The sequence below is a fragment of the Centropristis striata genome, chromosome 15, assembly GCF_030273125.1.
Source record: "Centropristis striata isolate RG_2023a ecotype Rhode Island chromosome 15, C.striata_1.0, whole genome shotgun sequence".
NCBI classification, from domain to species: domain Eukaryota; kingdom Metazoa; phylum Chordata; class Actinopteri; order Perciformes; family Serranidae; genus Centropristis; species Centropristis striata.
The window spans coordinates 18116651-18169756 of record NC_081531.1 but is presented as its reverse complement, the minus strand read 5'-3'; the positions used below and the strand labels follow the sequence as shown (position 1 = coordinate 18169756).

Below are 53106 nucleotides of genomic sequence, written 5' to 3'. Positions count from 1 at the left end.
CATGCCCTAAGGAAAACTTCTGTACTCATGTTGCACACCACCGATGTAACTGCTTCCAGTAGTTTTGTTGGTACAAACAAAACTACTGGAAGCAGTTACATCGGTGGTTTGGTTTGATATCATAGCTAGAATCATGCCAGTACATCAATTCCCTGAGATGCTGACTCATGGTAGTGAAAAGCACATGACAATGAGGAAACAGGGTAGAAAAACCCAAATACAGTTTTGTGATTTACTGAAAAAGTGAATATGTATAAGCTTACTGGCATTTGGTTGGTGAAAAGGACTGCGAAGGACAACAGATAAGGCAGGCAAAACATGTGACAATGTGATAAACAGCAGGTGGAGACAGGCTGATATAATTACTGTGGGTAACTGGGGAATGAGAAACAGGGGCCTTATGTATCAACACAGCATGCGCACAAAAACATTGCCATGGTCAGGGATCACACCACCGACCTTCCAATCAGTGGGCGACTGCTGGTAAGCCTAGAAATTAATGTTTTTCTAGGGTGTAGACCAAAACCACTTGAGCCAGTGGTGGAAGAAGAACTCTGAAAAAGTCACTTTTTCAGTGCTTGTGCACATGTATTTGTGTGTCTTGAGTCCCTTTATTCTTACCTGGAAACCAGCCGAATCTACAGAGCTCAGGTTTATTTGTTCTGACTGATGTGTCTGGTCACTCTCCTATTCAGACAGATCCTCACCACCCGGTGAGGATCCAGTCAGGACAAGTATGTCAACACTGGAGTACAGTACTTGAGTGAATGTACATAGTTACATATCACCATCCTTCCTCGAGCACAGTGGTCTGTTATTAGCAATCTATACTCATTGGAGTAGAAAAATAGTTGTAAAAATGTGTGGATGAATGTATATAATGTCCATAAATCACGATTGAACAGGGTTCACAACTAAATTTCTGCCACTTAACATGAGTTAACATGTCTGTTCAGCAGGCAGACTCTCCCCGGCTGCAGAAATGTGTCAGTGTGTCTCCTGTTGCGGCGTTTTCCCTGCTGCCTCTCAGATGGCTGAGGGGGGTGGGGGAGGTGGGGTTTTCAGTCTGAGCTGTACAGTATGTAGATTCTGGCTGCAGTTTGTTGTTCCTGCAGGACAGACAGGCTTCTAATTAGGGTGTAGTTCCTGGAGCAGCTACAGATCTTCATGATGTCCAAGCACCGAGCACTCAGCCTCTCACAGATGGTGCTGTGCTGGAGGAACATCGGCACATAATGAGCACTAATATTCACAAAATGTTGTATATGTGGCATGAATCGGTATTGCTCATCACACCGTAGAAAACAACTGAGAGACATTTGCTTTCTATCAGTGCTGAATAAAAAGGTTTGCCCTGGAGTCAGAGAAAAGATGATGTCATTCTCCATGATGCTCCCTGGTAGCCTAAGAGATAAAAGCCTCTGTACAGTGGCCATATAAGGACATTTAGGACAATTCAGAGGTGGTCAAGTAGTCAAGTACTGAACTTGCATACATTTTTAGGTATTACTTGGATATTTTCATTTTCTGCTATTTTTCATTTACTCTCCACTACATCTCAGTGGTAAATACTGTGCAGTTCATTTAATACCTTTAGTTACTTAGATTTATATAAATTATCCAAATATAATCCATCAACATTATAGTCATGTCATTCTATGAAATAACAGTCACTGTTTGAAAAACATTAGTAGTTGTGAGGGCACTACTTAGGTGCCAAAACCACTTGTTTGTATGTTGTTGGTGTTTATAATGTATGTGCTGTTTGTATTATTGTTCATCTATTGAGGGACTAGAGTCTGCAGATATATCGATTGACTGATATTATCTGCCGATATCGGCCTATCAAAGGCATATCGCTATCGGTGTATATGCTGTCCGATATGTGCTGTTATGGAAAAAAATGTTTACACAATATATAATGCAGAAAATGTTGCTTGGCATGATTCAGAAATGGTGTTAGCTGTTCATTTTTTATTATTTTTTTTATATACAACATTTGACTGAAACTGAACAGTAATTATGTTTATTTACCTCTTTTATTCATATTTATTCTATATTTTCTCGTTTATCATTTATAGAATAGGCTGACAATGTTATACATTTTATAATGTATATCAATGTTAAATATTACTTAATAAGGTTTTATTTTATGTTTTGAGAAACTAGCTCTCTGGGTACATTTGCAGAGTGGTGAAAAATTGGTGAAACATCCACATAAAAAGGTCTATTTCCATTTCAGCTCAAAAAATTACGATATCAATTATCAATTAATTTTCCCCCTCAAAATACAGAATCAGCACCGGTCTCAAAAAATCCTAAATCAGTCTGGCTCTACAAGGGACTGTAGGTGAAAAACTTTAGCTTTATCTTTTGATTTTTGGTCCCTGTCAAATAAACACAAAAGAAGTTAAAGGAAAACACAAAATTCAGGCACCGGATGACTATTCAAAATGTAAAAATATGATGCGGTAAGGCACTCAAGCATCCTGTATGGCTTTATTATTCTGTAGATCAGCTATTCTATTTTTATATTATCCCTGCAGACTTAACACAAATGCAGGCATCAATCAACCCCTGGACTTTAATAGCTCAGAGCTTTTGTTTACACTCAGGTTCAAAGCTTTCTGCACATTCAAAACATGTCCCACATATTCACATTTGTAGGTCACAATTAAAGTTAAAGGCTCATAAAAATAAAAGTTAAATGATGAATGAATTAAATTTCAGTGACCTGATGGTTTAAGAATTCCTCTCTAAGGCCTTTTGAAGTGTTTTTAAAAGAAAGTCCTCATGAACGATGGACTGAAAATGAGCTTCTTTTCTTCTTGTTTCCTGGAAAAGTTGACATTTTGGAGGTTTCCCCCCTGTCTGGTGGCAGTGGTGGTTGGTTGCCGTGGTAACCTGCCTTGCCTCAGAGGGTTGAACCCCACACGGGCAGCCTCGGTGTTTTTCTCCCAGGCTCGGCTGGCACTGAGCCCACATACCTTCCCCTCTGCTCTCAGGGCTCAAACACTGAGGCCGGAGGATAATAGAGGAGAGGGGCGGTGACACTGGTGGGCGCTTTAATTGGCACAAACAGCGATGTAGCACAAGGTGAACCTGCTGAAATCCATTCAGTGTGAATTATTTATCTCAGTATATATCCACCCTGCTGTATTCTCTGCTTTTATCCATGTGCAGTTTTATTTATTTACACGTTAAACAGTGGTGGAATGTAACTAAGTACATTTACTCAAGTATTGTAGTTAAGAGTAATTTTGAGTCTATTTTTCTTGGGTATTTCTATTTTGTTTTATATTTCTACTCCATTACATTCTGAGGCAAATATATATAGGTGACAGTTTTAGTTACTTTTCAGATCAAGATTTAACATGAAAATTTTACTTTTGATACTTTAAGTACATTTTGATGCCGATACTTTTCTACTTTTACTTTAGTATGTTTTGAATGCAGGACTTTTACTTGTAGTGGAGTAATTCCACAGTGCGGTATTAGTACTTTTACTTGAGTTAGAGATCTCAAAACTTTTTCCACCACTGATGTTAAGTTACTACTGACTCTTTTTTATTTTTAAAAATTATCCTTTTAGTTAATATTCTTCCCTATAAATACATGGATAATAAATAAAGGAATGCTGCTCAGGCTTCTAGTGGTGGAAAGTAAGGCATTACTGTACTTGAGTTTATCCATTTTCTGCTACTTTATACATCTACTACATTCAAAAACAAAATATTAATTTAGAAATAGTACTTTTTACTCTTCTACAGTTATCTATTGTAGTTACTATGGTGCATTTTTTATAAATTAAACTACATGACAATAACTAATATTAAGTAATTCAAATGAGCTCTACATTAACTAAAATAGCTGCTTGTATAAATATATAGAGAATATAATAACACTAATAAGTAGTAGTTTTACCTATTTGATATTTCAAGAACATGTTGATACTGCTATTCAATATCTCTCTATTTTTTACAGAAGCTTTTAAATGCAGGACTCTCACTTGTAATGGAATATATTTATACTGTGGTATTGCTACTATTAACTGAGTAAATGATCTCAGTACTGTTTCCGCCACTGCAGACTTCACATATATTCCATGTGAGTCATATATTTTCCTTCTAAATGAATAAGAAGCCTTCACATCACTATCGTGCACTTTATGTAAATATTTTTCAGTTTTTTTCTCTATATTTTCTCTTACAGTAAAAGTACATCATGGAGTCATAAATAATTGACAACATTTCACCAAGCAGAGGATTGAAGCGGAGTGTGTCATTTCGTAAGAATAGAGCAATATTTGTTCCTTAGCAACAATGCATTTATTATTCATATTGAGGAAATAATCAATAACACAAATTGTGGAAAATTGCGGTTTTAGACTATTTAAAATGAATTAACTGACAGATAGGTTAATAAAGTGTATTACAACTATAGGCTGTAATAGGACGCCTCAAACAGCTCTGATGAACTCAAGCAAATCTGAACTCTGGAATATTATTTGTACCCATGAAACGGAAATTAGAGCACCTATAGCTTCTGTACTATGACATATTTCCAAGTGAAATTGAATATTTGAGCTGTGTATCCTTACAAGAGAGATGTAAGTCAAATCCTTGCATTTATTGAGACCCCTAAAAAGTGGGCGGACTTTAGAGCTGAGCACAATACAGAGCTACAGAGGAGTGTTGGCTCCCCAGCAGTACATTGCTCAGCTTCCATGCCAGTACTCCTACCTGCTTCTCTAAACTGGGGGCGTGCCCACCACCATAGGTAATATGCTGACTCTGGATAAGTAGCCTACTTCATGCAACCACACAAAAATCCATTAAAAAATCCTTCAATAGGACATGGTGACTGTAGATAAATACTGCTTTGGGTAAAGAAGACATGAAACATTCAAAATGTTGCATGTACATTATCTCCCAGCTAGAATGACACCCACTGTGTCTTTCTATAGACTCTGACTCTCATAAAACATCTGAGGGTACAAATGTTGATCAGTTTTTAGAACTGTTTAGAGCCAGTGGTGGAAAGTACATTTACTTAAGTACTGCACTTTGTATAATTTTGAGGTACTTGTACTTTAGTATTTCCATGTTATGCAACTTTATATTTCTACTTCACTACATTTTGAGGCAAATATTGTAATTTTTACTCCACTACATTTAGCCGACAACTTTAGTTACTTTTCAGGTGAAGATTTAACATAAAAACATGATCAAATTAAAATTATTAGACTTTTTTTTATTTTTTTTTATTAAACCACATACCAGTATATTAAGTGGTTAAATTGAGCCCTATCTTTAAAATCGAAAACACTGCTTGTATAAATGCATCAATATAATCTAATAATATATTTGGAATACAATCTGACAATCTGAGTGGGTCCATTCTACATAAGAGTTTTCTTGTGATGCTAGTACTTAAGTAAGTTTTGAAAGCAGGACTTTTACTTGTAGTGGAGTCATTTCACAGTGTGGTATTAGTTCTTTTACTTAAGTAAGGGACCTGGGTACTTTTCCCACCACTGTTTAGAACAGCCACTCTCGAAGCCAGAAAAAGAGCCTGTCGACATGGAGATCTGTGAGATACTTTCACTCAAGTATGTTTATCATGTTCACTATCTGATTTCAGTGTGTTAGGATGCTGGCGTTTGCTCATTAGCAGTAACACAAAGTACAGCTGAGGCTGATGGGAATGTCATGTTAGACATCCCCCCTTCTTCCTGTCTGCACCATGCAGTCTCATCCGATGACTCTAGCTTTGCCCTAACACCACCACCCCCAACACACACGCACGCACGCACGCACGCACGCACGCACGCACGCACGCACGCACGCACGCACGCACGCACGCACTCACACACACACACACACACACACACACACACACACACACACACACACACACACACACACACACACACACAAATACACATCACCCTCCCCCTCCCATTAAGTGGGTTAGTATTAATTAATTCTCTTCACCCTGCAGGTCCTTGTTGTTTCCTGTAGACGCTGTGTTTGTTTAGTTCGTCTAGGTCTATGTGTATGTGTACGGTGGCCTGCAGTTAGCATAATTGTTTCCTCGCACTGATTATTCTTGTAAAAGACAACCTCAAAAGTTGCTAAGAATTTATATTAATAATCAAGCAGACGTCAGATGGAGATTCTTTCTGTTTTCAACAAAGAATAGAGCAGCTGTACTGGATGAGACCGACTGGCAAAGTGCAAATCTTCTCCTCTAAATGAGCTCCAGAGCTGCAGAGTGAACTGACACTAAACTGCCTTTTCTTAATGGAGCCTCTGACCAGGCAAATTAGGCTGTCAGGGCTGAATGCTGGAGATTACAGCGACTCTGCTACCAGCTTCAGGAAGGAATAAATAACACTTAGAAAATCAGTGACTTCTAATCCACCAAATGGCCACGAAGGGCGTCTGTAAATCCTTCAGAATTAGGTCAGACTGTGCTGAAAATTAAAAAGAAATTACTTTTAATTTGAAGGTTTTGAAAAATGTATTTTATATTATTCTTATTTAGAAAAGAAAGTGTTTTTTCTGTTTTTGTGTGGACTGAAAAGCAGTGTGACCACATTGTTGAAGTGAAGTATGGTGCCCTAGAGAGCTCAACACATCCTTCTTCTTTGTGAAAACATGACGCCTACATTACCCATAGTGCAACTTGACTGTCGACAGTTGTGTTAGAAGAGAAAACTCACTTCTTCCTGACTCCACACACCCAGATTTTTTTTACTTTTAATTACTTTAATTTAACCTTTAATAATTATAATATTAATAACAATTAGACATTATGAATGTTTCTCTATATGTGCCTCCTCCATATGAGGGTCACGGGTTGCTGAAGTCGTATACCTACGAGAAAATATAAGTGTTATACCAGAGGACCACAATCGAAATAAGCCTTTGGGCTTTATTGTGTTTTTATCCTCTTGTGTAATGACTGTAGTGCAGTGTCATGTTTTTTTTATTATCAAATAAATCAAATCAAAATAATGGCACTCTAGAGGTATTATGTAAATTAATTTTTATGTAGTTTTGGAGTTATTTGGAGGAAAAATTGTAAAGTGAGGAACAAAAAAAGGCTTTAAACTGGTGTTAGTTTCACTGTGTGTTACTGCTCACTCTTTGTTTAAAAGATTCATTGTGCTCCTCCCTGGCAGAAGGGTATTGATTGATTTTATTGATCAGTTTCTATACTGGGATGTCTCTAAAGAAGGAGGTGAACAGGTGGACAGATGCACAACAAACAAAAGGAAGTAGACAAAGTCTATTTCCCATCTGCAGTCTGTGCATCCTCCTTTGTCTGACACCAATCACAGTCTCTCTTTTTATATATGATTAAGTCTCTCGCTCAGCTTTCCTTCATTTCTTAATGCACTTCCAGAAATAAATTGATGTTCGGCCGATCAAATAAAAGCTCCAGACATTTAAATTCTCTCTTTCTGAGCTCACGTCCTCAGAGATGGTCTTAGAGTTAAGCCTGGTTTAACAGCAGAGGCTCATCCTCACCCAGCGTCGGCCTGATCCTGTCTGAGTGAAAGGAAACAATAACTACATACAGAAGTCAGTATATGGAAGATTTTGTGCTCTGAATGTTTCCTCACGGAGCTGTGGAAGTTGTGGTGGATGTGGAGAGGAAAAAGATTAGAGAAATAAAAACTCTATGGGGGATGAAACAAATTTGGGATTAATTCTGAACACAGTGGAATGATGAGCTGTAAATCTCTCTCGGACACATCAACACAGATCTGGTTTTGTTTCTGTGGTCTTTAAACCTGCTGTAAAACTGCTTTTATGTCCTCAATATTTAAAAAAAAATAATGCTATTATTTATTTGTAGACAAACAGGTTACAAAATACCTCAGATTAAAAACCAACAATAAAGAATGTCCTTCAGGTTTATTTACTGGACTATAAACTTCTGCTTTGAATAATAATTTGTGTCGGATATTATTTATCAACAGACTCCTTCCAAGTCATTGAAAAAACTCCAGAACTGAAATAAAAATAACATCTGTCTATATACATGGATCTTTTTTTTTTTTTTACAGTCAACTCTCAGACAAAGAGGAGAGGCTTCAAAAGGAGATATTTATGAGTCTCGAAGGGTTAAAAGTCTGTCAGGCTGTGCAGGAAAAATACAACTCACATACCAAACCAGTGAGACGGAGCCCTGTGGTGATTCTGTAATCCACAAAACAGAAACCGGACCAGAGAGAGACACTGAGTGACATGAAATACTGACCCCAACTAAAATAAACTCAATTAAAAGTCGGTTGCCACATTAGATTCCTTCATCAAACTTCAGAAAGCTAATCCAGGTCTACTATTTCTTTAGCTGGTTTTATATTTAAGCTTGTGTTTGAGTGTATAATATTAGCCATGTTTCGATCAGGGTAAGGAGTGGCCGCTGGGAGAGCGTCAGGCCACGCCCTCTCAAATGGCCGCTGGCTCCATTTTATAAAAAGGCCCCAGAGGGATTTACAAGACTCCTGAGGTGACGTATGGTTTTTGATCATCGCGTAATCGCTTAGCTAACTGCTAACTGTACTGCTACAGAGCTAAGTGTGTAGCGTATTAGCACTGTGCTACTGTGCACGTCTTTCCGCGACGCCGGACTGCACTATGAAAGGGCAGAATATCACACCTTCACGGGATCACTATGAAGGCCCTAAGGCGAAAAGCGGGCACAGATCTTTCCAGCAATATAGCAGGACATTTGCGGGACCGCGCGATGAAAGGGGCTTATGTTTATTGTCGATTGTGACGACTCGCTACTTCAACAGCCTTTAAAAACCGTGCGTGTTTTTGTGGCGTCGAGTACTATGACACATCCCACTTAGCGTTCCATCCAATCAGCAACCAGGCTTTTTTTAGGAGAGAAAAATGGTCAAACCGCTGCTAGGGGCGGCTCACATTCAATTAAGCGGCGTTTCGGCGAGGGAGACCCGCCTCATTCCAGGTATTCAACTATAGTGGAAACGCACCTATTATAACGAAATAACAGCAAAAGTCTTTGTGTTTGTGTCCACCTCAGCATTCACTCTGTTTTGGTCTCCACCAACTTGTCTTTCTCTTTATTCCATTACATTCACAAGCTCGTCTCTAACTGTGTCTGTCTGCTGTTTGCTGCTGAGCAGGTAGTGTACAGCCTCTTTCACACATCGTTCCCAGTAAATTACTGGGATAACCTTTAAGGGACTGGTTATTCACACGTGCTATATGTTCAGGAACATGTAAGTCTTGCACCTTTTCACACATGGCATGGAAATGCCATAATAAATGCCATAAGAGACTTTTCAGCCTAAAGCTTAAAAAAGGGTCTTCTGCCTCATTATTACCACGCTTACATATAATTCCTATAATTTTGCTGAGTGCTATGGCATCTCGTGTTCCAGACAGCTGCCTGTCATTACCACCCTCTGCACGCACTGAGAGAACGTCCCCTATTTATACTGTTCAGTTTCCTAATTTTATATTTGTATGTATTATTATCATTACTATTATTTATTTATTTTTATTATTTAAAGTGTTAAAAATCGTCCTTGCTTAAATTGTTAATACTTTTATATTTTTTGTTAATATTGCTTGTCTCTATTAATTGTTATTTTATTGAATGCTTCTTTCTATTTTTGCTATACACTTTTTGTTGCTGTAACACTGGAAATGTCCCAGTTGTGGGACTAATAAAGGAAAATCTAATCTTACCTTTCAGCCAATCAAGAAAAGTTGAAGAAATTACTTGTTAGTTATCAGATCATCCGCAAAAGCAAATTTCTTAAATGCTCAAACTTAAAGCAGTCATAGATTTAAATAATGTCATCAGCTGAGTCTTGTGATTGGTTCGCTTGCTCCACATAAAACCACCTTCATCTCACAAATGCAACCCTACAAATGCTCGTCCCTACAGTATTACTGCTTTCATTCACAACACAGCCATGGCAGTATTTTAACTGAAATGTTTTCAGGTGGGAAACTGGGGGTACACACTTCCCTGAATATTGATCTCTGCTCCCATTCACATGTGATAGGAAATTTTCCTGAGCATTTAAGGATAGACTGCACGTTTGAGCATATGGTGTACATTGGCTTTTTATAGCTTATTTAAAGCACTTTGAATTCCCTCTTTGTTAAAAGGTGCAATACAAATAAACTTATCCTATTGCTCCTGTTTTGCAGATTTTGGGTCCACACACACACACACACACACACACACACACCGAAGGTAACAATGTTCCTGCAGCAGACTGAGGAATGTGTTCATTTCCTCTTTGGTGTGAATGTTTACACACATTTTTTGAAACACGCTGAGATTGAATGTCCTGTCGGGGAGGAATGTTAAGTGTGTGTGTACTTGTATAGCTGTCTTTGTGACGGCCAATTTGAGCTTTAGATTATATTTTGGTAAAGTAAGGAGTATTTTGTTGTTTTGTTGTTGTTGATCTTAACCTTTGAAAATACCTTCAGAGGCCTGTTTGAGGGTTCAGACTTGAATGTATGTGTCAGGTAATAAAATTAGGGGTTAATTTCCAGACTGTTACAACTCCTTACTTAATTTTCATTTGATTTTAATGCTAAATAAAATGTATAAAATAAAAGCTTAGTTTTATTTAGATATGCAACCAGGTCTCTTCTCCTTTTTATATCTCTGGCTCCCTCTATTGTTCAGTTTGAAGAATCACAGGAAGTTCAGGAAAGCAGCTTTAGGGGAACTGTATGATTATTATTTTTTATTCAAGTAAATATAATTAATATTAATATCAAATCAAATCAAATTTGATCACTCAGCAATTTAATTAATGATTCTTTTTTGTTGTTTATAAGATCTGCTTTTGTTATTTCAGGAAAGTCTTGAGCCAGATTTAAAAATAAAACTGTATTTCAAGACAAAAGTCACAATGTTCTGGAAAAGTTGAAATTTTGAGAAAAACAAAACAAAGACCTTCAGATGAAGCCTGATTATAATATTGTATTTATTATTTTTAATATCATGACCGGTCTTTTCACATATTTAAATATAGTTACAACTTTTCTCATAGAATTAATATGTATTTAATTTCTAGTAATGTGACTTTTTTCATAAAGCTCTACTTTTTCATAATATTATGACTTTTTCTCAGAATTATGACTTTTTCTTTTACAATTAAAACTTTCTTCTTGTAATGTGATGGCTTCTCACAAAATCACAACTTTTGCATAAAATAATACGGTAGTTTTATTCTGCTAAGAGTGGGCCGCTACAATATTTACTATACCCATGTTGGGTATTTGGTATTTTCTTCGGACAACTTCAGCATGATCTGATAATTATTTTTTCACTTTAACTTATTGAGCCCAAAAATACACAAAAATCATGAAATCTGAAATAAAATTATAATATTTATGACAATACAAAACACAAATATGCTCAATGAACTGTTTCGGACCTGAAAAATGTAAACATAGGTTGCAAATATGAACATATAAAAGGTAAAATTCAAATACTTTAAAAACTATACACAAAAAATTACCATAAGAACATGTTTATTTATAGCAGTGTTAGATGAATAGACCTTTTTTTTCCTCCAATTTTACAAAACGCCACTCCTACCTCATCCCATCCTACTTTTACACTAAAATAATAGAATAAATATTTTTTTTTAGTATCAAATTTAAATGATCATAACTTTAGTTTTACATGACCTCTGAACATCAAACAAAAAACTGGAGAAAGTTTCAAGTCCGTGCTCCACATGATCTCGTTTTTTGTTACGCCGCTTCGTAATGTCCTCTGATTTATAGCTCTCAGTGAACTCTGGTAGCTTAAAATTGCCACATGTTCTGTGTTTTGTATTTATTATGATTATTTGTTTGTTGTGTGACATTTTTAACTACTGAATGCAGAACAAATTGCCCCTCGGGGACAATAAAGATTTATCAAATCAAAAACAGGTGCCATTCACGATACGAGTCATGTGACGTCCGGAGCTCTAATATTTTAATTACAACTTCTTTTTAAAAAAAAAGAAAATTTTCTCCAAAGGGCAACTTTGATATTTTTGACATATTTTCATTTTAACCGCTTCTTTATTCTTATATTTTGTTCCTTGGAAAAATGATCACCACTTGATAAATTATCTTATTCACAGAATGATTTCATTTATTATAACTCAAGATTACACCTTTAATCTTGTAACATCACAACTTATTTTATAAAAAAATAATGTATGTTTGAAATTAAAACTTTAGTCTACATGACAATTTGTTCTTGTAAAAAAACATTTTTTAAATGAACACATCCAATATTTTGACTTTTATCTGATATTACAAAATATTTTAAAATCACTACTTTTCACTTAAAAATGTAATTTTTTCTTATTATTACAACTTACATTATAAAAAAATATGACCATTAAAAAAATTTTTAAAAATTACTTCATCTCTTAAAAAGACAACTTATTTCTAGTTTGATCTTTTCCCCACACAATTTCAACTTAATTTTCAAAATCTATCATTATTTTTTCCACTTCGTAGAAGAGCAAATATGAATCCGACTAAAGACACAAAAAAACCCCACTCAGGTTTTATTAACAGATTACTTTTATTATAAATATACAGTGTTAAAATGGAATGGTACCTGACACTGCCAGCCGTTTACCGTTTATAGAAACTAAAAAATGGAACTGGAGTTTGTGCTGCAGATCTGCAATCATCATATCAAACATATGCAAGAACACAGAGCCTCAATCAAAAGGTCAAGTCCAACGGCAGATATTTTCGGTGCACATGAGCAGGTGACTGTGATTATAACAGAAAGCGTCCGTTCTCTTCACAAGTTCAACACAGTTTGTTAAGAAAAGATGTGACCGATTTCTGTTTTTAAAGTTGATCTTTTGTTTCAAGGTGGAAAAAAATAACAAAACATGAGAGGAAATGGTGTCAAGTGATAAAAATGAGATCACAGGAAGATGTGACTGAAACATTCATTGGTACTTAACATCCAACACTTTATAAAAAAAAAAGGTGCCACATGCAGCATTTTTAACATCAGCATTATCAATTTTATACAATGGAAAAGCACTTTAACTGCTGGTGGCTCTCCAAATTCAGACTACATTTCCCATTTCATTATAATATTATGTTTTGTAGACTAAAAACATAATATATTTTAATTCCATTTCAAGTCATTTTTACACAAAAATGTCAAATGTATGGTTTTGGAGTGCAGAAATCTATTTAATTTCTTTTTTTCTATAGGATATCAAACTCATCTTTAGACTGCTGGTCAGAAAAATAAGAAGTTTCAAGAAAAGATCAACATTTATGGACTAAACAATTAATGGTTCAACCATGAAAAATGATTAGCACATTCACTTGATAATGAAAATAGTTCTTTGTTGCAGCCCATACATTTCACAGTATAGTTTTACCACAAAGTGCTACAAAGTTACTCTTCTTCTGTTTGTTTTCTACTGCTTGTTTGTTGAGGACAGCGCCCCCTTTCTGCACAGATGTTAAAATGTCACATGTAGCACCTTTAATTTGATCATTTATCTTCATGAATGTTGCTCACCAGATGGTTCACATCACTGAGCGCTCTGATGGCCACTAGGTGTCGAGTCCTGTAGGTCCAGTTTGCTCCGACAGACGCCGCGGAGCAGAGCAAGCGTCCTGCTGTCCTGCTGAGATTATCCTCCGTCGTGCTTTGAAACACAGGATCAATAAAACATCACACGACAACAGGAGCCGTTGTTCAAGTCAATGGCATGAAGGCTAATGAGCAAATGTAACTTTGCTTACAAATATCATCTCCAATTTTTAAGCATCAGGCACTTAATTTTTAAGTACTTTACATAAATGAGCAGTGCCGTTCAAGACTAATGCTGAAGTAGTGTGCAAAACACTGGATATAACAAATCTGTTTGAACATGCATAACAAAATGTAAACACTTAAATCTTTAACATTATCAAAGGAGAAAAGAAAAGAAATTATAGCTAAAGAAACTTTTACAAACTAAAGCTTAAATAACCAAATAAAAAGAAAAACTATGTCTCTCATACTGGTTTAACTCTAAACTAGAATATCTCCACTCTCCAAAAGTGAATGACACACCAGGCGTTGGCGGCATGTTGTTATAAACATAAACATGAGCATGCAGGAAAATAATAAAACTAACTAAGGCAACATAATGTTCAGAAGAGTCAGACTGAGACAAAATTGGTCCAGTGGAGCTGTGGTTTGACTGGGAATCTGCCAGTGTGTGAGTGTGATACTTGAAATGAACTAGTTTGCACAAAGTGTCGACTGAAGGCAAAAGTGTCGCACTCGAAGGGTGAAAAGCTTGGCGCTATGTTGAGGAGGTGGAGACGCAATGAATTGTTGAAATGGAGTCAAAAATGTTTTCAGCTGGCTTTGTATGATATCGCACTAAATATGAGCCCAGATTTATCCGAATTCCATCCAGAAAACAAGATATTTAAAGTAGTTTGCTTGTCGTCTTGTGGAAAGACCTGGGAAAGCATGAATTCTTTTTACTCATCTGCATTATGATGGAGATATTTCAGCATAATTTTGATCTGTTTATTGCAATTAAATCAGAGCAAAATCTACTTAGTTTAGCTTCATACTGCTCTGGTAATGACGTGTCGTTCCAACAGTTCCTGGAGAAAGCTGTGTGCCCAAAACAGCATTTAGTCTTCCAACGTATTTGGAACTACAATAAGTACAAAGCAGAAAAACTGGTCATTTCCACCAATGTTGTTACGCAGTAACGCAAGGCAAAATTCCGTTTGTAGCTGGTGTCCACAAACCGTAAGAGTTATACATAGAGTATAATAATATAAGAGTTGAAAATCTTGTAACATCATTGTAAGTAGTGGATTTAATTCTGTGCTTGTTGTGAGCTACATATTTAGCATGTCTGACTAACTTCCCAGGCCAGTGTTGCATCAAAGGCCAAGAAGAAGCTAATTAGCCAGCTAGGACATTTTGTGGGGTTGCATTTAAAAAGCCATTTTCAGGAGAGCAGTGTGTGGAAGGAAACCGTTATTGTGGGGTTGCCGATCTATTAAGATGGTGGGGAAAAAAACCCTGTTTCTTACAGCAGAACGGCTGAAAAACACAGCAACTGGGCCCAATTTGTTCAGTGATTGGTCAGTGGAGTCTGCACTCAAGCTCTTGACACCGGTCATTTTTTTATGTACAAAAAAGGACGTCATCGAGCATTAACGATTAGAAGTTATGAGTCACGTGTGTGTGGGGGGGTTAAATGCTGTTGGTATATTACAGCTGCCAAGTGACTTTTCACCTCTCCATCGAGTGTAGCCATTCAGAACAGCTAAAACACTTTTATCTTTAGCCGCAGTCATACCAACTGTTTCCTTTAAAGCATACCAAGGCCTTTACTGCTCGAGTGTGACGCAGGGCATCACTGCACAACAGACTCAGAATCACCTCGCCCTAATAAATAAAGGTTTACAGATAAGATAAAGCAGAACAAGACACAAAATATACATTAATCATGTTGTAAGATTATCAGACTTGTTGTGAGATACATAAAATCTTACTGCATTGATGATTGTTTTCAAGAAATAATCACAAAAAGCATCTCATCTTCCTCTTGTAAGAGTCATAAAATAATGACTTACAATATCCTGAACTGCTAACGAGAACTCTGACTTCAACATGATGATAAATGTTATAGAAAGGTTATGGAGGTCTGGTGATTTGTTGTGGGGTTACATGTGCTTTGGTGCATCTGCCCAGCTATGATCTACTGAGTATACATTTCTCTACTCATGCATTCATTCACAAACAATTCATATCTGTCTCAAACAAAGCCAACAGTCAAATAAATCAGAAAAAACTGCAAATATTTTCATAACAAGTCCCGTTATCTTTTTTAATTTAGTTCTTTAAAATATTTTCCTAAACCTCCCTGGACACATAAATCTGCTGTGAGACATTTTAAACTTGTTTTAAAAGTAGACAAAAAGCTGTTTGAGACTGAAGTCAAGACTTAATAACTTGCTGAGATGAAAAGAATTTGCAGCTTTATCAATAAAAAAAATAAACAACAATATGGTTACATAACTAAGAACAAACAGCACCACTTAATTTCGGTGTCGTAGTTGATTCCACTACTAAAATAACAAAACATTGGCAGAAGAAAAAAATTAAACATGGCAAATATAAATATGGAAAAACAAATTAAGCACGTGGGTACAGTAGGTGTGCAAATCTGAAATAAACCAAGACGAGTCGAAGGAGAAGGCTGTGATTAAAGGGATACCTTGACATTTTAATTTTCTTTTTTCCAACTATACAAGGTTTTTGTCACAATATGGAGTCGCTGTTTTGTGTTGGCACTTAAGATGAACAAGAGGAAGAAGCCAGTAGGAGCAGTGGATTGGTTTAAAGAAAACCGCAACACGTTCTTTGGTGAATGCTGCAGGTTCAATTTTCTCATTTTCACCCGGCATTAACATACGATCTGTGTCTGAATATCATCAGGAAAAAAATATTTAAATGCAGCAGCACTTATAACAGTCAGAATATAATCAGATCTCAGCCAGGTAGAAATGCCATCTGTACAGCTTGGCCATATTCCAAAAGCATTATTATCATTTTGGGAAATACATTTATTTGCTTTCATGCTGAGATATAGAGAAGAAGATTGATACCACTCTCATGTCTGCACACTAAATATGAAATAAGCTTAGCTCAGCACAAAGACAGAAAACAGAAGGAAACAGGCTCCATCCAAAAGTAGCTAATTCAAGCTGTTTTCAGGGCATACATAGGCATAATGTTACAATCTATGTCATGCTTTATCATAATCATCTCTATGTCAAAACATTGACCAAAAGTCAACATTCATTTATTTGAATTTACTTATATAACTTTACTTGTAAGTTCAGTTCTGTGCATAACTAACTTACGTTAACCCAAACCATGATCTTTTCTCTAAACCTAACCAAGTATTTCTGTTTTAAAACATTAACCAGGTTTAAAATTGCGCATGTTTCACAGTGTTGAATAGAAAGGACATATTTCATAAGATATCATACAAACTGTTGTGCGTAAGTAGCATGAGTTTACAGGGGGCTATGTGTTTGACTACAGGAAGTCACTGGTTACAGCAAAAAAATAGTCTGCTATATTACCCCAAAAGCGCAACTTGTTCTAGTTTACACTTCATTTTCTGTAAAGATTAAACAAACAACTGATAATCATTGAGTTTTAGATGTGTTTGGAGGTAGACATTTTTAACTGGCTAGCTTTGCTAATCAAAGTGGCTGCTAAGTGTAGCTTCATAGAAAGTAATATCAATCTTCTCATCAAATTCATAGCCAGGTAGCTGATTAAGTGTTTTTCTAAAAATGTCACTTTTCATGAAAAAGAAATAATAGAACAAGTTGAAAGGTTAACCATCACCGCCTTTATGAGTCCAATCGGTCTAATGTTCAAGTCCACAATCCTATTTTTTATCCAATCACAAAAAATCTCAAATATCTGAATGTATATATGGAAAGCACTATTTTTAGTTTTATTTTTAAGGGGTTTGTGCAAATTTGATGTTTCAAGATACGGGCTGCAGGTTGAAGGATAATTCTGGTAATAGTCTACATTTTTCTGATTCTCCTCAATGAAAAGAGCCAAACCAATCCATTCATGGGATTGGAAGACAATAAGTAAAATCTAGAATGGCACCAGAATTATTCTTTAATATGCACTGCATATCTAAGTCATCTGTGTTTATGGACCAGCATCCAACCCTGTCATCTACACAAATGCATGATGGGATAAGCTCCACCCCCCCTGAAACAGATAAAGCAGGTGGAAACTTTACAAGAAAAAAAACCTGAGGTAGTCTGAATGTTTGGGCTACATATTTATGTTTCATCTCCCCGCGCAATTCTTCCTTCAGTGGTGATTTCTTATTGGTTGAACAACCTGGACAGTGGTAGCGTGTCCGAGAACAGTATCGAACCTTTAACACTTTTTTAGTACTGAGAACTGGCATCCAATGTCTTGGCAGAATTGAATACTACTTGATTATACCTATAAAAAAAAGACATGCTCTTGCAGAGCGTTTAGTATTAAGACATTACAATTTGGGGACTTTGGTTTCTTTTGTTGATGATTTTGTAGTTTATGTTTCTCAAGATAAGTGAAACGCACAAGAATGGGAATTGTGATACAACTTAAAAATTGTCTGATCCATCAGAATTTTGTGCCAGAATTGAGCTTATGTTTCCTGCACATTGCAAAACAGTGACATCAAACATCATGCGTCCATGCTGCTGGACACTTGCAAAAAGGAGTCATGGTGTTTCCTAGGTTTTCTTTTTTCACTAAGAAAAACGTAATGAAAACTGAATACATCAGTGATCAATAAGAGAATCAATTAAGAATTGGATCAATAAGCAGAATCGATAACGGCATTAGTATCAATAGAATCTTATCAATTCCCATCCCTACCAAGAGCTGGCATCAAATGGCTGGTCAGATTTTTACCCTTCTTGAATTTAAACCTACTTTTTATTTTTTACCAGCTTTTAAACAGTGTTTTATTCAGACAAGCTCTTGTACTTCTACTATTAAGACAATATTTTAAATTTAAGGACTTTGGCTTCTTTTTGTTGGAAGTTTTGTAGTATATATTTTTCAAAGTAACTCGGTTATCCACAATAGTATTTTAAAGATGGCCAGCTGTACTGACGAGTGAGGGAAAACTAAACAGGTCCAACATCAAGGTATCTCTTTAACTGAATGTATTTGAAGCCGGCGACGAAACAGATCGCAGGCCATATAAGGCACATATGTGTAAGAAACGTTTATATAATTTCAGCTAACGAGCAGGACTATAGAAAGGCTTCACTAAACGAGCTATAATGTGAAGACTGAGGAGCTCCAGATAACATCTAGACACTTTATCAGAAAATAACTATCTCTCTACAGAAGTAGAGTACAATTTAAAAATGAAACTACCATACTACAGTACACTCTAGATGCTGATTTATGAAGTCTTGATGCATAGCATCACCCATAGATAAGAGTTGGTTTTTATTTTCAGTAAGATGGATCTTATTCAATATTTCACTGTAACATTGAATAATGGAGTTAATAGTGTTATGGAGGGTTATGGCAGTGTTTGTCTAAGAGTCACAGTCTCACTCCTCTGGGTTTTTTTACCGTAAAGAGACAAATAAACAGAGAAAGGAAGAGAAACTGATTCGTGATTGTCATGAATCTCAGTGTCGTCATTCCTCTGACAAGTTCAATCAACAACGTGATCGAAAAAACTGAAAAAAAAACAGGAAATAACAACACAGAGACAAAGATGGGAAACAAAAAGCTATGAGTTCAAATGTTCTCAAATATGAGGCAAAGACACATCCCTGCTCCGTGTATTCAGGCTTTAACCTGAGCCGGATCAACCACCGAAGCATCCGGTGTCCAAAACCAACACCAAGCCCCACGGTGGATACAACTTTCCACATTCCAAAACTGACCAATCCCCAACAGTTTTCTGATCACAAAATGCTAATATCAATAGAGGGAATAATGCTAAAAACAGTGTGTGTCAGTGTTTGAGTGACCAGCTATCTTAAGCTCTGCTGGACCAGGACCAGAGAGGGGGCTGGGATCTTTCTCCTCCTGCTCTGACTTCTGTAGCGTGTTGCTTTTTTCAGTTTCACATCGCTCTATTTCAACCACCCCTTCCTCCTTCTTTACTTCTCTCTTGACTACCACTCCTGCTTCGCCTATCTCTGTCTCTTTCCTCTGGGTTTCAGCCATAGATCCTGGTGGCAGAAATTTCCCAAATCTTGTCCCGTTAAGATCCTCTTCGAACTTCACCTGGAAAGGTGGCAGCCCGAGCAGGAAGGCCCTAATCCTGCTGGGCGAGCTCAGGTCTGCGGGTTCCTCCTGGTTCTTCATCTCCATATCCTGCTCTCCTCCTCCTCCACTTCCTCCAGAGCTGGACCGGCCTCCTAGGCTGAAGTCCTCGGCCTGCTCCGTGCAGCTGGGTCTGGGTCTCTTGGATGGCGATTGATCTGTGCTCCCGTTGATCGTTGCCATACTAGACTCCGGTCCATCTGTGCTGGGTCTCTTGACGGTGAAGCGTTTGCTGAGGTTGAGGGGCAGCGCCTGCTCCGGGGGAGGGGTGATGGGGGAGCAGGGGGGCTTGGTGCTCAGGTCCTGGGACAGAGCCTCAGACAGCCGGCGGGTGAAGGTCTGGAACTGAGATGAGCCTAAGCGAGTCCTCATCAGCTGGCACACCTGAACGCTGCAGTCCAGGTTCAAAGGCAGGACCCGGAGAGGGGGCAGAGGAGGCCGGTTCCTTGCATCCCGACTGCCTCCTCTCTGAGCTGCCTCGTCGACGTTACACCCTGAGCAGCGGTTGTGTTGCTGGTGGAGCGGGTGGGGCTGTGGCTGCAGCTGGTCCCCGCTGGGATGAGGCGTATCCGGACTCCCACTTTTTGTCTGGAGGGTGTAGATGGTCGGGTGATGCTGGGTCGGGTCCTGGGGAGTCAGGGCCGGGCTCTCCGGGCCTCTCTGGAGGCTTATGCGGTTCCTGAAGACATCCAAAGGACAGATGCCTTTGATGGGGCTGAAGCCACCCAGAGATCCTCCGACGAAATGGCGAGGCAGAGTGGAGAGGAGCATACCTGGTGCAGGAGACACAGACCCCCCTCGGTCCGACTTCAGCTCCTTTGGTTTAGGCGGGAAGGGGAGGAAGGGGGCAGACATGGGGGAGAGGTCAGGGGTGAGGGGCATGTTGACAGGGAGGATAGCTGTCTGAATGAGCTGCAGGGAGGAGAGAAGGAGGACAAGAAGGTCAGGGATCATGTTTATTCATATTCATTAATCTGCTGTAATTAGGAACTGTAATTGGGCTTGTTGAATATTTATATTAGTTTAAAAAAATACACCATTCTGCCTTTCTGCTGATTACAGTTTACTGTTAATATACTAAAAAATTGTTGGGTAAATAAAAAGTAAATTATTTCTAACATTATTTTTATGTATAAATTAAACGCTGAACTGTAGTTCTGTTTATAAGTAAAAGCCTAATGACCTCTAAACCTAAAGACCTATAAAATCTGGCTGAAAAGAGTTTAACGTGTTACCCTGTGTGTGCTGCTGGCAGTTGGTGGACCTCCAGGGCACTGCTGCTGGGGCTCTGTTGCTGCTTTGACTTTAGCCTGCTGCTGAGCAAGCAGCTTCGCCTGAGCGATCAGCGTGCTCTTGTTGCGTGTGCCCGGCGGCCGGCCTCTGCCTCTCTTCACCACCACAGTGCCATTTGGGGTCACGATCTGCTCAGAGAGACAAAAATTAGCAGTTAATCCTGGTGTTTTTCAGAGACTGTAGCAGGCTCAGTTTTAATGCAAATTATCAAAATGTTTTAAGCCTGAAATTTGACACACTGAGCTGCATCTCAAATGAATCTTCAGGTTCACAGCTATCAGACGGTTTATAACACTTCAATCTGTTATCTACTGTTGATCTGCTATCTCCCCCTAAAAGTCCACTGCCCCCAACCCACAATTCTCTATAAAATTCTCTCTCTCTCATGAGGCATCAAAAAATGTAAAAGGTTCAAACAGGAGTGAATTTAGTGTGTATGTCAATCTAAAAATATAATATACCGGTAATAAGTTATTGTTCACAGTCTGTCACTTACAGTACGAGAAGAAGCAGCAGCTGCCAGCTTCTTGTCCTTGGCTTTGGGTCCTGGTTTTCTGCCTCTCTGATGTGGTTTCCTTCCTCTTATCCCTCTGGGTTTCGGAGGCAAGGGGGTTTCTGGGATTTTGAATTCTGCTCCTCCTGCTCTGAGGTGTTCTTCATAAGGAAGCATCAGCCTGAAACACACACAGAGTTACAGGATGCTTAGTGCATGTACTTTTACATTAGGATCTATTGTTTCAGTCTAAAATATTTATTTATATTTTTAGGTTTGTGTAGGAAGGGTTGGTGTTTCTATCTGACCTCTCGTAGTGTCTCCTGGTGCAGGTAGCAGCACTGGTGCTGCCGGGGCATCCTCCCAGCTCGTTATAAACTATTTTCCAGAGACGGTCCACTGTCACCTGTGACACACACAAACGTAGAGATGATCAGCTTTGAATTCCTGCAGAAAAAGAAATGTGTGTGCGCGTGCTGGGTGGGACTGTCATTCTTTTTTATTCTCAATATAACTACCATTCAAACAAACAAATTAATTTTTTAATGTATAATCAATGAATGAGGAATTGAATCAAGTTTGACTGCAGCTGGAATGTAATTCAGAATTAATCTGAAATACATGTTTGTTGCAATCAATTTGAACTTGATTTTTTTTCTTCTTTTTTTTCTGCTGAGTGGAGTGGTGTGTGTGTGTGGGGGGGTGGGGGGAGGGGGTTGGAACAATTACATTATTATACAGCGTGTCATTAGGGGTGTAACACTATGTCGTATAATACAGTATTGTTCAGTACAAGGCTCAGTTCAGTACAAAGGGTGAAATGAACGATTGAACAGGCCTTTTGTTGTGAAACAGTGAAGCACTGAGCTGAAACTATATCGCCCGTTTCTGTCCTGTCTGTCTGTTTACGTTTATTGAAAAGCTTTTTTGTTGTGTGTTTATTTACTATAAACTCCTAAAAACTGTTGAAGTTAATTAAAAAGATACTATCATCAGCATCATTGTTATATCATATCATCATTATTATTGGTAAACAGTTAAATCTACTGGCTCTTTATGCTAGGACCGAATAAACCCGGTTTATGTTTACGTGGGGGGAACTGAAGCAATTGGATTATGGTGGGGATTCTTTGAGCATACAAAATACAGCAGCAGTACATTGCTTCCCTGTCAGTATCCTGTCCAATTCTCCAAACTGGGGGCGTGCTTACCAACATTTACTGTAGGTAGACTTATGGATAGGTATATCAAATAACCCCACTTCAAATAAATCCAAATTATCCCATAAATATTTAGCATAAAGACATATGAGTGGTTTCAAGTGACTCAAGTAACTTCAATTTACTCACCTTTTTGTAGCCTCCGAGTCGTTTGACCACAGAGTACATGAGGAAAAGGTCGACTGAGGAAAGAAAGGACGGAAATGTTCAAACTCCGCAAGTGGAAACAGATGAGACTTGCAAATATGAAATAGAGCAGATAAAAGATGTAAAACTGAAATACATACGCTCAATTTGACTAAACAAATATGTTCTGATAAAACCTGTTAAGTACCTAAAATGCATATAATTTTATTCACTCTGGCTTATAAAGCTCCAAATGAAACAAACCCTCCTGTGTTCTCATAGTTTCAGGGTTTGACTGCTGCTGTAATTATGAACCAGATCAGATTCCATGAAATCTTAATGATCCTCAGAGGCAAACAGAGCAGAACCACAATTTCACATCATGATTTCAGCCGCCACATATTCACATCTTCAAACCCACAGAAGATTCTGGCAGTTCCAGTTATTTTTATGTTTCTCTAAACTTTATTAAAAATATAACTAAGATCACAAAATTGCCTATTCAGACATCCGATACAACCCCAGTTCCAATAAATTTGGGACTCTGTGTAAATAAAACTGGTAATCTGATAATCCTTTTTGACATATATTCAATTGAATCTGTCCAAAACCAATATATTTCATGTTTTTCCTCATCAACTCTAATTCGGAATTTCATGCCAGCAACATATTACAGAAAAAGTTGGAAGATGGCCAACAAAAGACTGGGAAAGTTGTGAAAAGCTAAAAAAACAAACAGTCTGGAGCGTTCCATGGATAAACGGTAACAGGCAGCAGGTGATAGTATAATGATTGGGTATGAAAGGGGCTTTTTTCAGTGGTATCAACGTATTACGGTACACCAGGATATTTAGAAATCCAGACAGTATGATTTTCAATACCGTCAAAAATACAGACACTGCTCTTTCAGTGCATGTTTTAAACTGACTGAGGCATGAATTTTTGGATTTGTAGTGCACAGCACCAGCCACCAGAGGTCAGGCTCTAGAAGTTGAACATGCAGTTGGGCTGAGAAACATTACGAATTATGGGACTATTAAAACTAAAATGCCTCTGTTCCTCTTTAATTTATTTTAGTTTTAGTCCTGAGCTAGTCAACAAGCATCAAGCCGTTTTTGGCTGATTTTTGTCATTTTATTTAGCCAATTCAATGGACTTCCTCCAAAGAACAACAGAGAGATGCCATGCTACTGCTCAGCTGGCTGCAAATGAAAAGCAAAAATTAAATCTTTTGTGTTCCCAACTTGTTTCTGCTACCGTAAAGTGGCTTTTAAAAAATCAGTTATTACAGTTTTAAATAGATTATTTGCAGCTGGTGAACAGTGAAAGAGCATTCAACAGCAGAGAGAAGAAACAAAGCCTGAACACACAAAAACAAGTGTGATCATGAAACCAGTCGAGCAGGAGTTTTAAGCTGCAGTCGGCCGTATCCTGACAGTGTTGTTTCAAACAGCTGTTGTTTCTAGGATTTATTTTGGATCTTGTTTTATTTATTTATTTATTTATTGACTTACTTACTTATATAACTAGCCATCTTGTTATATATATTAAGAAAGAAAAGAGAGAAAAAGGAAAAGAAAGACAGAGACACAATAAAAGACAAAAAAAAGGATCAATAAAACTCACTTTTCTTAAAGCCGAGGTTGGGGACCTTGTGGATGGGTGAGCCGAGGCTTTCCATGAAGGTGAAGAGCTGATCTAGGAACAGCTGCTCTTCAGGGTGAGGGAGCCAGCTGCCCTCACAGCCAACCTCCACGCTGCCCATTACGTTCTCCTGAGAGGGAGACATCCAGTATTACTAGAGAAATTGAACTTGGTCTTTGTTCTGACTCCTACCAAAGATCAATTGTTCCATCAGCACTGAACTCTTGAGTCAGAAGTCTTAAGTCTGAAGAGATGATGGACAAAGCTGATGGTGGTGTCACTTAAGATTACTCAATCTGTCTTCAGTCTGCTTAGAAATCTTACATACAGGGGGCTTGAAATACTTTTTTTCTGTTTTAAGGGTACTGGTGCATGGATGTTTTGTGCATTACATTCAGCAACATTTATTTTAGCTCGCCTAACATTTGATGTATTTGAACTTTTTTCTGCGGTTGAATCCGACAACAAATTACAAATACGTAAAGAGAAACCACGATTGAACTATGATTTAAAACAAATCATGTGCTATTTTGGGCCCTGCACAGTTGAAGGGCCACTGATGGTAACCAAAAGGCAAAAATGTGTGGCTGGTAATAATGACTGTAGATCCCTGTCCAGGTTACAAAAAATGTATACAGATATGATTTAACCGGATTACATTTACACCTGGCATTTATATTTGTCTCCAGGGTCCACACTGAGACCTGATCATCCCGTCCAGGGAAAACGTGGCTCTCTTCTTTAGCCATCTCCTACAAATAGACATGTTACCTAGGTCTGCAGGTTAAATTTTTCATTTTGGGACATTTTGCACTGCACCAGCACTGGCGGCTGCTCTCACCTCAGCTCCAGCAATGACACTGCAAAGGGCTGCTCTACGGTACTTTTTCTTTTTGTTTCTAATGGAACTTATAATGCCAGGTACAAAGGTAATTGAGGGACAAACCATGCTGAACGTTCAGGAAGAGATTCTACACTCTACTTTCAAACGCTTTAAAAAACTTGGTAGCAGGTGGATTTAACTCCACCACTATAAAAACAGTTTTTAAAATAAACACAGAGACACAGCAATTTGTCTGATTTACATAAATACCTGTAAAAACAACTAGTGATTTTTTTTAAAAGAAAGAAGGTAAAAACAAACCACACGGATGTGACTATTACATAGAAAGAACAAACCTTCATCTTCTCGATCCAAGACTCTGATTGGCCGGAGGTTGGGGAGTCTTTGCCGTCTCGGCCTCTCCTCTTGCGAGGACGCCCTCGAAGACTGAGAGACGGACAGCCTGCTTAAAAAAGAAAACACACACACACACAAACAACATACATAAAGAGTCAAATAATACAAGACGAAAAAGAATAATAGTGGAATTTTCTTCTAAGGAACGATTATGAATGGCACAAGATTCTAAGGGAATCTTCAAGGTTTTTTAAATTGTTTTTTGAAGTGATGACATCATAAAATATTACATCAGACATTCAAAGCCTCATTCGAAAACCTCAATAGAAGCATTGACTGTAAAAGAAAGAGTGAGTATGAGTGGCAAATAATGAAACTGCCTTCTTTCTGTCGCTTGATTTTTATCATTGTCATGTATCTGCCTCAATAATAGTATGGTTTCACTGAAGCACTCACTGAACTGCCAGGAGAAGCCAGCGCTGCTCTCCAGCGTCGGGTGGTTAAAGGTGTCTCTACAGAACATCAGACGGATGTTGGCCAGAGCCTTTACGCCTCCCAGGGCCAGCAGATGGGGGTCCTGCATCCCCGGCCCCCTCGCTCTGTCCTGGATGCGTCTCTGCAGGGAGCGAAAGCGGCAGTACTGCGGGTAGCTGAGCACTTTGATGCACTGTCGATCCACCAGGTCGTCTGAGGGGAAAAGACACGAGACATGTGAGCCAAACATCCTTCTTGTTGCCGTGGTTATATTCAGCATAATGTCCATCTGCATTGCACTAATTCCATCGGTACAACAGAATCATGTCACACTTTCTGCCGTTCAGAGGCTCACATAACACTTTTTAATTCACTTATTACTTTTAATCTTTACACTGCAAAGCTGTTTCACATCAGAAAGCCGTCCAGAAGCTGTAAAGGACATAATCTCTCCATCTTCTGGTCAGCTTTTATTGTGAAACACCTTCAGGTGTTAAGCCTAACAGCGAAACACAAAACTATCAAAATCAACTGATGATTTAAAACAGTATTCCTGCAGTTTATTCGCCAAGTGTTGACACTGTTGTTGAGCATATTGACGAAAGTTTGATTTGTGAGTTTCTTACTCTCAGTTTTGTCTTTAGGATGCTCGATGCTGTCGTTGATGTTGCCATTGTCGTCGCTAATCTGTAGAGGTTTGTGGAGGCCGTTGATCCCACAGGGCAGCGGCTTGAGGCTGCCGCTCCAACTTGTTGGCTCTGCACACGCCCATTGCACCAGGTCCTCCACCCGCACAACCATCTTTCTGGACACCGCCAGAACCTCATCCTAAGCACACAAAGAGGTTCACTCAATAATTAGACCTCCATTTATTAAGGGTTCTGGCTTTGAAATGATGTGAAAGGATTCACAGGAGCAAAAAAAGATGGTTTTAATTAATAAATACCTAGACAATAGTACGTAAGTTATGTTAAGGTAGGTAAAGACTGAAACTGTTGAGTAGATTTAGTGAAATTAATTTGATTAAAACATATGTATTAATTTAATTCTGTTATTTATACAATTATAGTGCCATTATTATGGATTGTTCTCTACTTAACTGTGACAATGACAGTGAGGTGCTTAAGGCTTGACTGGTCACTAGGGAAAGTTTATCTTAAATTGGATATCAGTCAGCACATTTAGTTACAACACGATTTGAACTCTGAATAAAGCATGTACAGAAAAAAACAAAAAACACAAAAAACAAATAATGAGGAGGAACAAGAATGGACTGTTAACTGAAGAAAGAAAAGTAAATCTGGCTCCTAAGCAAATACGAGAAAAACACAATTTGCAATTGTGATATGGTCAGATGTGTGGCAGCAGCATTTTATTGTTAAATTTAAAGTTTAATGCAAGTTAAGTTTTGTAATCAGATAGTGAATTTTTTTTAATTATTTTTGTCATAGTAAGCACCTTCAGGCACATTATTCACATGCTCTGCCTCTTCAGCTATCATCTGATTGCACATTTTTAAGCATGTTAAAGGTGAACAAACGGAGCTGAATTTGTATCTAAAAAAGCGAAAATTTCTTGACTGGTTTGCTGGTGAAGTCTGCATATTAGCGTGAGAACAAAAAAGAAAGAGATAAGGCTGAACCTGCTCAAATAAGGATTTATTATAAAAAACTAAACAGCTGTGTGGCTGAAAACCAACACAAAACAAGATTGAACAAAAACAAAGTTTAGTTCCCTACATCTTCAACATCAAGTGCTTAAACGTTTTTAACATTTAACAAGTAACAATTTAACAAGTCTAAAGATTAAAGTAGCTCCCATTAAAAGGATTTTACACAGCATTAAAATATTTCAAACAGGAGCTACTTGGTGTGTGAACCGAATTGTTCCAATATGTCAGCCATTTCTTTGATCCAGTACCGATCATATTGGGCACAAAGGTGTGCACATTTTTAAAAATTGTTTATTAATAATAAATCCTCACATACAGCCTTCCAAAGATTCTATCAGTTCGGAATCAGCTGTTATTTACTGTAACTGGTTGTGGTTCAAAGTGGAGCTGAAGCTGCTGTCGTCTCCTCCCATTCCAGTTTATCAGCTGTGATCCTGTTCGTCCTCGAGGCAGAGACGACAGAGCCCAACCCCCCCAAAAACCTTCCACCTTCTCTGAGCCGCAGCCAGGTGGGAGCTTCTCACATTCCTCCTGCTACTGCAGCCAGGTGTGAGCTCATTCACACTGCAAAGGGACGAGGAGTTTTAATACTTGACTACTTGGTTTTTTAACTTTTTTTTTGCTGCTGAAGCCAAAATTAATGACTGTAGTGACCATGAGGGATGCTCACTGAACATTATTAGAACAAACCCTGCTGCCTGTTTTATAATGACATTTTTATAGAGAAAGCATGAAAAGAATCTCCTCAACCAATTTAAATTATTTTAATAGTTTATCATATTTATTTTAATTTATAGGAGCATAAGAGATGACTGATGTGTATTAAATATGTTTTGGTAGTTTTTACATAAATCTGACGTCCCTCCGTTCAGACTTTAGTCATGTTATATAAATGTTGATAAATTACTTTTATGTAGAAGTGGCATGGGTGCTTATTCAGAGGCCAGGTAGCTTATCTTGGCAAGAGGGGAAACAGGGAGAAACAGCTAGCTGTAATTTATTCTCTGTTAAGCATGTTATAAAATTATAAAATGGTTCAAATTTAACTTGGATTACAGGTTATCTTGAACCTTCTGCAAACAATACAGTTAAAAATATATGAATTAACATTTATAAAGAATTGTGACCATTTTATTTAAAAAATAATAATAAAGAGCAATGCCTCCTGTATTCAAATCATTATCAATAACAGCAGCATGTTCTGCTTGTTTAATATATGTCATATTACAGAAAACAGGTTTTGTTTTTCTTAAAATGGCTGTTGATACATGCATGTTTTAAGTATGTTACAAATGATTGATTCTTCTTAAGACAGATGGCTTTTTAGATAACACAAATGGGAGGATTTTCTTTTCCATTTTCATTTAAATAAACTATAAAAGGACCTGGTCGATGTTTTCTTCAAAAACAACTTTTAGAAAGCTAATTTTCCCACCACGAAAACTTAAACCTCCATATAGAGACTGCAACAGTGGAAATATCCAAAACAAAATGTGGAAAATTTGGTTTTATACACGTCATTATCAAGAATTTACATTTGGGTAATACATTAGTCTCATTCCCAAAGGGGGATTTTCATGTGAAGGCTGAGCTGCAGCCTCCATGTTAACTGTGTTAATCAAAAACACTCAGCAGCTGCAGCAGACGCATCCACATCTGATATTTCTTACCCTATTCATGTCTAATCACTGTTTTTTTCTTGTGTTTAAAGTTATTTCACTGGTTTTTTTTAATTAAACAGATATCAGACTAAGAGAGTTGAGATGTAAAATACTGTTAGTTTAGTCTTGAGTGCTTATTAATGAGACATTTTAGCATGATGAAAAAGAAAAAGATCGAGTTCAGAACAAAAGAGGATTGAGCCTGTTTAGGTTCTTGGGCAAAGCTGTTTGGATAACACAGGAGGCAGTGTTCCTGTGATGAGGTTATAAATAGATGTTTTTACATCTATATAAAGGGAGACATTCACCCCCATTAGGGTTAACTTTTAAAGTTAAAGACTTAATTCTACAGGAAAGGATTTTTTTTTTACAGTAACTTTGTTTTTTGTCTAGTTTATATCCCTCTTTTCTCACTTTTACTTTACCGTGTGTACTATTTTATCTGATTTTCTAACTGCAAAGCTAATTATTACCAAAATTACCACCCTTATTTTATTCAATTTCTTTTTCATTTTAATGCCTGGTACAACTACATGTACATTTGTTTGGACAAATGTAATGACGACAACAAAAAAAGCTCATAAAAGTTTAATTTAAGAGCTGATATATGGCCATTTTCCATGGTTTTCTTGATAATTATTTTGGTTATTATCAAGAAAACCATGGAAAATGGCTAGATATCAGCTCTTAAATTAAACTCTTATGAGCTATGTTTGTTGTTATCGTTATATTTGAGAAGAAAACAAGGGTGGTCTTATATTTTTTCCCATGACTGTATGTATGATATTCATCTGTTTTAATGTTGGAAAGCACATTTACTCAAGTAGAACACATTGAACATTTCCATATGAGGCCACTTTATACTTCCACTTCAAAACAATTCAGAGGCAAACACTGTGCTTTTTAGTCTGCTGCATTTAATTTATATGTTTACAGATTCAAATAAATGTGGTTTATTATTTTAAGTTAAGGTGAGATAAAACTTGACACCCAAGGGGCTATTTATAAGCCCCTTAAGTTACCTTAATATACATTTATATTTAGTACTTTGTTCTTTTGCGGCAAATACGCCACAGCAAATTTCTCGTATGTGAAAACCTACTTGGCAATAAAAAACATTTTTCTGATTTCTGATTTTGATAAATGAGGTACACAAACCAAAAGTAAAAAGTCTGCCAGGATAATTATCAGTAACTACATCAAGTTTCATTTTGTCTCCAGTATGTCATATCCTGTGGTGGATATGTCCATATATGGAAGTCTTTTGTTTTGTTTATTTGGAGCTGTTGATAGAAAATGCTAACAGGCGTCATCTTTTAACTTAAACAAAAATAAATTCTATCAAGAGTTTATAATTTTAAAAAATACATAAACAGTGTACTACAGATGTATTAATATGAATAAACAAAAGAACAAACAAGTGACTGCAAAATCATCCCAAGTAGAGATGAATGCCTCATCTGTATTTTCTGTCTGGAGGAGGAGCAAGACACCGTATGACCTTTGACCCACCTCTCCGTGCTCTGTGGTCCGACCCTTCGGCGTGTCCTCAGGCAGGAAGTAGAGTCTGGTGCTGGCCAGCAAGTGGCGCCGTGTCTGGTCCTCCCACAGTAAGGTCACCTGCACATGAAGAGGAAGAACACATGTAAACAGTGATTTATGCAATCTGCCTAACAGCAGGGTTTTTTTTTTTATTTTAATATTTAATTGAGTTAAAACTTTGAGTTGCTAATAAAAAGTTATTCTGGGGACTGAGAACATCATGTAACCATCAGGCTTATAAAACACATCTGATTTAGCTCAAAAAACAACAACACTGCAGTGAAGGAGAAAACAAGCCACTTATGCTAAACAGACAACATTTTTATCATGTCAGGCCTTTTAGATAGAAAAGAGATTGACAGAAACAAATCTATCAAAACCCTTGTTAGTTCTCAATGTTTGAGGTGGGATTTTTTTATATTATTTATGATCATCATGCCCATAATAGTTTCAGTACCAACACCAAAAGTATACCCACCCTTTAATAAACAACTACATGACAAAACTTTTATAATTGTTTGTCTCTTAGTCTGCTAATCAGTTAATCAACTAATGGTTGACAATGGCAATATTATGTTTGTATTTTTTTATTGTATTATATTATATCTATAACTTTGAACAAAACGTCAGAGACAATATGCTGGCAAGGTTAAGGAGGCAGATAGGCACTGTTTGACATATCTGGATTCAGGAATTAAAGATAAAACCAGCTTTTTCAGCTTTTCTTTATGATTCGCTTTTACATAAAGCACTTTGTGTTGCATTATTATGTATGAATGTATGGGTTGATGCATGAATTTAAGCTGTTTAATATCATACTTAGATTAGATTAGATATTACTTTGTCAGCTTTCGCCAAAATTCATTGTGCGGCATAGCCACCCGATTGCATGACAGAAAAGACAAACACAGAGACAATACACTGCCCATTTACAATTAACATCAGGGTCCATTAATGGATCAGTGAGTCAGGTAGTCTGCGTTGTCGTTCCGAGTCCTTAGATCAGTTTTGTTCAATTTTAGAATGGACTGGTGCCTTGAGTTTGATCGTCCTAAAACGGGGATGTTATCATTATCATTATTGTTATCATTACTATAATTATCACTATTGTTATCATTACTATAAATATAAAAAAAGAAAAAAGTTTGGTTCTTCATTTAGTTTGTTACTGGCACGATTTTGATGAAAGGTGGTGGAAAGGTGTCACATCGGTCATGTCATGGGGCAGATACACCAAATGTTCCTTTTGACCCTGTAGTGGTCCTAGCTGAAAAGTCAGGGGATCACCAGAGTTAGTAGGCTTCAACCCCTCGACTCCATGAATGTCTGCACAAAATTTCATGGCAATCCATGAAAGACAGACCAATAGTGCAAGTGTGGCTAAAAAGACACAATCTAATCAAGAAAAAAAGAGAAATATTAACCTGATTTAAAACCAATCAGCTTCAGGCTAAATATTGAAGGTCAAATTAAAATGTGGGAAAATATTATTGTGGTAAAAGGGAAAATCTGGGTACAGTAAAGAGGCAGCTGGAAAGACAAACAGGAGGGTGTCTCACAGAAAGATGAATATGCAGACAAGAAAAAAATAACTGCTCCTGATGGTACAGAAGAGAACAGGCTGATGGGTCGGGAGTTAAAAACAACATTATGCGAGTGTGAACTGAACTGAAATGGACCATATTGTGCAGGTTTGGAGGTCTGACGTGATTCTTGGCTGAATCACGAGAAGATGTTACAGGATGTTTGTTTGCTTTAATATACAGTTATGGAAAAAATTATTAGACCACCCTTGTTTTCTCAGATTTCTTGCTCATTTGAATGCCTGGGACAACTAAAGGTACATTTGTTTGGACAAATATAATGATATTAACAAAAATAGCTCATAAGAGTTTAATTTGAGAGCTGATATCTAGCCATTTTCCATGGTTTTCTTGATAATCATTTTGGTCATTATCCAGAAAACCATGGAAGATGTGAAGAAAAAGGGTGGTCTAATATTTTTTTCATGACTGCATTTACTCAGATGGAGTATGACTGAGTACACAGACCGAATCCCCCGTCTCACCTGCAGTCACACCTGACCACTTCCTGCTGTTGGTGACCCAGACTCTATTGCCTAGGCTTTATTGTATTCAAATTGTATTGCTTTTTCAGTCCATTCAAAGTTGCACAAATATTGTAATCTGCTCTCTAATAAGTTTCAGAAAGAAACTGAGAAGCAGGCTTTTTAGTGCAAAATATTGTTGGAAATGTTATTGTATAATGTTGAGTTTACATTTTACTGTCTGCTTACAGATATTGTAAGAGGGTTTCTTAACATCTTCTGCACCACGAGTGGAAAAAGGTTTTAGACTGGTGAGGTGATTGATCTCAACTACGTAAAAGTTGGCTGTTTCACAGCGTCCTCTAATTTATTAAACTGATAACTTGCATAAAAGGTGACGATTGATACATTTATTACAGCCAGGTGAGAAGGCTGGGTTATTTAATCTCTCTCTCTCTCCGTGCATGCTTTAACTTGTGTTGCTGCAGCAGTCTTTTTGTTTATCTGATAGCATTCAGTTCAGACTTGTGAAACTGTTTCAGGTCTGACTATGTCTACCTCCACTATAAAATTTTTCATTTTGAAACAAATGACTTTACCTCTGTTTTCATCTAGTGTCCACACTTGAACGAGAAGAAACTGTGACTTTTCTAAACAGAATAGACGTGGTCTTCCCCGATTCCTCATGCTCATATCATGGGACACTTTTCTGTGGAAAACATTTATTTTATATAATTTTGAATAAACGGACAATGAATTACAGGTGCTGCAGACTTTGTTGTCTATGCTAGCAGCTGTTGTGTAGTTAAATTCATCATTTTGTAATGCTACTACTGTCTACATGGACAGGAGACAACCTATTTTTTGAGCAATTCACATTGTGATTTGCATTTTCAGGCTTTTTAGTATGAGTGAAGATTATTTCTGAAACAGTACTACAACACTTCGTGATTGTGTCCTTTTTTAAACACAATTTTAAAACTAAAATTTATTAGTGTGGACATTAGGGCTGTGTTATTATATTTGGGGAAAAAAAAAAAAAACTTATCCCTGGGGTTTTGGGATTTACCACAAATGCATCTGCCACTACTTATTTGACTTATTTAAACTGTTGTTTAATCTCAGTTTCTCTCCTTCCTGTGTTTGTGATTTTAAAAAATATACCCAAAAATTGCACATGCATCATTATAGTCACTCACTGTCAATACAATACCATCAACCTCAATACAGTCTCATTAACACTTCTTCAGCTCACGACCTGATTTGACTAAATTTAGCCTTGCCGTGGGATGTAGGCTCAATAAAATATACTATTACTCTTCTATTGCTCATGTGAGCAGGAAGGAGAGCAGCAGTGTGACCTATTTAGGGTTCAGTTTGTAGATTTAATTTGAGTTTGTTATAGTCAACAAGAATTTTACACACAACAACATAAGCTGAATAACAGCAGATTAATGTCTTCTGTGGCTCTGCAGGAACTTTCTAAAAATCACACAGACGCTGCTGATTATCAGGCAGCAAGGGGCAAACCAAAGATTGTATCAAGCTGCATTACGGTAAGGGTAGTATCCAGTATTTTTGGACTTCCAAGAACTAAAAGTTAGGATATCTCTGCCTCTGCTGCTTCAATGCAATTATTTAATTCTCTATTCCTTATTTGTGCCACAATTAATGACTGCAAAAGTAAAAATCACTGAAATGCCTTAAAATTTAAGAGTTATAACAAAAACATCAAGATGGTAAACAAAATTAATTTAGGGCTACAGCAAACTGTATTTTTTATCATTTATCGATCTGTTGTTTGTTTCTCTACAGCTGCAAACAAAATATTTACAATATTACCCCCTCATGAAGTTAATATCGCTAATGTATTAGCAGATATTAACAGCTATATATTTACGCAACCAGCAGATCAAAGCAACATGATGATTCATTTGGAGCGTCTGCGTCCACCTAATGAATGTACGACGTGCAATGTTTACTCTCTTTTAGCTTCATTTTAGGTCCTACCAAATAATTCCCTTTAGCTTCTTAATGCTCCAGTCTGTTCACCAGATACAGCTTACTGTGGTTGTTTGCCGTTTGGTGCTGAGCAGGTAGTACTTTTACAGCTGATCCCTGGAAAACTGTTGCCGAAAACGGCACAAATAAGAGCAGTTTGCTTCAACCGAAACAGTGAAGCTGCAGGTCAGAAAAACGAAATAATGAGCTGAAAGAAGCTATAAAACTCTATCGGAAAACTGCAGAGTGCACTGACAACTCTCTGTGGATTGGTTAATAAGTGTGACCCGTTTGACATTTCCCAGTCATGTAAGCCCTTGTTATTATAAAAATACTGATCATGGCAGTTTTAATCCAATATATGAGCGAGTAATCTCACCTCTGCGATGCACACAGGATCCTGCGGTCCACATCGGATGAAGTAAAATTCCCCGAGCTTCCACACCTGGACGGGCCCATCAGGTTGAGCTCTGCTGCTCACCGACTTATAGAAGGCATAGCTGCCTCGCTGGCAGGAGGGGGCACCCAACCACTGAAAGAAAGACAAGACAGCACTGATGAGGAAGAGTTAATAGCCTTTTCGTGGCTCAACAGGAACTCATGGCATTTCCACAGTTAGAGTTTGGCATTTATTAAGCTCTGAAGATCGATCATAGACCAGAATATTACTCCTATACTCATAAGACACAAATCAAATATGTATAGTTTAGCGAAGTCTCAGCATAGCTTCCTGAAAAAGTAACTTTAGACTGAAAAAAGGAAATGGGTTTAAGATGAGGAAGCAAATATTTTTTAAACCTTATCTGTAAGAGTAAAAACAAATAAACCTACAGAGAGGCAAAGTCAAAGGTTCCATATGGAAGAAAATCTCAATCAAAATCACATTGACATTTATAGTAGAGCAAATTATAACAAATACAGCCCTACAATTACTGTTACATCTAGATAACACAGTATTTTTTATAAATGGTAAATGGAGTGCACTTGTATAGCGCTTTTATCCAAAGCGCTATACAAGTGCACTCACACACACATTCATACTGGTGGCCGAGGCTACCTGGGCACAGTGGTGCCACCTGCCACCATTGGGAATTCATTCACACACCGATGAACGCAGCATCGGGAGCAATTTGGGGTTCAGTATCTTGCTCAAGGATACTTCGACATGCAGGCTGCCATGGTCAGGGATCAAACCACCAACCTTCCGATCAGCAGATGACCTCTACCAACTGAGCCACAGCCGCCCCAAAAAATCATATTCTTTTAGAGTACATGTCATGTTTTGGATGTACAGTTGTAAAGCTGGCAGGAAACATTTACATTTTTAAATGGCAGTCTTAAATGAAAACTATTTCGCAAAAGCTTAAGCGCTTTTCTATGTGGGCAAAGGTACTCTGACGGCTACTTTCTTAAATAAATGACTTTATTACACATTATAAATACAATGTATTACATTGTCTACCTATTCTAGAAATGAAAACAGAGAAAACAGACAATAAATAAGACAATACATTGGAATAAAATCAATGTAAATATAAATATCCATCTAAATAAAGAATTAATAAAAAGCAATCTTTTTAAATCACCACAAGCATCATTTTCTGGATAATATATTGTGTAGGAAAAGTTGCCAGACAACATGCATTTAATAAGCCAATTAAATTAAATTTAACAGGCACACCCCCAGCTCCTTCCATGACGCCCAACGCTGAAGGCAATGTCGGCTTCAACGTGCATCAGTTTCCGCAGCCATTCAGCCCCCATTCTGAGATGCACATGATGGACTCGGCACCTTCTTTTGTAGAGTTCAGCCCAAACCCTTCTGTTGGCTTCAATGAGCACATAACTGCAGGTAACAATGTGGAGCTAGATTTGGACCCTCTTCTCCAGGATCTGAATAATTAGGAGGATTTCCTGTCAAAGTTGTTTTTGGAGTGACATCAGAGAGAGACCAAAGTCATCGCGTTGACTTTTCTTCAATGTTAAGGTTTTTTTAGCAACCAATATTTGTTGGGCTATAATCTGGACCAAAGTTAATGTTAATAAATCAAATGTTGAGATCAATTAAACTGGTGGACTGTCAGACTGATACACTGATGAGTTGACATATATCTACATCGGAATTAAAAATGTCCATGCTGGGATTCTCAGGGTTTTAAAGTAGACAAAAGTATTAAGTGTTTTACATTTTTATGCATTATGAGGGAAAACAAAATGAAAGCGAATACGTTTGAAAAAGAGGAGCCCACAGTTTCCTCCCTACACTTTGTCGGGCATGTTCAAGCCATAAATTCTGCAGAAACCACCTCTGGCATCAACACCTCTGACGATAAAGTTGCACCATCTTGCAGTATATTAAAATGTATAAACAGCAACTCAGAGCAGGATATTGTAATATATTAAACAAGTTGGAGAGCAAATGTTAAAAATTAACTCCTTTGACTGTTTAGCATGGCAGAGGCATATCTGCAGCACCTGATAGTGACTCAAAATATGTTTAGATATGAGTGGAGGTGAAGAAAGTGATGCAGCTTTTCATTCCAGATGGAGTGACACCTATCAAAATGACTAACAGAATTTTACTGCCAATGATTAAAAACATTGTAATGGAGAAAAAAAGCCTGAAAATTAAGACACAGCTGACTTTGCAAAAGAGTAGCCTACTTCCTGTTACCATTACACTACAACACATTGGTCACACTTCCTGTTAAACTGATTTGCCTGTGCACCCTGTTGTTTTAGATCAATAAATAAACACATCAGTAATTAAAAGGTTGAATTTATAGAAGCGGTTCTGCTGTTTTACTTTTAGTTTCACCTGGCTGCACAGTATGAAGGCCACATGATTCCCAGAAGCGAGTCATAAAATCATCAGCTGTAGTTAATCATTCAGTATCTGCAGTGTACTGCAGAGGATCCAACTGTAATTTTGTGTTATTTTGAGTTATTTCCTGCCATCCTTTGACAAGAACAAAATCTCACAGGACTGAGACCTTTTACAAGTCTGCACTCTGATTAAGTTTCAATTAATTGTGCAGGTCTGATTTACAAAGTGGCAGTATGAATTACTACAATATCCTCATGAGAGGTGCAATATTTGTTAAAGGCAAACTATGTGTTAAAATTAATTGAATATTGTGGTGCTGCAGACGTCCCAGCCTACACATTCTGCACACATAATTGCAAAATAATTACACCATGATGATTTTAATATATTTTTCAATGAAAATGAGAATTATGATGCTTCAAAAATAATTTGAGTCTCTTGCCGACTTTTAGTGTTTTTCACAATTTGAGCAGTAGGTGAAGTTAGGCTCAGACGTGGGGGGTGCAGTCACACTTTAAATGATCATTATTTTTGACAGATACTATAACAACATTATGACTTTCTTCATCTGCTAGTCAGTGGGAGGGTTCATATGTTGTGACTAAACTAGCATTCCAATACCTCCATTGTGGCTTGTAAAACATTATTTTCTCCTGCAACTGGTTGATTTGTCGTTGGCAGCGATGGAGGGAAACAATAAGGGAACTGCACGCTTGTTTAGAATATGACATACAGTCATGGAAAAAGACTAGATCATTGTTTTATTCAATTTCATTCGAATGCCTGGTACAACTAAAGGTACATTTGTTTGGACAAATATAATGATAATAACAAATATAGCTTTTTAGTGTTTAATTTAACAGCAGATATCTAGCTATTTTTCATGGTTTTCTCAATAAGAACCAAAATCATTGCCCAAATTACCAAATATCAGCTCTTAAATTAAACTGTCATGAGCTATTTTTGTTGTGGTCACTATATTTGTCCAAACAAATGTATCTTTAGTTGTACCAGCCATTAAAATTAACAAGAAATTGAAGAAAACAAGGGTGGTCTAATAATTTTTTCCATGACTGTATAACCCTAAATGAACTAAACCTTTATCAGGCTTCACTACAGCAGCAGCTTATTGTTACAGGTAAAATTGGGCGAGGCACTGTTGAGAGAACAACAACATCTCACAGTTTCTCTCAGGGATCAACAAAGGGAATTAAGCGATTGTGTAACAAAGAGGTTCTTATCTTGGGATCAAACTATCCTTATCACTTTATGTTTTGGGTTGAAATTAAATAAAATCATATCAATAAGTTTATATATTAGAGCTGCAACAATTGCTTGAGTTATCGGCTGGTCTAACTGACAACTTATTGGCAATATTTTTGGGTGATTCATAATTTTTTAGCTTTTCTTAAAGCAAAAATACAAAAAAAATGTGGTTCTAGTTTCTTATTTGTAAATATTATCTGGTGAGAATCTATGAGAATAAACTGAATGTCTTTCGATTTTGAACTGTTAATGGAACAAAACGCAGGATCTGAAAATTTCAGCTTGGTCTCTGGGGAACTGTGAGAGACAATTGTGACTACTGACACAGCCAACATTTCGTCTTACTGGTCTTACAGGTCTTACAGACACACCGCTGTCAGAAAACATGTTTATTAATGCACATAAAACTGCAATCCTTGACTCTTTTTATCTAATATGCAAGCATTCACATATTACATTTCTAGCTGTCTGACAGATATAATTAAATGGTTGTAGACTGCGACCCAAGATGCAATAAAAAGTAAGGAATTTGTTTTTTAGTTTGCGCTTTGCTTTTATCCCCTCTGTTTTGTCAAAGGCCTCCACTTCATATGATCTTTTATGGTTGTTTATCTTCCCTAAACTTGTCTTCACTTGATCTGTAATCACTTTTGTGCAAAATTAAAACAAATAATTACAAAGGCCAATTTTGAACAGGCTAAACCCTCTGAACCCCACAACCCACCGGCAGGTTTGAAAGACCTGTTTTATTATCAAAAAATTAAAAAAACATTGCCAAAGTCACACCCTCTATAATTTTAGCCAAAAACTGTAACAGCAAAGTATCGTCTGATTTTGTCATCTGTTTGCACGGAACTGAGAGGACAAGGAGGGTTTTAAATAGAAGTTGTAAAATTGTAAATAGTTCAATATGCACAGTTGCATACCATGCGGAGCCCCAATTTTTTCAATATTGGTAACATGTGCGGCCATTTGAAAAATGTTGTATATATAGAATTCACTTTATTGCTCTGATTTTAGAAATTATCAAAGAAATTAAATTTACATCTTGTCTTCTTCATGACTTATGGCATTATAACTATGTTATACTGCACTAATGACATATTTTATGTTTTCCTACTTCTAACCATGATTGCGATGTTTCCATAGAGGTGCAGGATTTATACATTGCAGTAACAAATTAGGCCACAGTGAGCAAAATCTGACTGGAGCAAGAGAAAAAAAATTAAACTGCTTTGGGTTCAGAGGGTTAATGAGTATTAATAAAGTGTTAATAGCCTAAAACAGCTTTCCATCAGTCATTCTGTAACAGCAGGTTCCCCTTTTTGTCCCCAAAATGGCGGATGAATCTCATAGAGTTTGTCTTTATTTAATATACAGCTCAGTTTACATGAAGCTTCCTGTGTGTTTACACTCTGGAAGTGATGAGGAGCACTTGATTAGTCTTACCACACAAGCAGCTAATGCTCACCATTTGTCGGTGCTTACACGGCTTGAACAATAAATCGAGCACACCTCGAGTGGGTTCATACATCTGAAAGCCAATACTGCCTCTGCTGCTGCTGCTGGGTGAATAAACCTGCAGCTTTAATTTCACTGTTTTGTAAGAGGAAGTGTGAGGAGCCGCGGGCCTGCACACCAAGAGTAGTTTGTGGAAAAGAAATAAAACATAAAACCAAACATACGTAAGAAATGGAGGCAGTCTGTCTTGATTTAAAGGCAGTTTTGAAGCTGTTTGGTTTTCACAGGTCTGATGGCGTGTCAGTAAACTTGTTGCCTTTGACTTATCACCATCAGACCTTTAACAAAAAAATGAATTCTGTTACTTGTAATCTTTAAGCATGCGACCTAAGTGATGATCTCTGTATCTGTCAGGAAAACGTGAGCTGCCATTTTGGCCACTGAGCCGCAGCTTTAGTCAGCAGGCTGTGTGTATTTATTTACAGATAACCGCAAAATCCAGTCATTTAGGAAACAGTGTTGGGGACTATTTTTAGCAGCGGATTAATCCACATTTGGTACTCTAGTGAGTATTTGGGGCAGCAGGAAGGTGTGTGTTGGATTATGATAATATAAACTGCAGTGTGTGTTCATGGTAATGAAGGAACATGTCAAATACTTCAATAATGTGGTAAAAGTTTTTAACAACAATGGAGCTCTATTGTACAGAGGAATAAGATGTATCAGGCCTAATTCATCATCATTCAGTGTTTTTTTTTATTTCAGATCATTTCATGGATTTTCTTGACTAAATATTTGCCGAATATCAACAGACTCTTCCTTTAATGCAATGTGATGAATATCAGAAGTAAAAGATTCACCATGCCTCCTATATTTAGAAAAAATATTAAAATAGATTTTAAACGCGCAAACTACAGCCTCTCGGTATGTAAGAAAAAGATCAGACAGCCGGCTGAGATGATGAAAGGGCAGCACAATACGATACCTATCATCGTACAGGGGTTATTATTCATTATATTGCTATACAGGGTGATATATTGCAATTTCTTTTTAAATCTAGTTTTGGAAAAAAAAATGTCACAGTGTAAAGAATTCACCAGCATCCAACACCATAGCACTATTTTTGTGCAAACTGTCTGCTACAAATCTTTGAATGCAAAATATAAATTCAAATAGTTTTTGAGCAAACCAAATGTAACCAAAATCACTGAACGAAAATGAAAAACCGGTCTGAAACTTCAAATGTTGAGGAATTTCTTTTCAGTAAAGCACATAAATGGCTTTTATGGGGCAGTTGGCCTCGGAATTCTAATCAAATACTTTGACAAAATCTGTAAATGCAGCAGTGTTAATGTATTTAATGCTTAATACCGCTGACTAGCCACTGCCACAAGATGTTGCACTTGTTAAGTGCAACAATTTCTCTTATTATTGTCTTTGTATTATCCACTGACATATCCATCAGAATAATACATTAAAAAATAACATCAGCTGATAATTACTAACATAATACCAACATAATAAAATAATACTCATATATACCATATAATTATATAATTTCTGTTTTACTGAAAAAAAAAAAATCTTTCAAAAACATTTTGCAGTAAAATTACATAAATTTAACATTAACATTGGAGTATAGTATAGTACTAATTAGGGAATATCTTAGTAATATATTATATTATTATATGTAAACACAGAAATGTAATAGATTTTAGATTTTTTTCATGATTATTATACTGGATATGTTATAAGGAGCAACATTAAGCAAGAATTAAAAATATATATAGAGAGAGAGTATCATAAACAAAGTATCAGCCCCTAGAGGAGTTTTTACTCATATTTTCAGCACTGATTAACTGATTGATGGATTGGTCTATAAAATGTCTCAAGTCTGAGAAATTGTAATCAAAAGTTCCCAGAATCCAAATACACATCTTTAAATGTCTTGTTTTGTCTGGACACCATAAACTAAAGATATTCAGTTTTATATTATATAAAACAGAGAGAAGGCAGTAAATTCTCACATTTAAGAGGCTGAACCCAGAGAATGTTTAGAGATTTTGCTTAAAAAAATACTTAAATAATTAATTGATTATCAAAACAGCTGCAGAATAATTTACTTTCAATTCCCTGAATGAAATTACTGATTCATTGTTGCAGCTCTAAATGAAGCGTGGCTGAACAGTTTTTACATGTGTGGCAGATTTTTTTAATTAAGTGAATTAAAAAAAAGCAGCCAGAGGTCACATTCACTATATCCATGTGAAATAAAGGCCTAGTGTACTGTATAAGCTCAGGGTGTATCCGGCTTTGCAGCTGCTATCCATTTACTCATGATAGATGAGACATTAAGATTCACAAAATAAATACACATACTGCATTTCCTCCCCATTCTGCACCACAAATAGCCTCTTCCTAAAACAACGAGCCATCCAGCTCTCCTGCCTGCTGCCTAAATGCAGAATATTCTCAAATTCTCACTCCTGTGTTGATCATCCACAACCCCCACCCCACTCAGCACACCCTCCCCCACCCAATACCCATAACCCACCACAGGCAGAACCTCCTCCCACCCTCCCCCACCCGCTGTAGCTCTGCAGACCAGCTGCAGCAGGCCCAGGATCAATTTTTAGAAAGATACTAAATAAATGTCACAGCAGAAAATATACATATCGGCTATATACAGAGACATTAATATGACTGTGGTTTTAAATAAAAGCCAGCACATCATATAATGCAGTAACATGATGTTTAACTATTGCGACATGGAGTATCACTTTAAAAGCCCTGCATGTGGGAAAACCGTAGGATACCAAAAAACGTGAAAAACATCTTTCTGAGTCCCTGAATACCATATTTGTATTAAAAGATATATTTTGGTGAAACAACTTCAGACAGACGAAAACAGACAAGGTCACTTTTGAATGTCGAACTCGCTCTATATCCTGCTATAGGAACTGAAATTATAGAACCACACGAGGATTAAAGAAAACACAGAGTCCCTGTGGAAACATTACAGGTCTATAATGATGACAGGATGAGAGAAAAAGCACATTTAAGATCACTACATGGCATCTTAGATACAATATAAACCCCAAAACAGCAAGATTATAAGAAGCCAGTGTGAGATAAAGTTAATAAACATACTGCAACTCCCTACACGAATATCATAAAGACACTAAACTATTAAAGAATCATTAATTATTTACTGTAAAATCAGTGCAGAGTCCTAGCAGTATATTTCAAGTCCTTGTGAATATATTACAGATGTATTTCAGTGATGTACGAGTGATAAAGGGACATAACTGCAGAGGAACAAATACACATTCTACACCCTAAAAAAGCTCATATAAATATATTTTATGCAAGAATTCTAAACATTAAGTTTGATATAAGACTATTCAGGGAATATTATCATAATACATTCAGATAGAAGTCTATGTTGTGAGCTCACAGATAATTGTAATAGATGTTTTTTTCAGGATTATTATACTGGATGTGATAGAAGAATAAGCACATTTTAAGAATAAAACAATATTGAGTACTATAAACAAAGTATCAGCCCCTAAAGGAGTATTATTCAAGTATTACACAATCATTTATAATTTTTTAGTTGAATTAGATAATCAGTATGGTGCTTTACAGACAAAACATTATCCACTATATGAATGCTGCAGCTGTATTTTACAGGAATATAATAGGTATTTTTTGAGAGGGTTATTTAACAGACTCTAAATGAAATATGTACAAAGAAGAAGATTAAACAAAATTAGGACGGATAAAATCACTATAAGCCCCACAGGGACATTAGCCCCTATAGGTATATTATAGATATTTTAAAGTAATTATGTGGTAATATAATGGGATTCTGAATAAGATAATAGGGACATATGGTCCCCACTGAGATTAAAGGTTTATTTCTGAACGATTATACTCGATGCAATATAGGGAGTAATATAATTAAGTACGAATTAGATGGACAAAATATTAGACATTAGTGGAATAATTAACCATTTTATTAGACACAGAGGAAGAAATAATATAGTAAATTTAGATACAATTTCTGTAAAGCTCAACTGACACAATATTAGCCTCTATTGGTATATTATAGATATTTTAAAGTAGGAATATAGTAATATAATAGGATTGTTAATACCATTAAGTCAGATAAGGTCTCCACTGATTGCTGTCAGCAACTATAGGAGATTTATAGGTTTATTTCTGAAATATTTAATGTAAGAAATAAAATTGAGGAAGAATAAGACTGACAAAGTCATAGACAGGATAATAATAAAATGGACATCAGACCATTTTCTCTGACATTGAAGGAGAATTAATGGGGTAAATTGTAGATTGATATAGATATTACAAAGGAATATTATATGGGACATTGAACACTGTAAGATCAGATAAAGTCTCCACTGATTACCCTGATCCTCTTTAAAGAAATACAGGTTTATTTAAGGTATTAGATATAATATGATACAGATTAAGACATTACTGAGTATTATAGATGCAATACAGTTTTATATACAAAATCTGTTGTTAATATGATATGAAAGGATAACATGAGGTCAGATAACATCTCTGTCGTCCATGGTAAGCCCCTATATTAAAATTGCATAAGAATTACAGAGGCTTGTAAGGATTATTACACTTAATAATACTTAAAAGCAATAAGATTACATATGAATAGAGCCATATTAAGCTTAGAACGACTGACAAAATATTATTAAGCATTAACTGAATAAAATATTATTGTAATATTTAACAGTTGTTTATTAACATATGAGGAGGAACAAGAATAGAGAAGAACAACACATTGATATTGCTATTGATATTGAGCTCTAAAGATAGAGCATTTGCCACTAAGCAGATATGATACATATACACACATTTAGGACGTATTATGGTAATAATTTAGATCAATGAGTACCATAAAGACAGATAAAGTCTCTACATAACACTCTATTTTTTTAACAATTAAACTTTACATAATATGGGAAAGATTATAATAAAGTAAGAATAAATTACTAACGAGTACAGGCAATTATAAGCTATTACACAAATACTAAACAGGTCACAAAAGGTAGAATACATAAAACGAAGCCACATAAAAACAACATACACAATATTAACCACCAAAATCACATTATTGATAAAAAAATATGAGCACATTACGTTAGAATAAAGAGTCGGAATTTTTTTTTAAATATCATAAATAGATAAAAAAGAGCTGCAAGACTGAGATAATCGATCACTTCTCGTTATATGCAGGCATATTGGCAGTAAAAAAAAAACCTAAAAGAATCCACACAAAGTGAGATTTACAATTTACCTGAACCAGAGAATTTGGTGCACTTTTGCTTAAGAACTCATCAATTTATAGTTTAATAGACAAGCAGGAAACACAGGGACAAATAGCACAACAAAATACAATAAATGTACGATTAAACTCAAATTTGACCTGCCAAAACTAGATAATGTTGGCATTTTGCATAAAAAAGGTGGATTATAAACAATAAAAATATAAATACCTATGTCTGTAGAAAAAAAGGAAAAATAGCACAACAGTGGGATCAAGTCACAGCTCTGCAGACACAGTTTTAGCCCCAGAATGAATATTATACATATATTTAACTTAAATTATAGAGAGACAATATGATAAGTACTACCATCAAGTGAGAATAGTGTATCATAAACATACCATTACGTACTATAGGAGTGTTATATTCAAGATTTTTTTTATTTTTTTTATTTTTTTGTGGCCCTGGGGGAGGGCCAGCTGAAGCAGTGCTCCAGCCTAGCGGTGGAAACGAGGCAGGGCTGAGCAGGCAGGAAAATAAAAGCCACATAATATAATCTGAGCAGTGAGAGGCAGTCCTCTGTCTAAAATGTGAATATACACACACACACACCAACACACACACACACACACACACAAGAATTTAAGATGGAAACCCTTAATCTGCACCCTGCCTACGTCAGTTCTCGTGATATTTCTGGGAATAATGCAGTGAGATATTTTTTTACACAGTTTTCAGTACGGGAAGGAAGAGGGAGGGAAAAAACCTCCGACGAATATTAATAATAAAATGTCTCCTGCTTTAGACAATAAATAAATAAATAAATTAAATCCAAACACACAGTCTGCACAGTATTGACCTTGGGTATATCCTGTTATTCAAAAAGCTCACAAGTTCACCACTGGGAGAAAAACCTCTCAATACTGCAATAAATTAATATTTAAAACAGAGATATTATAAAAATATACAACCACCACTGGGATATTAAATATATCCCTCGCCACACATGACGGATTCCTATCAAAATAAATGACTTTGTTCGTTTTTATTTCGACTAAAAGCCCACATTGCTCAAGCTGTGTGTCCTCTGGATGTTTCCTGGGTTTTTAGGCAGGACTAATCTTCGCTATTTCAACTACAAAAACTCCATATTTCCCTCTTCATACACGCAATATTAACATTCCTCCTTAAACTGTGGCAATTACGCCGGAGACAAAATGTCGGGAGGGATTTGATAATAATATCAATATGCTTCCTATTATAACCAACACTACTGCTGCTCCACCTAGTCTCACTCGAAAAAAAAATTCAATCTTTAATATCACGTCGGTGTGGGAATTAATTTGAGAGTCTGCGTTCACAAATGAAAAAAATGTCGAAGCAACGACTCGCTGCGAGCTCGTTTTTGTTGAAAAAAAAAAAGGTGGACGAGCTTAAAAGTTTCCTGATATTTTCAGGCAGTGAAACGTACAGAAAATTAAATGTTATTTTGCTAATGTGTTGTTGCTGTGGGTGGGGGTTGGTAGCCAGAGCAGAAGCTGAGACTGTCGACACGACACACAAAGAAATTAATCATTAACACGGCGAAAATATCAGAAATATTAAAGTGAAATTTAATGGCTGAGTCTCTGATATCAAACGAGGCGACAGCTTGATGTCACAGCCGATTGTTTCCACCGTAAAAATACAAATATAAGCGGTTCATTTTCCACCTCTGGAGGAAAAAAAGTTGAGCCTGGTTGAATAAAGTTGTAATTGCAGTCAGAGCAACTCTCGGTGCTTTTTTGGGTTTGGTTGATATGGGAAAACAATCAATACGACATGGTCAAACTAAATGAAATAAAACACGAAATCGGGATTAAATTCACAGCGACACACGGTACAAATATTACCCACATCAACAGGTCAGAAAACCTACCGGGTGAATATGATATAAATCGACATTTATTCGGAAATTATATCGGCTTTACCTGTATTGCATTGTGCTCCATTGCAGTCCTGCATTCCCTCTGTGAGGCCCCTCTCCGCTTACACCGCCGGGACTCGCCGTCACACAAACAAACGCACCAGAAAAAAAAAAAAAAGCCTGGTTTTTGTGTGTGTGTTATTTTTTGTGAGTATGTGTGTGTGTGGAAATGGGACAGGATCTAGGTGTGGCCAAAGTTTGCCACAGAGTACAACTTAATGTTAAAGTCAAACGGCAGTTCAAGCATCTTTAGCTTCACTGGTGTGACGTATTTCCGGGTAACGCGGCACATGTGGGCGGGGTTTAGGTGCGAGAGGGGTTTAAATCAAGTCATATAAAATATCATTAAATTACACACAAAAAATAATCCAGCATAGTTTGGTGTGTATAGCTGTGGAGGGATATTGAGCTTTTTGCCCATTTCTGAGATTTTTTGGAATAATATAGGCCTATACATTTTTATCAACAGCCATATTGATGAAAATTGTATTCCCTCTGAAATGTTGTAGAGAAGAAGTAGAAAGCATGAGGTGTTTTTGTTTTTTAACTCTTAGATTTTTATTTACATTCATATTGATGAAAAATGTATTCCATAAAATATCGTTATATTACACACAAAAAATAATCCAACATAGTTTGGTGTGTATAGCTGTGGAGGGATATTGAGCTTTTTGAGATTTTTTGGAGTAATTTATATAGTTCTACCTTTTCTCGCTGGCTTTTAACACCACGTAGAGTGTTGATTTTACGATTCTATGTTTTTATTTTTATTTGTATATATCCATATTTTATTTGTGCGGGCAGTACATTTTTCATTTTATTTATTTTATTCTATTTTTTATTTATTTATCTTATTGTATTTTACTGTTCTATTGTTTTCTACATCTCTTTGTATTGTGTTATCTATTTATTTTTGTGCAGCACTTTGGAAACCTTGTGTTTGCTAAAATTGCGCTATATAAATAAAGTGGATTGGATTGGACTGGATTTTATCAACAGCCATATTGATGAAAATTGTATTCCCTCTGAAATGTTGTAGAGAAGAAGTAGAAAGCATGAGGTGTTTTTGTTTTTTAACTAACTCTTAGATTTTTATTTACAGTCATGTTGATGAAAAATGTATTCCATATGAAATGTGGAGTGGAAATAGAAAGCATCATTAAAAGCATATGTACCTCAAATGTGTTCTTAGTTCGGCTACAAATGCAAATTTACAGGTATAAATAATTTCTAGATTTTAACAAAGGAGGTCAAACAGTATACAATATTGAAAAATATTGAGATAGGCTAACCAGCAGATATTCACATATGAGAAGGTGCAACAAGAAGTTTTTATTTTATTTTATTTTTTTTTACATTAAACACACAGTATGTAATATCTGCCACTAGGGGTCCCTCAATGAAAAAGTTATAGAGTTTGATCAAGTAGTGTTAAACAACAACCATTACTGATGAAAATGTAGCTGGTGCTACTCGGGCAGAAATAATGTTCGTGGACAAGTTCATTTAAGATGTACTCGCGTAATGTAATTTCAGAATGAAATCTGGTTTATATGAGGAAAGTAATGTTAGCGAGTGTTACCTTTGGGTTTCCTGTGTTTCCCACAATACATTCATGTTGTTCCCCCCACAAGTTAGAACAACTACAGGGGTTAAAGGTTATATATGACTCCATGGACAGATGACCAAGTAAAACGGGCTGTTAATTAATTAAAATTAAAGATTTCTCTGGGTTTGTTGGAATCATTTGTGATATACAACTCAACAAAATACACTGGATAGTTGATTTCATTTGATAACATATATAAGTCCCAATCGGTCTGGTCCATGTCAGCAATGGCCTCATGAGTTATTGAGTCATTGACTCTTGAGTCATTTTCAAACCACAAATATATACATTTAGTAAGAATTATAAATATGAACACCAGTATCTATGTGTTTCATGACAGTATAGTATACTACTACTACTACTATTACTATTATTGTTGTTATTATTATTATTATTATTATTATTATTATCTGATTACCTAAACAGGCTTGTGTCTCCAATTGGAGCATGTTCAGTCAGCACAGTGCGGGTTAAAAATACTGTAAAGATGCACATTAGCCTGTAATGACAGCATCCAAACACTGGGTCTAAAAAATATGCAGTCTTTTTTACAGCTGCCAGATTCACATACAGTTATTGTTAAACACTAACAACATGGGTAGCATGCTCAATATATCTCCAAGCACATTCCTGAAATTAAAAATGTAATTATTATTTCCAAATAGTAGGAGTACCCATGGGAATATAATGCTTAAATATTAATTAACATTAATAAACAGAGCCATAACCATGACAACAAAAGGCTTAAATGCTTTAAAGGATCAGGTGAATGCAATTTACAGTGGTGGAAGACGTATTCAGATCTTTCTTCAAGTAAAAGTACCAATACCGCGCTATGAAAATACTTCATCCATCAAGAGAAAGGACTGAATGGCAATATTAGTAACGACATAAAAGTATGTTATATCAGCTAATTGTACAATGAAAATAAAAAATACTTTTTCTTCTGCATTTTTTTCTTTCTAAATAGTTTTAATGCATAAATATTATTGGATTAATATTATTGATGCATGAATATGTACACATTAAACATGAATACTTTACCAGCTTAAAACTTCAGAATATGTGCTTTTTATATTGTAGTATTCCACTACAGCCTGCACACTGTTAAAAGGTCTAAATGTCTATATATCTTAATCAGTCATAAATATAATATACATAAAAACATATTCTGCTGACTGAAACTGTTATTGTTTGTTTATTGTTTTTTACATTTAAACTTAAACTGCTACTTTTTTGTGAAATAAAAGTTTTAACTTTTCAGACTTTTCAAAATTAATCTCTATCATTTTAAATTATATTAAACTTCTTTATAGAAATACAGCCTGTTATGAGGGGTCACAAGCAGACATGGCTTTGTTGGCACTTAAATGATGATATGATTAATGATATGATATGAGGACTCATGATTTAGTCCCATTATGAAAAAAATAATAGAAATGCTAAGCACAGGGGAAGAAATACAAACCTTTGCATTGGTTTAGCCCAGCTTGAATCCTCTTTGAACTGAAAGAGGAAGGGGGAAGAGCTGGCATCCAAAACTGAGAAAAATACACCTTTTATGTACAGTTGAAACCAGAAGTTTACATACACTATATAAAAAGACATATATGCTTTTTTTGGACCAAAGCACGTTCATCTCTGGGACACAGAACCTGTCACCTTCCTGAGCGGTATGATGGCTGGACATTCCCATGGTGTTTATACTTGGGTATAATTATTTGAACAGACGAATGTGGCACCTTCAGGCATCTGGAAATTGCACCCAAGGATGAACCAGACTTGTGCAAGTCCACAATTCTCTTCCTGATATCTTGGTTGATTTCGTTTGACTTTCCCATGATGTTACACAAAGAAGCAGTGTGTTTCAGGTGTGCCTTAATATACATCCACAGGTGTGTCTCTAATTAACTCAAATGTTGTCAATGAACCTATCAGAAGCTTCCAACGACATGACAGCATCATCTGGGCTTTCCCAAATTGTTTCAAGGCATAATAATGTTAGTGTATGTAAACTTCTGACTTTGAAGAAAGTAATAAAAAATTGTCTTAAAAAATCCATCTCTCATTATTCTGGCATTTAGCAAATAGAAATAATTTTGGTAATCCTAACGGACCTAAAACAGGAAAAGTGATTGTCTGATTTCATGTCAGTCAGTGAGAAAAAAAACATATGTGTCTTTTTATATAGTGTATGTAAACTTCTGGTTTCAACTGTATGTGTTGCATCCTGTTAGCAAACAACTTAGTCAGCAATCCATCCAAGAGTTAGCTGGGTTTTTGTTACAGACTGGAAACTAAAAAGTCAGTTGATTGTGACAACACAAGTTAAATGCAACATACTTAATATACAGGACATGCAACTGTTTCCAGTATTTGTGTTAAACTAAACTAACATCGTAGATGGAATGATATCAGTCTTCTTCAGTTATATTATCATGACTGTCCTATCCTCATGAAAGGCCCCCATAGGTCATCTGTACAAGCAACTTATTACGTATTTATGCTTATTGACCTCTAGTGGCCGTATGGAGGAATTTAGGTGATGTAGTATGAAGAGCGACAAAGTCCACATAGTCAGTGCGTTTACATACACAGTTTAATCGAGCTATGCTTAAAAATAGATATTGGCGTCTAATAGGACTTCTGTCCTTGTCTCAGTTAGTACATACAACTGAGAAAATCGAACAAGTGACGAGAACAAGTCCTCTTCCTCAACACTGGGTGGCGATATGCGTCATTTCAGCGGGTTAATATGGCCCCCTTTCTGGTTAACCTCAGTTCGACACTTTGTGCCGTCGCTATTGACCGGCTAATGTGCGACCAGCTAATGCGACCGGCTTCTTTGGATGTATTTGTTCCAGGGTCATACGCCAGCGCAGGGGTAGAGCATGTGCACATGCGTTGTCTTGTCATACATACCGGTGAAAATCCTATTCCAATCACATTATCTGAGTGTCCTAATCTGAGTTGGAGAACTCAAACATCAGTCGGACTAACAAGTTTACATGCACTTCAGTTGTCCAGTTATAATCAGATTAAGGCAATAATTAGTGTCATATAAACATACTGAGCGAGACGGTAGGGGTGGATAGATCAGTCAAACTAACACAGGACTTTGACATCGCAGTTTGTGTCCTGTGTAAAACCAAAACTCATCCCTCCCAACCTAAAACAATTTAATCTGTATTCATATCTACTATGTTGCCTCACTTCCTGTTTTGCTCCCTGCACTAATAGCAATAAGTAGTGCCTCCTAGCTAACAATGATGTAGGATTCTAGTAGTTTAAAATCATGATCTGTTAAGTAACTCCAGCTGACAGATAAATGCAGTGAAGTAAAAAATGCTATATTTCTCTTTGAAATGCAGTGAAGTGGGACTATGAAGTAGCATGACATTAAA

The 53106-nt window shown here is 36.6% G+C and overlaps 1 protein-coding gene across 1 annotated transcript; it reads right to left on the bottom strand.

The window, feature by feature from the left end:
• Positions 1 to 12590: 12590 nt before the first annotated feature.
• zgc:77151 (uncharacterized protein LOC337153 homolog) lies at positions 12591 to 48516 on the bottom strand. Its single transcript, XM_059351329.1, has 12 exons — positions 48098 to 48516; positions 35644 to 35796; positions 31187 to 31294; positions 26968 to 27169; positions 26324 to 26554; positions 25867 to 25973; positions 24670 to 24817; positions 23047 to 23099; positions 22006 to 22103; positions 21701 to 21878; positions 21147 to 21332; positions 12591 to 20823 (listed from the first exon to the last, which is right to left on the bottom strand). Exons 1-12 carry the CDS (start codon positions 48116 to 48118, stop codon positions 19582 to 19584), a joined length of 2727 nt encoding a protein of 908 aa, XP_059207312.1. The 5' UTR covers positions 48119 to 48516; the 3' UTR covers positions 12591 to 19581.
• Between the last annotated feature and the right edge of the window lie 4590 nt (positions 48517 to 53106).

Bases quoted from the DNA above. Each gene is read 5' to 3' on its own strand.
- zgc:77151 (XM_059351329.1), bottom strand. From the start codon at position 48,118: ATGGAGCACAATGCAATACAG. The intron at 35,797-48,097 runs GTAAAGCCGATA...TCTTTCTTTCAG, and splicing joins TGGAGCACAATGCAATACAG to TGGTTGGGTGCCCCCTCCTG. The intron at 26,555-26,967 runs GTAAGAAACTCA...TTTTCCCCTCAG, and splicing joins TCCTAAAGACAAAACTGAGA to ACGACCTGGTGGATCGACAG.